The sequence below is a fragment of the Apium graveolens genome, chromosome 11 (genome assembly GCF_009905375.1).
Source record: "Apium graveolens cultivar Ventura chromosome 11, ASM990537v1, whole genome shotgun sequence".
Classification (NCBI taxonomy): domain Eukaryota; kingdom Viridiplantae; phylum Streptophyta; class Magnoliopsida; order Apiales; family Apiaceae; genus Apium; species Apium graveolens.
In genome coordinates this window covers 197,854,151-197,926,239 of record NC_133657.1, presented here as the reverse complement: position 1 = coordinate 197,926,239, position 72,089 = coordinate 197,854,151, and the positions used below count along the sequence as shown (strand labels likewise).

Below are 72,089 nucleotides of genomic sequence, written 5' to 3'. Positions count from 1 at the left end.
ATGAGAGCAAGGTTGACATAATCCACATCTTCATCCTCTTCATCTCCATCAGCTGCCCAGTCCTTTTCTTGAGTGATGAAAGCCCTTTCCTTCTGTTTGAGTAGATCAAAATATTTCTTTTTGTAATCTACTTGTTCAAATTTCTTCTTTTCAGAGGTTGGCTTTCTGCACTCACTTGCAAAGTGTCCACTTATACCACAATTAAAACACTTGAACTTGGATTTGTCCACCATGTTCTTATAGGGTTTAGTGGCTCTAGTGTTTTTCCTGAACTTCATCTTTGCAAATCTCCTGGACAGAAATGCAAGATGCTCATCAATACCATCAGAGTCATCTTGACTGGAGTTGTCTTCATTTTCAGCAACTTGCTCTTTACCCTTGTCTGATTCTGGATTTCTTACACCATCTTTGGAGCTTGATGTAGATCTCACAGTTTCTTTTCTGCATTCTTTCTCATTTTCAGCTACCAATGCAACTGAACCTCCTTTCTTTCTCCCCCTCTCCAATACCTCATCCTGTTCCAACTCTAGTTCATAAGTCTTCAAGATTCCATATAATCTTTCAAGAGTAAAGTCCTTATAATCCTGAGAGTTTCTTAAGGAAACAGTCATGGGTTTCCATTCCTTTGGTAAGGATCTCAAAAATTTAAGATTTGAATCCTTCACCTGGTACACTCTACCATACAGCTTCAGTCCATTCAACAGCTTTTGGAATCTATTAAATGTGTCATTTAAAGATTCATTCTCTTCAAAATGAAAGTACTCATACTGTTGAATGAGAAGCTGCATTTTGTTCTCTTTTACTTGTTCTGTACCTTCACACAGCAACTGAACTGTGTCCCAAACCTCTTTGGCAGTTGAACAATTTATCACATTATCAAACATATCCTTGTCAAGACCATTAAACAAAATGTTCATAGCCTTCTTATCCTTGTGGACTTCTTCTGTGTCTTCCATTGTCCATTCTGCTCTAGGTTTTGGAATGGATTGACCAACAGCAATTGTGGCCGTAGCAACTGTGGCTACTTTGTGGGGAATGTGAGGACCATTCTCAATGCAGTTTACATAACCTTCATCTTGGGAGAGTAGATGAAGGTGCATTTTCACCTTCCAGTGGTGATAACTGTCTTTGTCAAGAACTGGGATCTTTACTCCAATATCCTTCTTACTCATCTTTGTTAGATTCCAAGATCTTTAAACTCTTTGTGTGTCAAGAGCTTGCTCTGATACCAATTGTTATTCCTAGAGGACTAACAATGAGATTTACAGAAGGGGGGTTGAATGTAAATCTCAAAACTTTTTCAGGTTTTGAGAAGTTTATTAAAGCAGTGTGTTCTAGATGAACAAGTGTATGAATTGCTTTGAGCTAATGCAGACAGATATATATTCAAACACAAAATGTAAAGAACACAACAAACTTTAAAAACTTTTCTGGTGGATTTGTTGTTCCACCAGAGATGGTATATTAGAAAATCTGTGTTCAACAATGTTGATCACAGCTGCATCCTAGTACAAACTAGATGAATTTTCTCTCAAGATATTTCTTAACAGCTCTGGAAAATCTCTCTCTAATTACTAGCTTCTTCTTGGTTTATATATTACCAAGTGTACAAGTGAAAAACAATATAAAATTACAATAGTAAAATAAGTTCTTCACTTGCTTCTTTTCCTGTTCACTCCAGTACTTTGTTGACTATTGCATCTTTGTACTAAAGAAGAACGGCTGCTTTTTCTGTTGATCCTGAAATTCGGCTACCACATCTCAGTTTTCTCTGTCAACCCATGTGCCTCTGTCTGTAGGTACAACTACCACTTATCAACGGCTAATTAGCAGAACATCCGTTGAAGCTTTCATCCGTTAATGACTTCATCCGTTGAAGGATGTTATCCGTTGAAGCTTTCATCCGTTGATGCATTTATCCGTTGATGCTCTCATCCGTTGAAGGATGTTATCCGTTGAAGCTTTAGAGACATCCGTTGAAGCTTAGCTTCTCATCCGTTGAAGGTCTTTAAGTCATCCGTTGATACCACTTCATTTATACAAAATTACAAGGCATGAAATATTTACAATTGGCCTTCCTATCTGCATATCATCTAGTAGTCAACATGACTTATAGTTTCTCTCAACTTCTAAGAATTACATTTTAAATACAGAGACTGAAATATGCTACAATACTAGACTTATTTCTAAGTAAAGCTACACCATCAACGGATAGCCAAAGTGGTCTTATCCGTTGAGGCTACTGACACTAAATTTCTACTTAAGTATTTTGTTAAACATATCATCAAACTAATGCACATATATTCCTAACAGAAGTTGGATCAGAGGTAGTATTATTTACTCTCTTTTCTTTAGAACTACCCAATCCTGATTTGTCTCTAGCTTCCTTTCCTCTAATAACTCTTGTTTCAAAACCACTTGATGTAGTTTTCAAAAGTTGAGTAGATTGTTGAGCTTTAGTAAACCCAGGTAGTAGAATTTTTGAAGGTTTAACATGAACAATGTCAGAGGTTTTCTTTTCTTTATCTTCTGATATCAAGCCAACTTGAGCTCTGTCAGAGGTTGCTTGCTTCATTGTAATATCAGAATTTACTAAGTCCTGATCTTGAACAACATGAACTCTGTCAGAGGTTGTTTGAATATTCTTTTTCTTCAAAAATCAGACTAGTATCTTTATCAGATTTTGCTTCCAGATCCATAATTGACATATATACCTTTACAGGTTCATCAACTTTAGCTTTGCCCTTGGATCTAGGATCTACTTCCACTTGTGATTTGGCTTTGGATTCAGATTTGGTTGCCTCAGAGTTTGTCTTCTCTTTAATCATGATGCCCTTAGGCTTTGGTGGTTTCTTTGCAATGACTTGAGCTTTTGACTTAACATTTTCTGCTTTAAGTCTAGCTTCTTCTTTCTTCAGACTTTCAAAGTCCATTCCTGGATTGTCTTTGAGAAATAGTCTTTTAGAAATTTCTTCATCCAGCTTTTGTAACTTGGGGTCTTGATAGTATACTGATGTTTCCTTCCCCTTAAGCTTCAGTGTCTGCATAAACTTCTATGATTCTTGACTTTCACCTTGTATCAGAATATCAGAATCAGTCAGAACTTGCTTATCAGAACTTATTCTTCTATCAGTATCAGAACTTGATTTTTGTGTAGAAGTTCCTATTTTCCTGAATGAAGAGCCTTTGCCTTGACTATGACCTCTACCCTTTTCAGAGTTTCCCTGGTTATCATTTCCATCATCCTTTTTCTTCAGTACTAAATCAGATTTGCATTTGGACTTAATCACTTTCTCCCCCTTTTTGGCATCATCAGGTAATAGGAGAAAGAGAAGTAATTCCACTGAAGATTGGATTTCATTTAGTTGAGCTTGTTGAGAAGCTTGATTTTTCAATACTTCATCAATCTGAGATTGCTGTTTCTCCTGAGCTTTTTCAATATACCCAATGCGGTCAAGGGCTGGTTTAAAAAACCTGTTCTTTTCCAATTTGACATTCATGTCTTGCTGAATCAGAGTTTCTTGAATTTTGTTCACCTTGGCTTGAGTTATTGAGTGTTGACCTTGAAGGTGCCTTGTACTCATTGCAGTAACTCGCAGCTGTGCTTTGAAATCGTCATTTACCAGCATCTCATCAGCTTTAGCCAGGTGCTCAGAAAGAATTTTTTCAGTAGGAACAAAATCAACTTTGTTCCACTCCTTTATCCATTCTTTTCCTCTTGGAGTTTCACTCCAAGGTACTGGTGCATCCCCTCTTACAAACTTTTAATCAAATCAACTTTATTAACTGTTGATAGAGGTGCATGTCCTGAAGGACCAGCTGCATCAGTATTTTCATTTATAGCAGCTTTACTAGTATTTTCAACATTTGCAGCATCGGAACTCACAGAGCCTGCAGAATCAGCTTCCTCTGATAAAATGATGGTGTGTGAGGCTATAGAGGTTTCAAAATCATCCTCTAAGTTCTGATCAACATCCAAATTCTGATGCCCACCTAATATTTGATCTTCATCATCTGGATTCAGAAGAGGTATTGTTGGAATATCTGCATTGAGATTAGCATCTAAAATTGGTGATGTTTGTTGAGGAATGGTTGGAGCTTCTAAGTACAGAACCTCAGGCACAACCAAGTTGTGAATATTTATTCCAGCACTTGTACATGGGTCTTCAGCATGTACTTGTTCAATGATAGGAGACACAGGAGGTGTAGGCACTCTGTCTTAAGCGGTATCTTCAGCTTGAATTGGTGACAATTGTGGTGTAGATTTAGTGACTTCAGCAAATTCTGGTTGTGTAGAAGGAAGGGATTCAATCACAATTGGCTCCTTTGAGATCAGAGATTCCTGATCTCCTTCCTTAGCTGCTGCTTCTACATCCGCTGAATCTGACTCAGTTGTGTCTCTGTTAGCTCTTTGTTTCTTCCATCTCTTCAAAGGTGGAGAGACTTTGGGAGCTTTATCATCAGAATTTATCTTTCTAAGCCTTTTAAGTGGCCTAGAACTCCCAGTTTCCTGAGCTTTCTGAGAAGAAACCTTCTCGGCTACTTTTGCAACAGGTTCGAATTGTTGAACTTGTACCTCCTCATCATCAGATCCATCTCTTAAAATTATCTTCCTTCTTTTCTGTTATGTCTGAGGTACAGTCTTTGTCCTCTTTGCTCTAGAAGAAGAAGGCTTCACTGTAGGTGCTGATGGTTGATTGGCATGATCTGATGTTTATGGTTGTTGAGTGACAAGAGTAGATACTGATGGTTGTTGTGGGTTGGTGGGTTGAACATCAGGATATATAATTGTATAGGTTTCTGGATCAGCATTTACCAAGACTTGTTTTACTGATTGAGGGATTTGTAAAGGTCTCAAAACTCTTTTCTTAGTATCAGAGTTTAACAGATCATTAAAAGCCCTTTTTGCAAGCTTAAAGGGTGAAATTAAGTCACTGAATAGTTGGGGTTCTTCAGCACAATAGTAACTATATATAAGCTGACAGAATCTAGCAAAATATATTACATTCCTATCTTTTGCCATCCTATCCCCTATAAAACCTAGCATATCACTTGCATAATCAAAACGAGTTTGATTTATAAGAGCATACCCGATTTGCTGACTCAGAATGGGAATAACATTAAAGTTGGAGCATTTATTTGCAAATGTCTTGGTGATGCAGTCAAACAAATAACTCCATTCCTTTCTGATATGTGATCTTTTCAATTGACCCAGCTTTCCCAAGCTTTGCTCATAATCCAAATTGGCCATAAGCTGCTGTAAAATAGGCTCCTCCACTGTTGAGAATGTACAGTCTTCAGGTAAATGGAGAGCTTTACGAACAGTTGATTTGGTAACCACATACTCAACATCTCCTGATGTGAAAATTATGCTTGGAGAACCAGCAGCACCACCATCATCATATAACCCAGTTCGCTAGAAAGTCAGCACTTGTTTGCCAGAAATAGATTGAGGTTGAGTCAGAGCATACCCAATCTCACTATTAGCTAAGAAATCATGTATAAAATGAAGTTCCGAAGGAGCTTCACTCTTAGTGAGAATGGCAGATAGTTGTTGGGGACGAACTTTCCTGAAAAGTGTTTGATAAAATGTCTGTATAGTAAACCGTCAGAAAGTATGAGAGAATAAGAAAAAGAAAGAGAGTGAATAAAATAGAAATGTAAATAAAAGATTTGAAAATCTTTTATCTCTTTTACTTAGACACCCCACGTGACAATAGTTATGGAGAAGTGGAACTGATGTTACACCTGTTAGGCATGCAGCAGTTAAAACAAAAGTTAATGGGCACGGGAAATAAGTAATGATTACTTTGCATATTCAGTTTTTTTTTTTAAAATGTTCCCACGTAACAAATGATTATGACTGCTTTATCTCACATAATCCAATATTCTGATAAAATATAACCGTTCAAGTATTGACTTAAAAATAAATCAAGTGAATAAATACTGCCACGTAAGCATCAGAACTTGATTATTATCAGAATTTAAAAGTCATCAGAATATGGATTCTTAACTCAAAAAGTGAATGTTTATTTCTGTAATTCTTTATACAAATTGTGGCGCCCTCCAAACCCGGGTCAGAAGTTTGGGGTCCACACAAACACCTTAATTATAACCTGCTTATAACAATAATAAAGATAATAATAATAATATATGCAATGACCCTACTTACCAATCACCACGGACCGCAACAGGTTAAAGTATGCACACAAGCCAAACACACTAATATATTACAAACCGTTCAAATCCCAACTATTTCAAATTCAAGCTGAGTATTAAACATTATTACAAACTTTTACAAACTTAAATTATTCCAAAAGAAGCCTACTAGCTCAGCTTTCTCAAACTGAACCCCTAGCTCTCGCGCTGGACTGGGGATCCTCTTTACCAACTGGTTCCTTTTTAACTGGAAAGAATATAAACAACATCGCACAAATGAGCTAACTAGCTCAGCAAGTCACAATGACAAAACTGAGAATAATGATCATCAGGTGAATATGTTTATGATATCAAGTGAACAATGGATTATGATTTAGAATTGGATATTATACTTTTAATTTAAAAACCAAGGTTAGGCTGCTGATCAGTCATGCACTAACCTCGAGCAAGGCACACAACATTGCTCTAACTACTGGATCCAAGGCACACATTGACCTAACTTGACCATTATATGGTCTGACCACGAATCTGGTCTATAATTTTATAAAAACAATCCAATTCTAACATAATAACAGAATATGCAATAATAAACAATAACCGAAATCATTAACAACAATAAATATTTAACAATAAAAGGGTTTAAATCCTTGTAAGGATCAACAAGGTACTTTTAAAGCTTGAATGCTGGGTAATGAAAGAATTGGATAACAAAGGAAACAACGTTTCAGGGTTTCAAGGATTTGGTCTTTCAAAGCATAAGATATCATGGATTGAGTATATAATAATTCAGTTCAGTGTCTGGTATTTAGTTTGTATGTATTTGTGGAGTAGTATCGTAGATTTGTGGTTCTTGTTTGGGTATACAATAATCAATGGATTAGAAAGAATATGGTTCATAGCTCAAGAACAATAACTGAAATCAGGATTTAGGTTTCCGTGCTTCAAAGCACTTGCAATGTCAACAAGACTATCAAGAATTACAATATCTCGAGAAAGTTCAGAACACTTGCCTGATATTAGCTTACTATCCTGCACTTGCTTTCAATCACAATCGTCTTACTCCTCAACTACCTGTTTCCCTTTCCTACGCCTTGCATCTTCTGCTCACATATCATAAGCATCTATCAATAATTTACTCACGGAATTCTATTTAACACATACTTCTATCTACCCTTCATTTTACCCAAATCCGATTAATGGATTGAAAGTTATGCGATAATCAAGTAAACACCGAATATATAGACCGATAGTCAATTAACAAGTCACATGTAGCACATAATACATCACGTAATCAATGATATATTATTTATAAAGAAATCTCGGGTCATAAATAGGCTTTCAAGTATTTAAAATGATTTTTAAAACATTTTTCGGAATTAAAACGGGTCATTGGATCAATTTCGGGTTAATAAACAGGGTTCGGTTGGCCCATTCTGGCTCCGAAATAATTTTTAGAATAATTATCGAGCCTTGGAAATAATTTAGAATAATATTTTAAAGCTCGAAACTATTTTTCAGAATTTTTAAATCATTTTTAAATAATTAATTCTAATTAAATAACTAATTAAAATCAATTAATAATTAATTAAATCAATTAATCAATTAATTTTTTTGAATTAATTGACCAATTAATCAATTATAAATTAACTGAAATTAATTAACTAATTAATTTAGATTTATTTGTGAATTAAAAATAATTTTCAGAATTAAAATAATAATTTTTAGAATTTTCAGAAATTAAAAACGAATTTTTATAATAAAAATAAATAAGAAATATGATTTTTAAACATTTTTAAAACAGAAATCCAATTTTTGCAAAGTCTGGAAACTACAGGGACCAAACTGCATCGTTTTCAAAAGTTGGGGTACCAAACTGTAATTTTCCAGCTCTTCGCCGGAAAACAGTCGGGTTCGCCGGAGAACACGTTCCCGGCGTCCTCACCCCACCAACACCTCCAGATCACATCTACACAACATCAGGAACACAACCATGCAATCAATTCATCCTAACAATCCCTGAGTTGGCCGGAATTTGGCCGTGAAGTTTTCCAATTTCCGGCGAACATCGGAAAACTTCAAAACACAACTCCCTTCTCTACAGACCTCGTTGGTTCATGAAACTTATACGACTAGATTGCAAATTTCACAGAGAACACAACCCACTATAACACATCATCAATCTATCACAGAATACGAAACCCCCAAATTTCAATTAAGAACATTCATACGGGTTATAAACCCTAATTTTGAAATTCGAAAATCAAACTCAAATTTGAACATGTTATTGAACTCCAAATCAGACGTATGACATATGAAAATCATCAGGAAAACAAGTTCTACAACATGCAATCATCAAATCATACAAACAATCATCCGAACAAAAATTCATATTTTTAATAAAATAAATTCGAAAATAAATAAATTTTTAGAAAAATAACCTTGATTTCTGCAGTGAAACAAAGCTCAAAATCTGATAGAACACTTCAAATCCTTCGTTTTGGTTACTCAAGCTTTGAAAACAGAGATCGGTAACGCCTTCGTTTTGCTGTTTGATTCTTAGAACAGTTTTAAGAAATTAGGGCTTTTCTCTGAAAATTATATAATTAACTATCTGCAAATGATTTTGATACGAAATAAAATACGGTAAAAGGCTATTTATAATTATGGAAAATTTGTATCCCGTTCGATCATTCCGGATATAAAACGGTACGTTTATTTGTAAAAACTGATCCAAATGGTATCGGTTTTCGGGATAATTATCCAAATCAGTACAATTTGTACTGCGGTCTTGGTCTCAGCGCCTGGTTACACATATTACGAAGTGATAATTGGGATAGTTTAATAAAAAGCTCCCGTTTATCGAAAATACGGGTTTTATTGATTTACCAAATCGAATATTGTATCGAAAATGTTGCGCCGGGACCCGCGCAGGACAAAATCGTAAGCCGGATCGAAAAAGTCGAAACATGGAAAATGCTCGGAATATTACAATTAGGTTAGGAAGGAGTTCTCGGAAGAGTTTCGGGTTCCAAAAACGTAACAACGGTTGACGTCGGTTGGTTCCCGTTTTTATAAAATAGATTTTAATTATCCGGAAAAAGATTTTAGAAATTTCATATGATTCTTATAAATTCATAAATCAACATAAAAATAATTAGGAAGATATGACAATTATCTATATTTTATTTTGAACATATAAAAATTAAAATACTCAATTAATATTATTTTTAAATATTCAAGTACAGATAACACTTAACAATTAACTCACAGAATAGATACTGGGCACACATAATAATATCAAAAATAATTACACGATATATCCCAGATATTACACAAATACTGATATATTTTCAACAGAACTTAATCATCAGAACTTCTATCAGAACTTGTCCTCAAAATTTATGCAACTGATACTTAAACTGTTCATCCAAAACAACATTGATCACCACAATAATTTTCATCATTCATATGGAGTGTAAGTGTGTTCATTAAGCTAAATATCAGACAAAGAGTAAAGTCTGATTCACTTCAGTATATCTTAGAAATAAGGCATAACTAAGAACTTTGCTTAAAATCTGTCATTAGTCTGAAGCCTACTATAGAATGAGTTCATGCATGCGTCCACCTCAACTGTTTTGTGCTCATTTTATGCATCTTTTGAAATTCCTTTTTACAGTGGCTTCTCAGTGTAAGTGAGTCACGACTGCTTATCAGAATTTATGCTATTATCAAAGTATTTCTCCAGTAATCAGAGAATGTGAAAAGTCACCAAGAAAATTTTATTTTACTTTTCTAATGCATATTACTTAATACCAGCAATGCACTTGGGTCTTCCCTTCCACATACATTTTTCTTTAGATCTCAAAGGAGTACCTAATATTTATTTCTTTTCTTTTTCTTTTTCTTTTGATAAGTGAGGCTTATCAGCACTTAGTACATCCATAAGATTTACCAACATCAGAACTTAACAGATAAGAAGCAATATTCTAGTTTTTGACTTAGTAATAAGATACACAAAGTAAACCTAACCAAGCTCAGTATCAGAATTTGCTTGTGTTAAAAGATTTCCACAAAAACAATTACTTCAAACATGGGATCTTTAGTATATTAAAGACTACTAGGTCAGCATCTAGCACAGTTATCCTCATTAGATTGAATAGTCACAGAAACATTCATATCACTATCAGAGTTTAGAAATTCACATCAGACAACAATCAACACTTAAGGAAATTTCAATTTAAGCACAAACTACATAAAGATAGTAATATCTGTAAATACTGATCATAAAGTATGATGTTCCAGAACATAAACTAAACAGATTTAGAGAAAAAACCTGAAACCATTCCAAGTTCATTTACCAATCTTGTAAAAGTAGTTTCACATAGTGGTTTTGTGAAGATATCTGCTAGTTGTTGATCTGTTGGAACAAAATACAATTTCACTGTACCTTCCATCACATGTTCCCTTATGAAGTGGTACCTTATGCTGATGTGCTTTGTCATTGAGTGTTGAACTGGATTACATGTCATAGCAATAGCACTTTGATTATCACAGTAAACAGGGATTTTAGAAAATTCTAACCCATAATCCAGTAACTGATTCTTCATCCAAAAAATCTGTGCACAACAACTTCCTGCAGTAATGTACTCTGCCTCTACAGTTTATGTGAAAATTGACTTTTGTTCCTTGCTAAACCAAGAAATCAATCTGCCTCCAAGAAATTGGCAGCTTCCACTTGTGATTTTCCTGTCAATTTTGCACCCTACAAAATCTGCATCGGAGTAACCTATTAGCTTAAAGTCTGATTCTCTAGGATACCACAATCCCAGATCAGCTGTACCCTTAAGGTACTTGAAATTTTTTTTCACAGCTGTTAAGTGAGGTTCTCTTGGATCTGCTTGAAATATTGCACAAAGACAAGTAGCATACATGATATCAGGTCTACTTGTCATTAGATAGAGTAGTGAGCCAATCATACCTCTGTAATCAGTAATATCTACTGATGTACCAGTATCTTTATCCAATTTTATTGCAGTGGCCATAGGAGTGGATGCACTTGAACAATCTTGCATTCCAAATTTCTTCAACAAATTTCTGGTGTACTTAGATTGACAAATAAAAGTTCCTTCTTCATTCTGCTTGACTTGAAGGCCCAAAAAATAGCTAAGTTCTCCCATCATACTCATTTGATATCTTAACTGCATTAGATTGGCAAACCTTTGACAAAGTCTGTCATTTGTAGAACCAAAAATGATATCATCAACATATATCTGCACCAAAAGTAAGTCATTTCCATGATTGAGATAGAATACAGTTTTGTCAATAGTCCTTTTGTTAAATCCACTTTCCAGAAGAAATTGAGCTAATGTCTCATACCATGATCTTGGAGCTTGCTTAAGGCCATAAAGTGCTTTATCAAGTCTGTAGACATGATTAGAAAATTTTGAATCTACAAAACCTGGAGGTTGTTCAACATATACTTCTTCTTCTTCTAATTCTCCACTAAAAAAAGCACTTTTTACATCCATTTGAAAGACTGTAAACTTTTTGTGAGCAGCATAAGCCAAAAATATCCTTATGGCTTCCAATCTAGCAACTGGTGCAAATGTTTCATCATAGTCAATTCCCTCCTGTTAAGAATATCCTTTTGAAACCAGCCTTGCTTTATTTCTTGTAATTATGCCATCACTATCAGTTTTGTTTCTGAACACCCATTTTGTACCAACAACTGATCTGTTCTTTGGTCTTGGTACTAGGGTCCAGACTTTATTTCTTTCAAATTTATTTAACTCTTCCTGCATTGCTTGCACCCAATCAGCATCTTGAAGAGCTTCTTCCACTTTCTTTGGTTCATCCTGAGAAAGAAAAGAATGATAGAGACATTCATTTGATGTTATTGTTCTAGTTCTTATACCTGCTTCAGGATCTCCAATAATCAAGTCAGGTGTATGTGCTCTAGTCCACTTCCTTGCAGATGGAAGATTATCTCTAGAACTGGATGCTCCCCCATGATTCATGCTGTCTTCATCAACATTTTCTGATGCTCCCCCTGAAATTATGCTCTCTGAGTTGGATTCTTTAGAATTTGGGTTTCCAGAATTATCATAACTTGGCGCATCAGAACTTGATGAATCAGAATTTGAGTTTCCAGAATTATCAGAACTTGGCCCATCAGAACTTGACGAATCAGAACGTGAAGAGCCTGTTCTAGGTTCTGATGTTTTTTGAGATGTGGTTGGATCTTCAATATGCTCCCCCTGCACTGGTGCATTTTCCTTTGGAGTAGTCACCACAGTTTCAATAACATCAGAGTTTAACCCATCAGAGTTTGCAGAATCAGGATTTAGACTATCAGAATTTAAAGCTTCATTCTCAAATCTCAGCTGATCATGATCATTAAAATCTTCAAGTCCAGTAATCTTCTTATCATCAAAAGAGACATTGATAGATTCAATGACAACCATTGTTCTTAAATTGTAGACTCTGAAGGCTTTTATGGAAAGTGGATATCCAACAAAAATTCCTTCATCAACTTTTAGATCAAATTTGGATATGAGTCTTAAGAACAAAACACTTGCATCCAAATACATGAAAGTACTTCAGATTTGGCTTCTTGTTCTTCACCATCTTATATGGTGTCTTTCCATGCTTGTTGATAAGTGTTGCATTCTGAGTAAAACAAGCAGTCTGCACAACTTCAGCCCAAAAGTAGGTTGGTAACTTTGCTTCATCAAGCATAGTTCGTGCAGCTTCAATAAGAGTTCTATTCTTTCTTTCAACAACTCCATTTTGCTGTGGAGTTCCAGGAGCAGAAAATTCCTGCTTGATTCCATGGTCTTTGCAGAACTCTTCCATGATCAAATTCTTGAACTCAGTGACATTATCACTTCTTATGATTTTCACAGAGTCTTTGACCAACTTATCCAGTTGTTTGACATGATCAATCAAGTTAGATGCAGTTTCACTTTTTGTGTGCAAGAAATACACCCATGTGTATCTGGTAAACTCATCTATTATGAGCATAGCATATTTCTTCTTTGCAATAGACATGACATTCACTGGACCAAATAGATCAACATGTAGTAGGTGATAAGGCTCAAGAATTAAAGATTCAGTCTTGCTCTTGAATGAAGATTTTCTTTGTTTTGCCTTTTGACATGAATCACAAAGGCCATCAGGAGTAAATACTGATTTTGGTAGTCCTCTCACAAGAACTTTCTTGACTAGTTCATTTATATTGTTGAAATTTAAATGAGAGAGTTTATTGTGCCAATCCCAGCTTTCTTCAATTGATGCTCTGCTTAACAGACAGATTGCAGAACCATCAGAACTTGTTGAAAGTTTGGCTTCATATATGTTACCATGCCTATTTCCCTTTAGAACAACTTTGCATGTATATTTGCTTATAACTACACAGTGTTCTTCAAAGAAATCCACATGATGACCTCTGTCACAGATTTGACTAACACTCAGCAGATTGTGTTTAAGTCCTGAGACTAGAGCTACTTTTTCAATGATGACATTCCTAAGATTGATATTGCCATATCCCAGAGTTTTTCCCATGTTGTCATCTCCATAAGAAACACCTGGGCCAACTTTCTCCACAAAGTCTGATAACAGGGCTTTATTTCCAGTCATATGTCCTGAACATCCACTGTCCAGAACTAGGATAATTTTCCTGTTGCCCTTTAACTCAGCAGCTTCAGAACTGCTATCAGCATTTGCCATCAAGGCATAGTTCACCTCATATTCAGAATCTGAAGTGTCTGTCCAGCTTTTCTTCTTTGTGACAAGTGCCTTGCCTTTGTCACTTTTTTCTTTCTTGCAATCAGGAGATATGTGGCATTTCCCACCACAATTGTAGCATTTAACATTTGAGTAATCTCCTCTGTCAGACTTTCCAGCTTTGCCTTCAGATCTTCTGAATCCCTTCTTATCAGAACTTCCACTTTTCCTGGAAAATTTCTTTCCCCTTCTGAATTTTCTATAAGCTATCTTTGTGATACCCTTCACCATGAGAGCACACAATTTCATCATCTCTTCATCAGCATCCATCTCAGATAGACTTTCAGTTTTTAAATCCTCATCAGTATCAGAACTTGATGACTCAGTATCAGACTTTGTGATGAGAGCATTTCCTTTGCCTTTCTTTGAGACAGCCACTTTGGGGGATTCATCCTCAACCTTAAGAACAACTGTTCTTGAATTTCTCCCATGTCTCTTGCTTCTTTGATCTATCTCAAGTTCATGAGTCTTGAGCATTCCATAAATTTCATCAAGAGTAGTTTCATCAAGAGCATAGTTGTCTCTTATAGTTGTTGCCTTCAAATCCCAACTTTCACGAAGAGCTAAAAGGAATTTAAGATTAGTATCTTCAAGATCATATTCCTTATCCACCAGTGACAGATCATTCAAGAGTTTGACAAATCTGTCATATAAACCAGTTAATGACTCATCATATTTTGAGTCAAAGTGCTCATACTCTTGAGTGAGTATAGTCCTCCTGTTCTTCTTAATTGAATCAGTTCCCTGGCATCTTGTCTCCAAGGCATCCCATATCTCCTTTGCAGTCTTGCAGTTAATTACCCTATTTGACATGACATTATCAATGGCACTATGCAACAAATGTCTTACCTTTGCATCCTTGGCAATAGATGAGATATCTTTAGCTGTATATTCACTTTTCTCCTTTGGTACAGTCTGTGCTGGCTGATCTGCAACTACAACAGAGAGCTTGGTTGGCTTATGTGGACCTTCATTAATTCTGTCAAGGTATTATGGATCTGTAACTTTCAGAAACATAGTCATCCTCACTTTCCATATGGGATACTCAGAAGGTTTTAGTATGGGAACTCTAATGGTCTCATATCGATTATGGATTTGATTCTTTGGAGTTTCTTCAGTTTTGGTGGGCTTGGTTGGAGTTTTCTCTTCTTCAGACATGATTGTTTTGGATCTTTACTGTATATATGTTAACAGATTGCTCTGATACCACTTGTTAGGTCACACACATTGTAGAAGGGGGTTGAATACAGTGTCTAGTACAATCAAATCGAATTAAGAACACAAGTATGAAACACAGAATAATCTTATTAATGAAACAGTATTACAATGGAACCGTTCTCTCTCAGTGATGAACAAATATCACGAGAGCTGCTAGGGTTATAATGAATAATATTCTCAATTAAGATAACACTTATAGTGTAAACCATATGTTGTGTTTATATAGACACACGGTTACAAGATAATCTTCTAATTGATATCAAACATAAGTCTGCATCCTAAAATATCTCAACTAGTTATCTTTTCTTTCAAGTATTCTATTCTTCATAGAATTCTTCTCCATGCATATCTCTTCTTATTTTTGCCTTAATCTTCTTTCCTTCAATCAGTCACCTTCCTTATCTGAACATCTTCTTAAGTCCTGATATTATCTCCTGATAAATATCTTCTGATAACTTAAGTTCTGATAACTTAAGTTTTGATATCTTAAGTTCTGACTCCAGTATAAGTACTGATTTCCAGTTAAGTCTTGATTTGTCCTGTTAGTTAAGATCTGAAAACTTAACACAAATCATTATTAGACATGACATCACAAATATATCTAACATTTAGCCTATGGAACATCAAACCATCTGAAAAGTGCCTCAATTCTGAAGGTGTTGAATCATTTCTAACCTTATTTAGCTATATATAGTTCATTGATTGTTTAATGATCTTCATATCTTTCTTCAGGCGGCTTATAATGTTAGTGGACACTATATAAATGCAGAAATTGCATAAATGCAGACATTATACAGACATTGCATAAATGCAGACATTATTGCAGAAAAAACTATGCCTGACAGCTGAGCATAGTAGAATCTGGAAAAAAAACCTGATTACTTGTTAATCAATATTTGTTGTCTAAGCCAATTGAGCATATCCGTGTCTTCATATTCAGAAAAAAAATATTATGGAATTAATCCGTTATGTGGTTCATTAGAGTTGCTAGTTATGTGGTTCGACTAACACATATCATAGCAGTGGCTAGATACACTGCTGTCTCCGAGAAAGAAGTTTAAACCAACAAGGACCAGACATAAATTTTAAAGAGCTGAAGCCTATAGACCGTAAGCATTTCTCGAAGGAATACCTCTTCGGTCTTGATTTATGAATGTTTTTTATATATCTTACGTATTTGACTTTTATTTTTTTACCAGAGAATGAGAGAATGAATAAAAGGGAAGTTAGTATGTGAATTCCTCGTAGAAGCTAGCATGATGCTTGCTGTGTGAATTTGAATTTTTCACATCATTAACTAATTGATTGCTCTATTTTTTTTTTGGCATTAGTATACTAGTACACTATATAATTTTATTAAAATAGTCCTTGAACCATACTTCTGCTTTTAGACTAGCTATACTTATCCATACTTCTGCTTTCCCAGAAAAGGTAATGTAAGTATTATTTTTGCAGATTGAAGAAAGGGTTCGAAGAATATGTGCTGATCTTCGGAAGTCTAAGACGGGTTCTGTTTTAGTATTTAAAGTCAGCTTCGGAGAAAAATTTACCACTCATATATCTTAATTAACTAAATTTATCAGACCATAAGGCAGGTTAGAGGTCTGACTTCTTTTCCTGGTTCTTATACTCTTGGACTTCTACTGTAGCGAGCTCTAAAAGTGTTAGCATATGCTTCTCTTCTGATATTTTTTTCAACATTATATATATTATGTATATGTATAATAAAGGAACAAATGATGGTGCTAGCACAAGGGAGGGGAAAGCTGATCTTTGGAAGCCTTTTAACTTCCTCGCGGAAGTTGCAAATAGTAGTAAATCCTCGATGTCCACTTCTCAAGAAGAACATGCATCCAAATTAGAGCCTGCGAATGGTCTGAAGATTGAAGAATTTTTTTAAACTAAACAAGAAAACCAAAGATAAAAGAATAGCATTGTTTTACTTAGAACCGTGATAAAAGAGCTTGAGTTTTGGATGAATTTAGAATTTCATTTATTTTGGTTGAGTTGGGACTTTGTATTTGTTGAATTTCAACTTTGATTAACAGCTTTCAAGTTAAATATGTATTTAAGATTTTACTATTGCAAAGTATCACCAACTGATATTTTTATGTTGGTAAAAATAGTAAAAAGTATTACAATAAATAAAAGAATATAAAAGCAGAGACAAGAGTGTTTATAAAAAAAGTGTTACAATAGCAAACATGATGTTACAAAAGAGTTTATTGCAACATTTTTTTTGGTGTTATCAAAGGTTTAGGTGTGTTATAATAGAATTGTGGTTACACCTGTTTAGTGTTACCATAGATACTGAAAGTGTACTCATAGGATGTTTATGGTTACACTTTTATCCATGTTACCAAAGGTTCTGAAAGTGTTACCATAGACCCCTATTGTAGTACGAGCAAATCCAACACCGCTAAATTTTCAAAAAGTGTAACCATACCCCAATTTTTTGCTTTAGGTAACACTTTTTGGCCATATTTACACTTTTTTCTGGGTGTTGCTAGAGGTCATATATGGTGTAGTGAGCGTACGTCGCTTGGGGCCTACAAACCTCTCGTTAGCTCCATCCCTTCTTAATCATGTAACATATTTAGGTATGCGAAGGATTTCAAGTAAGCACAATTAGCCGTAGAATAGAACTCTGATCGTAGAGCACTGAACGCTACTACGCTTGCTCGATGAAGCCTCTATATATATTCTGGTTGTATGACGCCATTAAAGAAATCATGACTCTGTATAATTAAGAATCTCAATTATCAAGATTAAATCTACTTTCTGCTTTTGCAAAGTAGAGCTTCAAGCATGGCTATTAATTTCACCTATATTTTTTTTACGGTGGACCTCGAACGATACCCAGCGCCCCCCGCTAATCCATTAAGGATATGTTTAGCTTTCTATGTCTCTTTTTCCTTTGTTGGAGGTCTTACTAGACGTCCCTCCCGACTAAGATATTGAGAAAGGATCATGAAAGAAGCGATCAGAATGGTACTCTGTTCTCACCTCCTTGGCGAGACAAGCCATGAAAGCCCATTACGACCACCTTTCGAACCAACACGGTCGTCCCGCTTCTGGGAGAAAGGCAGCGGATCTCTTGATCAAAGCGGTTCACAATTATCTCTTAACCTAGCTATGTTAGGCTCTTTAACCATTATTGTAGCTCACCATACTTCATGGTTATCATCGCTCGATCACTTCCTTTTCTACTGAGGTCACAATGCATTAGAATTGTGGCTTGGCAGAGCTCAAGTGAATCGGTTTCGAGAGCATTCCGCCAGTTTTTGGCGACTTTCACTTTCAACCCGATTCACCGCCTACGTGCCCTTTACGCCCAGTCATTCTGAAGGCCACGAGGGAATCTTCTCTTATACTTATACTATAGATCCGCACACATCGAAGCCGGCCACTGACTTAGAGAACAGGTCTCCCCATTTTCGAGTGAAGTAGAAGTAGGTACAAACTACATCAAAATTTCCCTTTTTTGCGACTTTTCCCCGTTGAGGGGATAAGCTCCACATCAACCTATTTTTTGAATTAAACTGAAGTCCCGGGGAACGACCTGCCTATAGTTATCTGTTCTAAGAACCTTGCCTCTGGTATCCAGAGCGGGGTTCTGCTTATGGCGGAAACATGTTATTGGGTGGTGATCCCGCTTATGGGGTCAAATCGAGCAAGCGTAGTAGCGTTCAGTACTCTACGATCAGAGTCGAAGGCCGAATTCTATAGTAGAGAACGCTGTAATAATAATTTGGCCATGAGAGACTTTTTTAATTATTGCAAAAGAAAGGGCCTGCTGATAGAGCCAGGCAGGGAGGAACTAAGAGTCAAGATGCGGGTTCATCTAACGAGCGCCTTTCGGTAGCAAAACCCTTCACTAATAACCTGGCATAAAGCCGATATCTCCAACACATGGTGATTTCATCATATTGGTTCCCACAGCGAAGTCAACACTGTCTCTATTTATTATTATGGTAAATCAGTGTTATGAGACTTTCAACAAGGGTTGAAAGCCTCTCTCGTTCTTGTAAATATTCTCTTCCCAAAAGCGGTTAATGATAAATGAATTGAGAGATCTTTGGGGCCGCCGCTTTCTCAATCGAAAGTGGAAATGACTAGGCCCTAGCGTCACTATAGCGGGAACGCCGAGAAGGGGGACGAACAGCTTTGAATGGATCCGAACGATTCTTATATCGAATACCCTCAGACGCAACGCACATCTATCTAACAAAGCAAGCACTTTTCCGGAAGGCTAAGGACCGAGAATAAGAAACAACCTAGTAAATAAAAAAAGGAGTAGAACTTGTTTTTGTACCTACAACTTTTATCCATTGAAGTAATAGAGTTGAACAACTAACGGTCATTCCTGGCTCGACTCCGATAAAGCGATTCTGGGAGGAGTCGGTAGTTGAGCACTGGATAGTCTAGAGAACTTTTATTGGTTTTTGACCAACGGAAAGCATGGGAGAAGGATGTACAAACGTTAGATTTTACCGTTGTCCCCAGACTTCACTCTTTCAACACTTAAAGAAAGCAAGCGGTGCACTTAAATCTAAATAGGGTGGTATGGGTGAGAAAGATAAAGCGAAGATCTAGACAAAAGACCTTCTTTCGTCTAACTGGTTTTCCGAGATCATCTTTCCCTTGTATCTTTCTACAAAGTTAAGTGATAGCTTCTTATAATCCAGGTTTCTAAGATTGGAACTTGGAAATAAGAGATCACCATCGAGACCGGTACTTCTACTAGATTACATCCTTTAAAGTAAACAATATCCCCTCAGCGGGAAAAAGTCGCAAAACTAAAAGAATATAAAATTATTTCGACATTGACTACCTAGCGGCTAACTACAATAGTGTTGAGTTTACAGCAGCTAGTAATATATCTGAACCATCAAAGCAGAGACTATCATCGTAGAAGCTGTTTCTAGGAAATATTATGGTTCTCAGGCAAGTTTAAATCAATATTCAATCTAGAAGAGAACCAGACTTAGTAAACTACGGAGGGTAGTCTGTTCCCCTGCTCGATTTGCTTTAAAATGTATAGCAAAGAAACCGTTGCTAGGATGAGTTGCTGCTCCCACCCAATTCTGGATCATCTTCTGGAATCGTATAACTGTCAAAAGTGCGTGACTGTTCATCGAAACTGTTATAGTCTGAATACTCATAGGATTGGATCGACGCCCGCCCCCCTCCAAACTGTACCTATTTCTTCAAGCGTCTCCAATTACCGCTTCTCCTTCATCTAGCTTCCACAGGGAAGCTTTCAGAGACCAATCGAAACAGAATGGTTATGCCTACTCAAAACTAAGTGGGGATGCCGCCTAATACTAAAAGACCGGTTTTTGCAACTATTGGATCAGGTCTTACTTAGATGTGAAACTTGCAGACCTCATTGGTTGTGATATTGATCTTGCAAGGAGAACTAAATAGTAGAAACAATATGACTTATGATGCCGGATCCAGGCAGAATGAGAATATACACCTCTGGATGGCCGAAGAACTGAAAGAGATGCTGATATAATATGGGGTGGGGTGGTAGCACTAATCAATTGAGTAAGAGGCTGTAACCTTAAGAGTAATGGCGAGGGTCAGACTTCGGCCTTCATTTTGGAAGATGTTTCTATTTCTACATTTGTTTCTTCCTGACTTTTCCATTAGATACATACATTATGTTAGAAGGTGTCAAATCAATATACACATCTGGATGGTCGAAGAAACGAAAGAGATGTTGGTATAATATGGGATGGGGTGGTAGAACTAATCAATTGAGTAAGAGACTGTAACCTTAAGAGTAATGCCGAGGGTCGGACTTGGGCCTTCGTTTCAGAAGATGTTTCCAATTCTACATTTGTTTCTTTCTGACTTTCCCATTAGATACATGCATTATATTCGAAGGTGCAAAATCAATAGATTCTGAACTGTCTCCCGACCTAAACCCAACTCACGTACCACTTGAATCGGCGAACAACCGAACCCTTGGAACCTTCTTCACTTCTAAGCGGGCGAAGGGTCCAAAGGCCGGGAGCGAGCCGGATTTCAAAATGAAAGTTAAAGAGGTAGCGTTTTATGTAACTGTGAAATCTTGCAACTCACTTTCCCTACCTAGTTATCACTTGTTTACTTTTTCTTTTAAAAACTCCCGAAAAAGGCCCAAGTCGGCCCAACCTATATTTTATACTTCTTCCGTCCTAATTTATATGTCTTGTTTGACTTTTTGCAGTCAAATTGACCAAATTTTGACTGAAATTTTCATATAGTATATAATCAAAAAAAATTATAAAAATTATATTATTAGAAAGTACACGTAATCAACTTTAATACGTATTCTTCAGTTTTTCAAAATAGTGAAAGATTGATGTTTAATTTACGATCAAACTTGAGTCAATTTGACCAAAAAAGTCAAACATGACAAATAAATTGGGACGGAAGGAGGAATATTTTTCAAAAATATAGTATATTTCAAATTTTTATCAAAAACAATGAGCCATATTTGTGCTTGTGAAAAGGTCCAAATTTTATAAGACCACAAACCAGATTTAGAATATCCCGTTTTTATCTGGATTTTTTTTAAGATATAGATTTGAATTTGTTAAATTTTATATCAGGTCGAATTTCAATTAAAAAAATAGAAGATCTGTTTAAAATTCGATGACCTGACTAGATTTCAATTTTTATTTAAACATCAATATTAACTCGAAAATCCAAATGTACTTGTCCTTATTAGCTCGAAACGCAAATTTCATAATCAAACAAAATGTGTGTCCAAATCCAATTTCAAACCTGACACTTGTGTTCCAGATGCGTGACCGAAGTTTACAAGATAACATATAATTTTATTTTCACACACATATAGAAAAATACAATTATTGAAAAATAATATTTTTTCCATAACATTTTAGTACTATTTCTTAATGAACCACTGTAGAAACCGACGGTTTCAAGCCACAAACCATCGTAATAATAGAAAGCTTTATTTTTGTTAAAATAATCCTCTTTTTTACGAAGACCCGAGTAAACTATTCTGTTACTAGAATGAGTATCTTTATATATTCTGAACTAAAATCCAGAAAAGAAAAAACAAGACAAAACTTATACTTTATGTTCTGTTTTATTCCTCATTTTTTGTGCAAATAAACTATTTAGAATTCTAATCTATAGGCTTGGCACTGCATAGTGGTGATCAACTAACCCAAAACTGTAATGATCCATGTATTCCACTCCCTTTTCAGGATCATTTAAGTTGATGACTTGGCGCAGAATCTCGGGTAACAATGTTCCTTCGAAGAGTACTGAGGTGCAGCAATATTTAGCCTCAATTAAGGCAGCAACTTTACCCCTGCTGCTCCCTTCCGCATCGTCCAAAATGCCGTGAAGTAATGGTTCTGCAAGCAGAAGACAAATATCAAAATTTCGAAGTCCTGAAAAATATTCCAGGCGTTACCTTCCCCCCATCTCCCTCCCCCGCACAAGGGACCTACATTTTCTCTTGACATACTATTTTGCTGAATTCCTTATCCATTTGGAGAATACTCCATAAAATTTTATAAATAGCTTTACAGCCTAACTTCGATCTAACCAAACAGAAACAAACACTCATTATGCCCCATTTAGGAGTCCTGTCGGTAGGTTAGACGAATTCAAACCTTACCTTACTTCCCTAGGACTAGGAGTATTGAGTTTCTTTCCTTTAAAAACCCAGTTTACAAAATTATATGAAATATTTGGAAAAATGATGAAAATTATTGAACTTTTTAGGGAAAAAACAATAGTAAATTATTTACTTATACTGTTATACGTTAGTGGATAACACACTTTGTTTGCACTACAAGTTTTTATCGCAACATAACTAGTTTGTTCAACAAGTGTTTGTAAGAATACAGTTAAACCTCTATAATTAATAACCTCGGGAGCGCCATATTGTATTAATTTACTGAGATCAACATACACCATCTCTGTTATGTTGAGACTGACCTAATATTACTTTATTGTGGGGTAATTATTACCAAGGTTTTACTGTAATTGTTTGCACAAGTTCCTTCTATATAGTATGAACAAACAGTACTGTGCGACTATGGATGGTGTCAATTAACCCCCCCCCCCAAATGGCTATATACTACTTACTTCTTCCTTGTGTTTACACCAACTAAAGTCTACTTATAAATGATATTGGTAAGTTCCTCATCACTGGATTAATTTCCTCTAAATATGCTGTTAACTTCTCTGCTGCCAAACTAATACCAACACAGCTTCCTTATTCTCTTGGTAAACTACAGAAGTTTGATTCATCTAAAAAAAGGAATATCTGATGGTTTTTAACTTTATATAGATTACCAGCAGAGCTTCAGCAATACTGTTAAACACATCACATAAAGAACCAATTCTGCCTATGTTATTATAAACGTCTATCACATTCGCAGAAGATAAAGTAAATAGCTACTAGACATTTGTAGATATATTTAATGAGAACAGTGTATTAGATATTTAGATGCATTGACAATTTAAGAAGCTTACTTGCATCATTGATCGAGGATTTGTGGTATATGTGGTCTCAATTGTCTTCTCATTCTGTTGCAAAAAATGAAACTACGTAAAGACCTCTTCACATTTTTTATGCAACAATTTAACTTGTACAATTTGACATTACCTCCAACTCAAATCCATAATGAAGAGCGACCTTTTTCACGTCTTCCAAACTAAGCTCAACGGACATTTCCTGAAAAGTGGCAAAGATTTATTAAAAGAAATCATTGCATCAGTATCTTCAGCCTACAGAATTGATATATGGGCATTCACTTAATAAGAGGAAGCTTAAAAAGAAAAGCATACATCTTCTTGACTATACATATCTGCAAAGTGATAAAGCAGGGGACCCAGGTTTATCCACACCTGTCAAGCAATCAATTTATATATGTGGAAATAGAATAGGTACAAGTGAAGCCAGCAACTATGTGTAGTACTTACACCACCATCTTTCAGAATTCTCGAAATTACTTCAATATATTCAACAATGTTGTGTGCTGTATCAAGGAAGAAACAGGTCACAACTGCATCCCAAGCTCCTGCATACACAGAACAAAACATTTTGATTAACATAGTAACATACCACAGTACATTTTTAATATATGCAAAGAGCAACGCTTTGATTAGTATATCATGTGTATCTCTGGCTTTAACTCCAAATGGCAAACTCAAGGAGAGAAAATACAACACTATAGTCTGTAAGCTAATATCTTGAATTTGCTCTTTAAAAATCATGATATAATACAACCTCAGCTAAAATTAATTAAATTAGATTAAAAGAAAACAAGATAAAGAACTACAAGACAAATGAGAGAATTTAAGAGAACCGGTGGAGCAGCATCAGAAAGGGTGATCTAACATCTTCTGTATGACGTTGTTTGAACCAATTAGATAGGCTCACAATGACCAAGAGCTATTATACAGAAACACTATACCTAAACTATATTATACTCCTGTCCCAACTCTGATGGGTGTAACGTAAACCTTCCTACTACAAGTACATTTTGAATCTTTCTTGCTCAATATGACACCACCTCCAAAGAAGATGTACTGATATACTTCTCTGTGAAACATGAAAACTTTTTATGGGATACTACCATGAGTAGCCTCATAACAAAACTAACAAAAGAACCATAAATTGGACATTGCGCTTAGCCGCAGCTTCACCAAAGTGCTTCTTGAAATGTAAGACAGGGCCCCTGTCCAGGAGCCCCACAAACAGCTTTGGGATGTATATATCCCAAGTGGCTTAAACACCACTTCTCCGAAGGCATATGGTGTAAGCACCCACATGAAGCCTATCCCACGAACTCGAACAAAAATTGCTATAATTTACTTCATAGAAAGTTTTCCCAAACAAAAAAGTCTCATAATACCCTTTTCTACATCATCTCATCTCTTCATTAACCAATTAGCCACCATAATATAAACTGGTGCTTACGAGTTATGAAACTTTAGCCTTATTTTTGAAGAAGAAGTTCAGGGTACAACCAATAGTGAAGGAACTTGTAAAATTCGATATGACTAATATCCAACAGGCATTTTATACAATATTATTATTCCTATACTCCATAAACTTGTTACTCCAGAGGATTATTATTAGGGAATTAAGTTACTTCGTTTTCAGCATGCATAAGAAGGTGAAGTCGCTTTGTGTCGGTAGTACTAGAGCGCTGTGGGACTACGGCAGGTATGGTGTAAAAAAACAATAAGGAACAGTAGTATGTTAGGATCCAACTACAGCGCTTTGCGGGACTACGGTAAGCATGGTGCGGAAATAGGACAAGGAGCTATATTAACGAGCACTAGTTTAACTAAAACAATTAGTCAGATTAATCCTGGTGGCTACACTCTTCAACCACACTAAAAATGTAACTTAAGGAGAGTACTGCTGTATCAATGTCAATAAACGTACCTACTTGGCTTGGATCACAGTAAACTTCGACAAAATCACCACCACACATAGAAAAACCTTCAGTTATCCCTGCGCTGTTTCAGAAGGCAAGTAGAATGACATTTAGAGCAATAAGGTATTCCAGCTGCAACTGTAGTTGCAATAAGATTTATAAATAATTATGTTTGGTTTAGGGGCATCATCAGATGATCACCAAAGCCAAAAACATTACTGAATAACAACTCAAATAGTAACTGAATACCTGGCAGGATGAATATCTGGTATTGAAATAGGACGAAGCTGGTCACTGTCAGAAAGTGAATTGCAATTGCTATGAATCCAAGGATGGATAGTCCATTCATTAGCCCTTTCGGCTCTAAAAAATGATTTAAAAAAATATCGATGTTAAACGATCAACTTTAATGTCAACGAAACAGGGAATAGAGTGTATTAACAATTGACGAGTGTGAATATCTTACTGGTTAAGTATAAAACTCGAGCAGATCATCATATAGTATGAAAATTCATTTCCCTGGCTTGCAAAACCTTGGTCATTAGATTAATTTATCAGATCACTTCTAAATGAACTAAATAAGTTCACAATATACAGGTTCTGATTCAGAAACATACCAAGACATGAAATTTCCAAAGCCAATCTTCCAAGTCCGGCACCAGGAACTAAACATGCTGGAGGGCTAGAAAAAATTTGTACGAACTCAGTTTTCAAATGATAAACATATAACATCCAGGAGATTATATTGAAAAAGAATGAGAGCTCTACTAGCATAGTGATTATAAGAAGTGCTTAGCCGCACTTGTGGATCTAAACTAAAAAGCAGTAGGATATATCAGTACCTCCCTTTACTTCGATCAGGAAATTGTGATTTAAGCTCCTCAAGAATAGGCTTATAGCACTGATCACGTTCTTGTTGTCCCTGCATTAAATCAGCAGCCAATCAATGCAAAACCAAGTAGTCATGCTCTCTTATGTTTATTTTTTTCGTTTCCACATCAATTTTCCTCTCATATCCTTGTACAATTTTCTTACTTATTCTTACCTTTTTGTATTCTTTTTTATTGGTTTGTTTCATAGGGGTTGACCAAAAGCAACAATAAACCTTGAAATCAAGAAAGAATATTTAAAACAAGATGAATTAATGAATACCTCTGCTGCCCAATCTCTTACAATATTTCTTATAATACATCGAACCTGAAAAAAGTAGTAATGTAGGTGAAGGAAAGAAGAAACCTATATTTCGACAACAAGAGCATAAGGAATCAAATCAATAGTAATGAGAAAAAAAATCATCTTAAACACCTTTACCCAACTTTACAGCTTATGAGTGTAACTACTTGTTATAAATATTATTATTGCAAACCATTCACACAAATATCATAAATTTTAAAAATCATAAATTTTCAAGTTGAGTAAATAAGAGATTTGCCAAAGTATAAATGCATACCTTATCTACATCAACTAGAGGAACATGAGACTGCAATGATGGATCCAACCAATCAGGAGATGAAGACACCTGAAATGACAAAAGGGTTAATTGAAAAGTTTCCATTATAGGATTAGCGGTCCGGAAGTATTGAAAGAATATTTTATAATAGCTGTATATATGATTTCAATCAAACACACGACAAACTGGAACAACCATTTAGAACTTTGAAGAAAAGATCAGCAATCCTATTATCATCTCATGTAGCTTCTATTGCTCTCCCGCATAACTATGAACTGCAGAAATGAATCTGAAACTAACCGTAATGGCAGTTCATCACAACAAATACTTTATGCAATTTTAAAACTCAATTTCACTTGAATCACAACTAAGATCTGTACTTGGTTGGTAATCAAAAGACTCAGTTAGGTGATTACCATGGAGGCTACATGACCTTTGGATCAGGTTGTTTCAACTTTACATAGATGATTAGTTATGCAAGCAATATTTTTATTCAAAATACTTTTAAAAAAACCTCCCAATTAAGACGACTTTCCAGCTTCATCCATCCAGTCTCCTGGGTTCAATTCAACGTACCACTAACACATCAATTTCTTGCTGATTTGTTGAACAGTCGCAAAATATAAATTCAGATACTCTAAAATAAGTGAACGTCAGCGGTCTGAGTTATTGCGCAACCAGTTTATCAAAGTTTTTTGTCCAAAAATCAAATAGCGTATGGACAATCAATAACCAGGAAAAAATTGAATTTCTTTTTCAAACATTTCCTCACGGAATCCCAACATTTCGGTCAACCACTACATCAAACATCCATAGAGAATAATTTAAACATTGTGTTCACTACTTGATCAATCTAGGCTGAACACGTTGTATGTCAAAAGACAGAAACAAATTTTCTCTAAATACCCAATTATGATTATGCAACAGTTCCCACCCCAAACAGATTTCACAAAATGTTGGTCATCAGCGTCAATTTAAAGTTGCAGCGAGTTCGCCAGTGTAAAGTCCGCACTAACACATTAACATAGGCGATATATTTACCACCAAGCTGAAACTTGTGCAACGATTAATTTGCTTGGTAAGAAAGGATGGTTGGTGGAGAATCCCACAGAAAGTTCTAAAAAGAATAACGTATCAATATATCATATAAGTCTTTCATGCCAATCTATGAACAGAAGTGGATTGACAAGAATAAAAGATCAAAGACGGAGTTAATGCAATAGTCAATGAAGAAGCCAGTGATGTTAAACATAATCTTCAGGAAGGCAATTGAGAATGAGTACATATCTATAAGTAATAAATAAGCACAAGATATTTAAGATTCACAGAACTACCTACATCTTTTTTGGTGGTAACTGAGCAGATGACATATAATCAATATTAATTCTGGAAATTTAGTTTCTAGTATGAGGACAACAAAATCTGTAGAATGGGATTTTAATATATTGCGTCCAGAAAATATCAAGACCGCCATAACTACAACAGAAGGAGATGAAACTGTGTATATTTGACTTATAAGACAATGGAGTGAACTGCCTTCAGGATGGAGTCTGGAAATTCTATGAAAAAACTTGTATCATAACTTTATGAAATGAATATAAAAAGGATGGCTACAGATTCACAATAGGATTTTTCTGAATAATGATATTGAACTAGGCCACTTCTACCTCAACGCAATAGGGTAGATCTAGTAGGCTAGCACGCAAAATCAAACTTCAAAAACTGGGAAAATTTCCAACTTGTCATTTCAATAAATAATGCTAGTATATGGACCTGATCAAGTACTGGATCATTAATTTACATTTTTATTTCTGGGGGTGGGGGTGGGGGTGGGCTTACATTATAATCGGAGTCTTCATTAGAGTGCAAGGTTTCCTGAATCTTAACACCGTTGGTACCAGCTTTATCTGCTTTGGTATCACATTCCGAAACATGACGGCTCCCGGTGCCGGATTCAATGAAAATTCCAAGTTTCTCCTCCTGCTACATATGATGGCCAAAAATAGAACAAAAGGAATAAAACAAACAGAAGTAACCAGGTAATTATAAACTTAACAGCAGATTTATTTAATATGTAAGTGCTGGGGGCAGGTGGCTTACATTATTATTGGAGTCTGCATTAGAGTATGAAGTTTCCTGACTCTTAACAGCGTTACTAGCTTTGTCTGCTTTGGTATCACATTCCAAAACATGACGGCTTCCCGTGTCGGACTCAATGAAAAGCCCAAGTTTCTCCTCCTGCTACACATATGACGACCAAAAGGAATAACAAACTAAAATAACCAGGTAATTATAAACTTGATAGCAGATTTAGTTAGAGAATAGAAGCTGGTGGTACAAAGGGTGCACCTAAAGCAATTACCTCGGGAGATCTAAATACTACGTTCCGCTCCTCTCCACTAATAGCTTCGTTGCATCCTGGATGACATCCTTTTTTACAGGTTGATGCAGACCCACAAGAACAATAATTGATTTCTCTGGTATTATCGAAGATATTCTGTGGATCTTGTTCACATATGTCAAGGTCTTGGCTCAAATCAAGGGGAGGTTCAAATGCCTGCCAAGAAATAAACAGTTACACTATAATGACTTGATTAAAAAACTAACTTGGATTATACCATGAACCACTCAACTAGACCATTCATCCGGTTTCAGGACAGCTATGGCAGTAAAATACATTTTTCGGACTGAGAATATCATCAACAGAGTCGCAGGACATCAGTGAGAAGCATACAAAGCAGCAAATAGACAGAAGATATATAATACTGAAGACCTCAAAATCTTTCAAAAATAGAGTAATAAAAACAAAAGACTAGAATAATCACCTTTAGCATTTCGAATATAAAATATGAATTCTTAGATATACACCTGCAAGTAGAAATACAGCAGCTTCAGTGTGAAATGTACATAATCTTAACAAAATAAATGGCAATATACAGGTATCCACACAGCACTCTGTTGTTACAATTTGTACTATCAAGACCTAGTCAATATATAAATTTATCACAAATATAAACAACTGTATTGCACTATTAGAGGACTTCACGGAAAAAAAAGGACAAAAAATCATGAAGATATACTTGATGCTATTAAACTATTGAAGTAGTGCACTGCATTGGGTCCCAAAGTAATCCTTATAATACGATTTGTAACTTACAATTCAGGTGTCATATTCTCCTTTTATTATAATATGGATCATCTTTTTCTCCCTCGGATCATGTCTCATGTTTAACTATGAGTGTATGACCAGAGTCCGATAAACATAAATTACACACCTGCTACATTGTCGATATGGAACAGGACGTGTAACAATATTTTCCAAGCTTCAATGGCTTGGTTTCTAAAAAAATCATGATAAAAGAAAACTTGCACCAAACAACGAGAACCTAAGAGAGGACCAGAAAAGGTATTACCTAATAAAATAAACAAATTTTAAGTTTGAATCATATAAAAAGTAAAAACACCATAATTATAATGACCTTTAACCAATGAAGTTTTTACAGATAGACATGAATTAGAAATGCAGCTCCACTCAACTCCATGAAACCAGCTAGACAAACTACTACAATACCCTCAATTTTCTCAACGCACGAAACGAGTCAAACTAAAATATACCTTCTCAGTCTTTGATATTTTAAAGGAAGGTGAGACAGGAGACCCTACAAAAGCATAAAAAATAATCAGGGAGAAAAGCAGTCAGCGTAATAACGGAAATGTTCCAAGCAATCACTATAAAGAAGTGACTGGTCAATCACTCTTTAACCCAATATTGAATCAGTGAAGACTGTCTTGTGTGTATACAGTCAAATGAATCGGATGTGTCATATAAGCAATTACATACAATACCAAACTTTCTCACAGATACACGGCATGTGGCATATGCATCACATTTGCTCAAGACTCAGATTTTAAGAACAAGTCGTATATTGCCATTTCCATAGTTGACATGAATACTAAAGGAGTTACTTGGCTAACTTGAATCACAATTTCTGAATATTTAAAAAGTTTAAAAATACATTCAAAATTACAAAATCATTATATTTCTTAGTATAATTAGAGTCCGTCGTCTGGTGGTGACCCCAAAGATTCTTCAAACAAGGGTTTGATTCCCACCTCTAACAAAAAAATTTAAAATATTCAAAAATTATATATATATATATATATTATTACAAGAAAAGGGATATGATTTGAGGTTTGATTCCTAGAAACTACAACAAACATTTTAATATTCATGTACTTGCTAAAAAAGACACAGCGATCAAGTTATGAAAAAAAATAGAGCAAGATACCATTTACTATTAGTAGAAAGTGGTCTCAGGTTTTTTACTTGGCACCAATAAAATAGAAAAATATATAACATTAATTTATTATTTAGTTGCGACATACTAAAAATAGATTGATATTCATCAAGTAACAAAATTCATTGTTCGCTCATTAAACTACTATCGAGTGAAGAATATCTACTAACATATACTTTGCGAATTGATATACAAATACATATACATATTAACAATTATAATAAGGCTTAAACTTTAATAATTATGATAAATTACATAAGGATTTTCTTTGTCTTCAAAAATTCAAATTTTTGCATGTACAAGAAATTAACTGAAATTTTATTTTTCATTAAAAGAGGCCAGTGTAAATGTAATAACATGACTTACATACAGTGTCGCTATTACGCTGTTATGGTAGGACCAAAAAGCAAAACTAATTTACTATGTTGTAATAATTTGTTGATCTACTATATCTGCAGTTAAACATATACTAAAACTTATGCTAACTTAATTTGTTTGAAACAACAAATATAATTTTATTCAACTTTAAGATTACCTCCACTATATGAGCAAAGTAGAAAATTAAAGTCAAAGTGGAAGTGGATTAAGAAACATATAAAACTCACATCTAAGCCACAACACTCAAGCTAATCGGAACGAGTTTCAACATTTGTATTGATCACAGAGTTCGAGTTCCTATTACTTTATTAATTCAGCTTATGTAATTAGACGATTAGACTAATTCTCTCTTATGATACTTTTACCATTCGGCCCATGCAAGTGAAATGCGAAAGATAATTGGTCAATTGAAAAGCTCATTCAAATTAATTTCATATATTGATATATAATGGAGTTATTGATCATACTTTATACCTACTGTTTATATAAATACTTCCTCCTCCTCCACTTATCTTCTTGGTCCTTAAGAGTCGGGGGTCATTTGTTTATATATTAAAACGAGCATATATTAAGGAGCTTCGTGGTCATTTTTTGAAAACAACCTCTGTAATGAGGTAATGGGGTAAGACTGCCTACTCCGTACCCTTCTCACACTCTACTCTTTTCGAGCGGCACTTTTTCCCCTTGAGCCCATACGTACATGTTTTACCTTCAAAGTATTCCAGGGTTAATTGTTGTACAAAAATTAGTTACTCATCCAATTTGTACCACTCAAATTTTAACAAATTACCCTGTGAAGTATCTCCGCGCATGAAATGCCTTTATTGATATTAGAAAAGGACCAACAATTCGTAATGAGCCTATTATTTTGGTACTTAAAAGGTTCATAAAGACATACATTCTACAATGTCAGAATCGGTGGTGTCAAAACTGTGAAAGTGAAGGGGTGAACTAGTGCTTCAAGCAGATATATGCATAAAGGACAAGCAAGCTTTTACTGTGATGCTTATACAGACACCGATGCAGCATTGGGAAAACTAAAAACGAATGATTATTTACCTTATGTGCCGGTGGAAGCCTTCTAAAAGACCGTTCATATCTTTTTAAGTCCTCCTCTGCAGCCTCTGGGTAACTATATATATTATGCAAACAAGAATATAAGAAGTAGATGCAATTATTAGTAACACACCATGCATTAAAACTTAAAAAAATAACAACAAGTCAACGATCTGAAATAGAATGCCACAATAATTTAAATCACAATGATGGCTAATATCAAATAGTATATCAAGGGAACATATGCTTTGTCAAATTAGTATTACTTTCATATACACATTGCTAATTTGCTATGATCAAATCACCGAATAACAATACTCGTAATGCTATAGTAAGATTGAAGCATTAAGAAACATACGAACTAATAATTTCAATATAAATAGTACGATACAGCATCTATATTCTATAATCATTACATTTTCACAAGACATTCGTTTATTTCCATCAACCATAATAATTTATAATTAACACATAGTACAAATTGATTAAAAATTTTAATCTCGAATTCGAAACTAAAAAAAACAAATAACTAATTACATCAGCTAGGGTTTAAACAGTAAAATTATCTGTTCAATAGTAAATCCAAAACAAACTAATTAGCAAAAACAGTTCAGTAATAAACATGTATCTACAGTAAAAACAGTGAGCTCAAATTAAAAAATAAATACGAGAATCCAGTAATTAAACATATAAATAAATACATAGATAGACACAAATATAAGTATAAGCAGTGATGAAGAAGGAGAGAGAGAGAGAGAGAGAGAGAGAGAGAGAGAGACTTGAGATAAGCGCTGATTATACGGCGGAGAGATTTGACTTCGAGGGCTTCCTCGTACTTTCTCCGGCGCTCCTCGTCGTCTTCAGTTTTTGACATCATTTGAGTTTTTTGTTTAAAATCTGAGGATGTTTTTGTGTTTAACTGGTTATTTCTAGTCCAGCGTCAACTACTTCAGTTGTTGGGTACTTCAAGTACTTGTGTTAGTTTTTTTTTTTAAAAACCCAAATTTGTACTAAATTTATACCTCTGCAATATACGAGAATATCTTATAAATATATTATATAAATTTTTAATATTGAATTTAATTAATTTATTTTTTTAGAAAAATTATAAAATGACATCTCTAACTCTAATTAGTTACTAAAACTTATTTTATTAAAATTGATTTTTTTTAATTTTACTTTTATTATTTTTTTATTTAAAACTTCATATTTTTCTAATTTTAAAATTATTTAATTTATACATATTCACTTAATAAATTTATTATACCATATAAAATTAAATTTTTATTTTTCTTCTTTACTCCTCCAGTTATGTATAGGATATATTATAATATTAAGATGATAATAATAGAAAATATGAGAATTATAATTATCATAAATAAGTTGATAATATTTTTTTATTAATATTAATTTGAATTTATTTACTTTACTTGTTTTACTCATTAAATTTATGTTTTTCCTGTAATTTTTAATTAATTAAATTTTCTATTTTTCACTCTATACGTAATTTTCAAATGGTGAATATTATGAATTTCAATTTATTTTGTCTACTCTTTTATATTAAAAAGTTTTTAATGAAAATTTATGGGTGAAAATTAATCGTGAATTCTTCTTTTATTTCTAATTTTAAAATTATTAAATTTATACATATTCACTTAATAAATTTATTATATCATATACAATTAATTTTTTTATGTTTGTTCTTTACTCCAATTATGTATAGGATATAATACAATATTAAGATAATGATAGAAAATATGAGAATTTATAATTATCATAAATAAGTTGATGAAATTCTTTTCATTAGTATTCATTTAGATTTATTTACTTTACTTGCTTTACTCATGAAATTTATATTTTTTTAATTTTTTATTAATTGAAATTTTCTACTTTTCACTCTATAATTTTCCGATGGTGAATATTGTGAATTACAATTTAATTTGTCAATTCTTTTATATTAAAAACTTTTTAATAAAAAATTTTGGGTGAAATTTGGTGTTACGTCCAATTAAACATGAATTCTTCTTTTATAGACTATGTTTACTATAGTTATTACCTTTTTAAAAAAAATTATTATAGTTTTGTGTGATTTTTATATTTCTTCTTTCTCCCGTATTAGGATTTTTTTTTTTTGCAAATTTAGTACACTGTTATATTGTTTTTTCAGGCTGGTGTTTGTTTTGCAGCCTAGAACTAATACAACCATACCACCTAAACTCTCTTATACCAATTATATATAGGATATAATAATAATAATAATAATAATAATAATTTATTTTAATAATTAGAATTGCTTTTAGAGGTTTTTTAAAAATACATTTTTTGGAAGTAACTTTTGTAAAATACTATTTTTTTAAAGTTTTAATTTGCAAAAAAATAATTTTGCAACCCGGTTGGAACCACAAATGTAATTAAAAAGGTTAACTACTTTTTCAGAAAATTTGCTTATATAATTGTTTTTATTACAATCTGTATTTTTATAATTAATTTTAAAATATAGAAAAATCGCAATCAAATTTTTAAAAAATAATATTTTTAATAATTTCTCTTATTTTGATTGATTTTGTAAGTATACCGCAATCTTGGAATTTTTGGAAAAAGAAGGCTGTGTATATAATTATTTACATTATATATCCTTTAAACTTACAAAACGAACCTCCTCTTTTCTACTAGAATACAATTTCAGGAATAAACTTTGACAACCCCTCTTGTCCATTCCCCAATCCCCACACATACCATAAATCTCCAGTGGAACAGCCCAATGTTAATATTTACAATACATGGTAAATACTAAAAGTACAATACAGAAACAGTAAGTCAGTCCATGCATCATTGTAGGCATATGGCTTAATAGCTTTCATAGCAAATACCAGACACTCACTCGGATCTTATAGAACCAGAAGTCGCATAGTCTGATGAAATTGAAGGTGGCTTGTTAGAAGATCTCGACATGATAAGCCTTGCTATATTTTCAGCAGCAACAGCACTTGTTTCCATGGTGCTGGCTGCATTTTCAAAAGCATTAACGTAGTACAAATGTATACCGTCGAGCATAAAAGGTGCAAACTTCTCAGGAGAATGATAATGAGGGTATGCCCCCCAGTTTATCCGAATTGTCTCGTTCCTCACACTACAAAATGATGCAATTGACATGGATTAGCATTTAGTAATAACGATAGTAAACATTCTGCAGAACAGGTTCAGGTAAGGTACATGCATAAATCCGGTTCCTGCTTAGATATACAATCATTAAAAGGTGGTGAACAAGTTGCTGCTATATACCAGTCTTAAAACCAAGATATGAAGTACTTCACACCTCGTAGCTCAAGATGAACCTTCATATGTATTTTGTTGATAATAAAATCATCATGAAAGAAATAATAAAACATAGAGTATTTTGGAATCAAAATTTGAGGCTTAGAAAGTTGGCTACAGATTGGCAACGTTATCTTTTAATAATCCCTACAGAAGATCCACCTTCGATTTTATAGTTTATAAAGAAAGCTTAACCTCAGTACGACCTGATATCTAATACATTAATAAGAACAATCATTATGATTTTATGCATGGATGTAAAACATTGCTGCCGGAAGGATTAGATTGATTACGGAATGTGATTCAAAGAGTGTACAAGATATAGTTAAGTTGTAGATGGATTTTAAATATATTAATGAAAATATGAAATTGGTTCTATCCGGTCTAAGATGCATTCTTGGTAATGAAGTCCAGCATTTGTTCAAGCTACTGTATAGCATGCAAAGAAAGCACGTTTCTCATAGATAAGAATCAAGTTTATAATAAGCAATAAATGAAACTATTACCTAAAGATTTGATCCAGCAACACATCTGTCATTGGTTGCCGAGAAAACATCTTGTAAGTCATATCTTTTTCACTGTGCTTCTTGAGAATAGAAATGCAAGTGAATGGGAGATCTGAATTCTCTATTGTCCCCACCAACTCTGGAATATCCGATAAATGATTCAAGCCAAAATATGCCTTGTCCAAGCAAGTCATGAATAAAAGAAAGAAAAAACTTCAAAATCTATTCTGGGAAGTTATATAACACCATACAACTGATATAAGCTAGAGACATTTACTTACAGGATTCCAGAGCCCCCTAATAAAGGTCGCATGAGTGTGTTGTAACTTCCTATCAGGAATCGAAATCTTAGGGTTAAAAGAAATATTGAGCTCATCCAATGGAGTAGCAACCACTGTGACATCACACTTGTAACTGTTCCCTCTTGTGGAGTTGAGTTCATAAGCACTTCCAACATAAGAGATGGATTCTATTTCTTCACTCATGTGCAATGCAACATCTGAACGATTTATCAATCCAGCAGCCATTTGCCAATTTCCTCCTTCAACGGCCCACAACCCTCCACCAGATCCCGCCAAGGAAACTGCACCAGCAAGTCCGCTTATGCTGACACTCTGACCATAGTTGATTCTTGTGATAACCTGTCCAACATCATATGATCAACCAAAGATACAGAGAAAATTCTCAATAAATGGTCAAATATATGAGCCATAGAATTAATGTTTATTTTGTATATCAACGATATAACATACGGAGAACTACTAAAAAGTCTTGTCCAAGGCGTGAAAGCACTACAATGTTTGGACAAACTTTGATTCCAGAAACACAACTCGGAAAAGCAGATGATTAAAAAATTATTATACTGGCAGGGTGCTAGAATTGGAGACATGGGGAGAGATATTAGAAATTTCATTAAATACTACAAACTGAGACATCTTCGATGTCAAACAAATTTCACTCGAGCATTACAGCGTTGCTTCATCTATGTCAAACAATACAAATGCTGGACAATACACAGGCATCTCCAAATTTTCTTTGTTTAAGGATCAATACAAGTGCTGTAACCATAATCGAGCACATGTGCACACTGCACACGCAAGCAAAAAAAAATGCTGGACAAATATAGTCGGCTCTTTGAAAATCCCAGTGACTAACAGGCCACCAGTTCCAACACAAGAGAAATGCCATGTGCTACAAATATATACATATAAACATGTATCCACATGAATTTGTCTAATTATTAGGAAGAGTCCTTACTGTAGCAAGCTCTTGAATCAGTAAAGAAGATAAGCCAGCATCAATCAATTCCTCGTGCAATGTCCTGGTGGTTAAATTGTATAAACCTGCCCATTCAAGCATTTCCTCCACCGTCTCAAAAATTGGCCTAGACTCAGATGCTTGATAATACTTTAAGAAACTATCCACAGTAACCTTCATTGGAAACACATAAAAGACCGCAGTACTAAGAATTTCTTTAAACTAACCAAAATATGTGTGTCTCAGCGTGTAGATAAATTCTTGACAGATATACAGCTAGCAGGTATATACTAATTCACATACAAAGTTTAAAATTTAAAATTTACAGCTAAAACAAACCGCTACTGGCTTCTTTTAACCTTAACTGTAATGAACTGAAGTAGAATGTGACAACAATAATAATTCTTTATTGAAAAAAAAAATTGCATCATTTATCAGACATCATAATTCAGGAATAGACCCGGTAAAGGACAGCTGATCGCATTCCTATATATTACAATCAACAACCTAATACTGTATTAGCATGGAATATAACTATTGACATGTATTAGCATAAACATTGACCATAACTAGTCAATTCACGTAAAATGCATGGAAAGTGCTTGAATTGCATAGAAACCAATAAAAATAAAACATTTTTAAAATAACCCATGCATACTTAGATACGTTAATATGTGTAAAAAAATTGGAACTTATTATATAACTTAGGGATCTTAGCCAAAAGAAACTTTCCTACTCCTATTCCTAGGGCTTTGTACATCTTATCCTCCATATATCCCCCTACTCAATGACACATGATAAGTATGTTCTGATTGATCTAGGAACTGGTTTGTAAATGTTTACCATTAGAGAAGCACTCACATGCAATAGCTTCTTAAATCAAGTCCTCTCCACATGTGCAACATGTTAAGAACTTAAGATACACTTCTGTTTCCTACTTTACATACTTTATTTAAAATTATTTCGCATAGGCACACATGACTTGCATAACTCTACATAAACTCTACATAACTATCATTCCATTTCCACCTAAATCGAGAAACAATCCAATTTATCACCGAAAATCATATCCAACTTCATACTAACAAACATAAATACACAATGCAAAACAATAACAAATTAACATCAACAAATTTTCAAATAACTAACAAGTAAGCAACTAACTAACCTCAACAAATCGATTCATTTTAAATAACGTAAACAATTGGTACAAACCAATAACACATTAGCATCGACAATAGGAAGCAACTAACTAACCTCAACAAATAGATTCACTTTAAATAACATAACGCCATATGATACAAAACAATAACACATTAGCATCGATAATAGGAAGCAACTAACTAACCTCAACAAATCGATTCATTTTAAATAACGAAACGCCATATCTAACGAGCATTCTAACCGAATTAACAAACCCTAGAATACTCCGAAACCACGAAAACCTAGAATTCCACTCAATCGTCTTAAAAACAAATCCACTCCCATTCCAAATCCCCAACGACACTGACTCATCGGACTCATCGTTTTTAACTTCTAAATTTAACATCTTCGTAAAATTCACCGCGTGGTAATTTTTAGGGTGAAGAATCGAAGCGCCGGCTTCGAAAGTGTCGCCGGCGATTGTGACGGTGGCCATACGGCCGCCAACGACGTCGCTTCGATCGAAGATGTGGATAGGTCCGGTGTGAGAGTTGCGGCGGAGGAAGTGCGCGACGGAGGCGCCGGCGATGCCGGTTCCGATGATGCAGGTCGTCGGAGGTGGTGAGGAGGAGAGAGGAGGTGTGAGGATGAGGATGATGAGGATAGAGAGGAAGGGAGATGAGGTGGACATGTCGCCGGAATTTGTTTTCCGGTGGGGAGAGTGAGGAGTTGACCGGAGAGTTGTGTGAGAGATGTTTAGTTGGTTGTTTGATGAGAGCGATAATGAATGAAAATTCATAAAAATATTATTTTATTAAATTCGTAAAATTATAAAATCTTGAATACTATTGATTTTTAGTTATTAAAATTTACACAAGTGTACAAGTGAGACGGACAAGCTGTCAAAATCCTATTACAACTATATTTACTGCCGGATATAACATTTTTATATATTTATATAATACTTGTATATAACATGTACGATGAACGCTTATTTTTATAAATTCTAATTTTAATATGTTACAGAATTCAAACTTTATATCTCTTAAATAATACTAATTTTTTTATAATTTTAATATGTTACTGGCAGTATTCGAACCTTATAACTTTTAAATAATACTAATTTTTAAGAATAAATCTAACGATTATTGTCGATTTGATTTGACGACTCTCATTGAGTAATCAATGACCAACAACCAAATTTTAATGTTTCGTTTTTAATATAATAATATAGATTAAGAGTATTTGCAATGGTACTAAGTATATTTAGTTTTAAATTGATTAATTATAATCATTCTAGCTAAGAGCTATATAAATGCTCTAATAATGCTAGGTATGATACTTGTATTTAAAATTATATCCGGGATAAATTAGATTTAAAAATATAAATAATGATAAATGATTATGTTAATTTTTAACTATAAGGTATCGTGTATTAGAGAGATATAATAAAAAAATTAATTTTGTATCGCTCTCTCTGATCGGATCGTGTAATTGATTACTTATTACTATTGTAATCATAATCACGATAGAAAACAAGCGATGTTTCAATTAACAATTGTTGTCGAAATCTTTGATTATTATATTGGGGCTACGAAAGATTACACGTGTGTTTAAAATATTTAACAACAAACTGGTCGGACAAGAAGGACTTAACTCATTTAATTAGCGAAAATTTTCACAGACATAAGTAAGTTTTGTACGAAATAAATTATGGGTCAAGGTATTGTGTCGCTTGTTGTACATGTCCAAATAATTTATGTTGGGCTATTCGTAACTTTTACGCAACATTGTATATTACCTCCTACCCAAAACACAAATCTCTTTACACACAAGTTGAGGATTTTTTATATAAACAATATATTTATTATTTCGAATGAGAGTAAGGTTGTATATTTATACATTTCCCAAGCACTATTTTATATGATATAAATTGGATTTATTTAGTCGGTTGGTATACTACAAAGAGCACTTACCATTGTAGATGTTATTATATGTAATTTAAAAATGGTTTGTGTATTATGTGTCTGTGAATACGTACTAAACACAAAAATTTATAAATTTAACTCATTTTAATTGATGTACATGTTGCATATGAAGAGGAGTCCATCATTGTTGAAAAATGAAGCCAATCAAATAAGTCAAATGTATGAAATTTTATGCTTGTAATGTGTTTATGGGCACACCATAAAAAACAATTTAAAAAACTCAATCACATTAGAGGTAATTGATTGGGGGTCGTTTGATTGGAGACATTCGATACCTATACGAGTTTTGTCTGTTATAACCATATACGTTTAGAATTTTATTTATCTAAAGTCTAAACCCATTCCTCTTATCCCATAAGGTATGAGTTCTTGATTTTGGGGAGGGAGGCGGGGGTGGGTATGAGTGAAATGGAGGGGAAATCAACTTATTTCTAGTATTTAAACTTAATTTAAGCAAACAAATGTGAATATTTAATACAAAATGAAAAAATGAACCAAAAATTTATTAAAATAATAATAAACACAAAAATTAAAATTAATAATTTAGAAATACTTTAAATCAAACATATTTATTATAGTACTAAACCAAATATCCGTTATCAAAAATGATATCTCAATACAATGCCACCTAAATTATGATTCTAAATTCATACCATTTCTGGACGAGACGACCCCAAATATATAATATACTATTATAAGCGAAACATGATTTCGTTTAGTCGGTTGGTTAACACATTCCTAAAAATAATATTAACACCTTCCAAAACAAAGTTTACATAAATATAATTTATATAAAAAAATAAATTATATATCTAATATAACTACAAATTTTATGAATTATTATCCGAATTAATTTCTAATCGCACCCACTTACCTTATCTGTTGGAAACCAAACACTTCTAAAAATAATTTTTGCAATTCAAATTATAATATAACAAAAAAATAGCAAACCAAGAAAAAATTTAAAAATAATATATAAAAAATTATACCAAATTATCCACATACGCCACTGTTATTCAAAACTCTCTTAGGTTATGCACCTACGCAACAAGGATCTTTTAAAATTTTAACTATCTATATTTTGAATACTTCAATAATATAATACATACAAATAAATATTTTAATTTGTTAATCTCAATAATATTTAATTATTGTTTATATAATTTATTTTTATAAAATAATAAAATTACAATTATTATAATCAGTCCATGCATCGCATGGGTTATATGATAGTATATTATAAACGTGTTTGCTTATTTTTATACGCTTGATCCACACTTTTTTGACTCAGTTATATTATCTTTTGTCTTTGCAGTTTTATACACAATCAATGATAAACACTCTGTTGCCAAATTCACTTGATGATAAAACTCTTACAAAAAGTGAGACATATTTTCTCCGTTATTTCTTTCAATTTATATAGATATTTAATAAAATATTAAAATAAAATACTAATTAGTGTCATTCTTTAACATCCGAAGATTTTATAACTGATTTCTTGATATATACCATCTTTTCACCATATTTAAGATAAAATAAATAATCTTAATTCATTACATGTAAGCATTATTATATAAATCAGTCGATTTTTTAAAAACCGTCGATAGCTCATTCAAAAATCGGTTAAAATTTTTTATCCGATCTGATCGATTCCCGATAATTCCTAACTAAATTATCCGATTTTTTAAAAATTATCAAATAAATTATAAATCTATACCCTAATCGATTAGCTCCGATTTTCGAAATATGTAACCGTACATTTAAGAATTTAACAGACAATTTTTACATGGTCGCTTCACATGTTAATCTAGTCACACGAAAATGTGGTACACTTGCGTGGGGACAGAAGTAATCATGGTCCACTACTTTTCTTGACTCTAAACAACACAGTTTGGTCGACTACTCAACCTCCTCCTAGCCTTTGCCTCCCCCTAGATTCATCGATCACATTCCCAATTTTCCACCTTTTTTCTCCATTTTTTCATCAATTTCTACAATTATTATTGTTGATGTTTGTATTTAATTCAAGAAAAATCTTGAAATAAAGAGCGCACTATAGTTTATTATCACCCAGATCAGGATCTGATCATTCTGGGCTTTCTTGAAATTTACTGCTACAGTTCTTGATACAATACTTATTGTGTGTGTTTGTGTGTATTGTGGGTCTTGCTGTAGGTTTTGTATGGCTACCACTTCTTGATTTTGTGTTGTTACATACTTGTGCACTATATATTGCTTAGCTTTTTATATTATACAGAGAGAGAGAGAGAGCTAAGCTGTTTGTTTTGCACTATAAATTACTTGAGAGAGAGAGAGAGGTAGGGAGGGAGAGAGAGAGAGGCAGGGAGAGGGACAGAGAGAGAGAGAGAGGGAGGGAGGGAGGCAGGGGGGGGGGGAGAGAGAGAGAGAGAGGCTGTTTGTTGCTAATGTTGTGTGAAACTGAGCTTGGTTTGGTGAGCCTTGATTTGTAGATATTTATTTTTGAAGTTGTGTGGATTGATACAATTTTAGCTATAGGTTTGTTAAGTTAATTTGTGGTTTTGCCATGATGGGTGAATCGTGTGGGTGGAGTTTTCTTCTTGCTCTTCCTGATGATATTTTTGCTATTGTTGCGCAATCTTTAAGTCCAAGAGATGTGTGTAACTTATGTTTGTGCTGTCGAAGCTTGAGTGCACTTGCAACTAATGATAAGGTTTGGTTTACGCAATGTGAAATGCTTAGAGTAGTGCCGGTTAGAGATCTTGTTGAATGGCGAAAGGGGGTTTTGTCGTACAGGGTGCTTTGTAAGTTTCTTGAGAGTGTTAAGTCGTTGATTGGGATTTGGGTTCACCAGAATCCGGAACTGGGTAATGTGGTTTATGTAATGCCAGGTTTTATTTCTATTGTTGGGTGTCGGATTATACCACAAGAGCTTGGTCCGTTAGGCATTAAAGAAGGTCCTATTTTGTGGGCACCGGTTTTTGAGATATTAGGTGATATTGATGGCTCCTCTTTGTTTTTCCTTCATGGGAGGGACAAGGATGATGATTATCTCTATCCTGGTTCTGTTAAGGCTGTAGATAAGGCTTGTAATATGCTACTGCTCGAGGTCGTACCAAAAGAACAAATTAGTGGTGAAAAATTTGCGGATGATAAGGAGCTACTAGCAAGAATTGACCCCTTGCGTAGCTTGAATTTGAAGTCACAGAGAGTATTTGGACAAAATAAACAGAAGGTGCAATTTAATCGGCTGGCCTTTGGTGATAGAAGAAAGCTACTTGAGACTGTCACTAGTCAAGTTCGTTTGAAGGTCCCCGATTTGGCAAGTGGACTCCTCTTTCCTCGAATGAGCAGCGATTACAAGAATTTTCAACAAGATTTCATGCATCTGCGTGAGAGAAGATATTTGCTTATGCAAATGCACAAGCTTCGGAACAATTGTAGCAAATACAATGGCAATTCTCAACCGCCTGCTGATCCTACCCAACTGGAAATAAGTGAGATGAAGAAAGCTCTTGAGATTTCAACTGGTTTACGCACTTCCCTTGGTGAGGATGATTGTCTAACACAGTCTACCAAAAGGAAAAATATAGCTGGATATTTCAAAGATGGCCTGAAACAAATACTTGGGAAATCGACCTTAACTATTTATGGCCGTGAACGTTTGAGAAGTAGTACTTCCAGAAGTGACAGTAAGCATGCGCAACTGCAAGAATTTCTTTATTCAGGTGATACAATAGGATTAGCCCTAAATGCTTCAAACGGAAAGCTATCTTCTTATCGAGCCTGGCCAAATATGCATGATAGTCGATTTGCTCTTTACAAATTGCCCATGCAAGAGCCAAAACCATCCCAAGAATACGGTGGTCTGTGGGGAGGAACATTTGGTTGGCCTCCTGGGATGCCCTCCGAAGACAAGCCTGGAAAAGCACTCTATTTCCTTTTTTTATCATATGAAGAGTCCCAAGACCAACGCTTGCTTATTGCTACCAAAATTTTGGAGGGAACTCATTATGTTCTGCATCCAAATGGTTCCGCAATGTTCATAGTCAATCTTGATGAGCCTTCGTCAGAGACTTTCCCGTGGGATAGTGATGGAGATTCTGAACCTCTTAATATTACATGTGCGTATACAGGAGAAGGTATTGCAAATGGATATGGCTTCAGATATCCAGGTTCAAAGCCTGGCTCTTTATTTGTAATACAAGGTGGGCTTCTTGCTTTCATATGGAAAGAATCTAGAACAGTCTTGACAATGCAGAGGCTTAACTTGCAAGAACTTCTAAAGAAGGGTGAAAGGGTGCCTGCTTTACCTCCAACTGCCAACTTTGCATATTTAACGAAGTCCTACTCAAATGTTTTTGCTGGCTTCTCAAGCACCTCAAATGGTCTGGCTTTGCAAAGGTATGCGGCTATAAACTACTAAACTTTTTGAAAATTGTGTAGTGTGTACTTCTAACTTAGGTTGCTTCAACTGCTCCTGTTTCCTTTCTCTATGTTTAAGGATTTCGGTTTGGTACTACTCTTTTTCCCTAACATGTTTGTATTAGATAAACTGTGGGTAATTAGAATCTACTTTTGATGAACCAAAAAACAGATTTTTTCTGGACAATGACACTTCGCTCACATGAAGTTTTATCAAATTTATAAGCAATAATCATTTAAGCAATATATACACGTATATGCGAGAAGAGGAGAGTTGCAATTGTTTTTACTTTAAAATTGTGTATAATGGATTTGATCACGGAGAAAGTTGCATGTAAGGCAAAAAAGACGATTGGTGAATTGGTTTATAACTTCGGTGCTTTAAAGCAAAAAAGATGTATTAGATTTTCAATACTGAATTTAAGATTGATTTATTGGAGTAAAGATAGAGAAAACAAATTGAACTGAAAATTCGAAGGAACAATTGAAGATACTTGATCAGGGTAAGAGTAATAGCTATGGATGGTCCATGACTTTCAGAAAAGATCATCTACTCTAGAGTGTAAATATTAGGATGCAGATGACTTCGACTTAAAAGTTGCTAAAATGTAAGTTCCAGATAGTGGGACTATCGAAAGAAGTTAACTTGTCAGTTGTCACTTTGGTTTTATAAAAATCCGGAAATGATTCATTTATTACTAGTAGATGAGAACCCGATAGACTTAAGCAGATAAGTGCATAACTGTTGTTACTTCTTTGGCTCTAATAAAATAAGGAAATAATTTATTTTTTTACTTGAAGATGAGAACTGGGCAGACTAAGCTGATTTCTGTATAATTTTTTAGATAAATCATATACATGTTTACATTTTGAGAAGCTTCCATGTTAAGACACTGATCCTTGTAGTTATTCTTAAAATGCGATTGTACTCTGAACAAGTTTTATCAGGTTATGATACAGGAATATTTGTACATCTGATAAAGATCTTAAATTATTGACCTATATCCTATCCCCACAGTTGTTGAGTGTGTCATTACAGGTTAAAAAGCGTGGAATGAAATTCATGACATGATTGAAAACTTTGCTACTGAATCTTGTAACCTTTAGTTTTTGTAACTGATAGAGCTTTTTCTATGCCGTTTACAGATAAATATGATCACGTCATGTCCCCGGTTTTAAGCACTACCATCGCCTATCCTGCCACATCAATGTTCGTAAAGTTGGGGCCTGTATCTTATAATGTCGCAGTAAGTAAACTCCTCAGTAAAAAACTCTTCTGTTTAGGTTCTTTAAAAGAGAATTTCTTAGGAGAGCCAATTTTTCTTGTATCCAAGTACTTTATATGTGATTGCACTGGATGATTGGATCGGCCTTCTCAAATTGAATACAAAGGGATTTTTCGGAAATAAGAATGTGCCAGATACTTGGATTATGACATCATATATCTACATTATTTCCAATAGCTGAAAGATTTTACATATTAAGAAAATGTAAAATAAAACTTTCAGTTTTGAAATGTCAAAAGCAGCAAAAATTTGTTTCTATAAACTAATCTGCTCAGGTAATATATATACTCCCTCCGTCCCAATTTATCTGCCATGTTTGACTTTTTGCGGTTAAATTGACCAAATTTTGAATGAAAATTTCATATAGTATATAATCGAAAAAAATTATAAAAATTATATTATTAGAAAGTACATGTAATCAACTTTAATACGTATTCTTCGATTTTTAAAAATAATGAAAGATTGATGTTTAATTTACGGTCAAAGTTGAGTCAATTTGACGATAAAAAATCAAACATGACAGATAAATTGGGACTAAAGGAAGGAGTATATAAACATCATACTAACCAGAGCTCTAAAGGTGAGCTATCACCGGGGATTAATTATAGATTATAGACTAACGCTGCATTTTATTAAAAATTGTTTTTAACCAAAATGTTAGATAATATTGTGTTTTTAAGCTTAAAAGTTTAAGGAGTATATTGCTCGTATTTATTCATATATATAGATATCTTAATATTTTAAGCTTGAATTTAAAAATAATAGTTTAAAAATTAAATATTTTTAAAATCCAAGAAAATGTATGAAAATATAGAATATCAATTAAAAACTAATGAAAATGTATTTTTGAGTTGTGTTATTGTTAAAACGTAATATTAAGTGTTATTTACGATGTCAAAATGTGGATATTTGGCAATTTTTCCTAGAGTATTCTAATATCGGGTCAAAAATCGTTTTTAATTTTAAATCGGCTAGTAATCAATAAAGAACGGTCTACTAAACCAAAAATTGGGCCGATTAATTATTAATTTATTAAAACATGTAGAAAAAATAAACTTCAAATACAGTAAAATTGGGAAAAAAACCAAATGAGTAAAAGCAGGGTAATAAAAATCGCCTATTAGGGAGAAGAACGGCCGAAGAAGATGAGGCTGACACTAATGGCTTTGGGCCATATTTATCAAGTCCATCAACTATACTCAGTAATCTAGTGAAATGACCGATTTGCCCATAAATCTAATGTAATAAGAAAATGTTGTTGACGAGAATCGAACCCCGATCTATCTATAAATTCTCGCACTACAATACAACTATATTATTATATTTTTTATATTTTCAATTAAGTGCTTAATATATGTGTTGCTAGAGAGTTAAATTTCAGTTTCTATTGCCATTCTTGAAATAACATTTTTAAACATGTTTTTCATTATATATATATACATATTGATTTAGTTAATTATATATTTCTTAAATAACTTAACAATTATGGGATAAGCGAAGTAGTGTTAAATGTATACATGATTCAAAAATTAATTCGATTTTTGATTTAGACGGTGTATTTTGGCTTATCTCGAACATAGAATCGGAATCTACTCGATCTTAAAAAACACAAAATTTGACTCTTTTTCACAAATGTATCAAATCTCGGTCGAATTGAAGTGCATTTTTCAATTAGCAGATTTAAATTGTTTGTTTATTGGATTGATGGGATAATTATATCAATGAAATAAGGTGTTTATATCAATTTACATCCAAATGGATTAATGTGTTCGAGACCTTTATAAGACGAGGTTAATAAATAATATATCAAAATTGTAAGATTAATTTATTGTGATTTGTCGTGAACTTGACCCGATTATCGCACGATCGGGTAAAATTATGGGCGTTGTACTCGATCATTTTTTTTTCCTATTTTCACTTTGTTAAAACAAAATATACAGTAATATTATAATTTAAACTATATGTATGTAATTTTTTAATACAAGCGAGTTCTTAAAGAGCAAATTTGATATTATAATTTATATTTTCATATTTGAAATTATAATATATGAATGAACATTTATACACACTAAAATTTATGATTTGATTTGATTATTTTATGTTAAAAATGAAAAGTAATTATATTGATCATATAAAATATTGTATTCTTTTTTTTATAATAACTTAAAGCATTGGAAATTTAAGTACTAATATCTATGAATATTTTATTGATTTATAACAGTTTGGTACATCAAGCCAATATATATAATTACTGAATATGTATATGAAAAATGGTTGGAATCATACACAAAAAAATGACAATGACTAAAATATTACTACTATAATATGTAGTATAACAACAACCCTATCATACACACTAACATATTATAAAATACATATCTCATTTACAGATAGTAATGGATATGCATATATTTGTTAACTAAACACCTTAGCAAATAATTTAACAATATTATACTGACACTTCACCATGAAAAATTTATGATTAGGCTGAGACATCTTCTACATCAAATGCAAAATCACATTACACTCATATATATGAACTACGCAAATATGAATAAAAACAACAACTTATTTGACTTAGAGATCATGTACAATCAAAATATTTGTTATCACCGGAATCATCAAGTCTACAAAAAAATGTAATACACTAAATAATCCATTTAGAGTCTAAATATTTAATTAACATAAACTATATACAATGCTATTTTTTGTACAATTTTTTAATGAAATAAATTAATGGGATTAAAAAGTTTATACAAGTGTACGAGGTAAGCGAGTAACAAACTGCATTATAATATCTCACTGAACCGCAAATCATATCCTACGAAAAACATATTTAGCCGAGTCTGCAGTCATAAACTTTTTATTCATGATCTTCTTCTGCACTCTCCTAAGAAAATCAACATCATCAGATGCCAATATTTCAAATATGTCAAAAGCAAAAGCCATGAACACATATTGATTGTTTTTGCATGTCTGATCATGTTTACGAACCTTTGCCTCAGCTGCTTTTGTAACCATCTGACCAACTATAAACGGTTCATTCTCAAATTCACTCAAAGGAGAAACTCCCGTTAGTCCATTCCCGAACTGTACATTTTAATTAAATCATTAGGGAATATACTTTATTTATTAAATCATTACAGATTTTTACATATTTCTAAAATTAAATGAAGTATTAAAAAATATCTGATTAAGGGTGAAATACGAGGTTAGCATATTTTTATTTAAAATTAACGAAAATGACTGATTTTTGAAAAGTTGATCAACTTTAGCTGATGGAATACCCTAACTGTCAGTGGAGTATTATCTTATCTGAGATATCCAACTGTCAGTGGAGTATTCATCCTATCTAAAATACCCAATTACCACTGTAGTAGGTTATACAAATTGGGATACCTAAGTGACATGAGAGTATTTAATCAGCTAAAATTGGTCATTTTTTCTTCGGATTAATTATTCCGATTAATCTCAACTTATCAATTGATCGTTAATCCATATCTCAACCGATTATGTTCGATTAACAATTTTTACAATATTGGGTACAACATGTAAAAATAAACTTCGTATAGTAAAGTTGGGAAACAAGATTAGGCTATAACAATACGGGAAACATATCTTTTGAGTTGCAAGTAGAGGTGGCCACATGTGCGGTCCGTGCGTGCCGGGCCGGGCTGCACACGGGTTCGACACTCGAAAACGTAACACTGGATCGGCCTGTCAGCAAGCGAACCGGGCTCGGGCCGGGCTCGAATCGACGAAACTGAATTCAGGACAGCCCGCCGAAAAACCGCGAACGAGTCGTGCGGGTTTTGTGCGGTTTACCGGGCCACTTGTTTTGCACCCTCCTTTTCCGGTCTGTGTTTTGCACCCAACTATTGATAATATAGTATAGTCCACTTGTTAGCTTTAGTAGCTTTAGTAAATAATATATTACAGTCTCTGCAGATAGAGTCCTTTAATTAGCCACCTCCCAACTACTACTCTACTAGAATCGCGGGTGGGCCATGTGCGTTCGTGCGAGCCGTGCGGGCTCGGTCTCGATTTTCTGTTTCCTGACTCGTAATCGGCTCATTACGTCTGACGAATTGTGCGGGTTTTTAGTGTGCCGAACCGGGCCGAATAAATACCGGTTTTAGAACGAGCCGGTCCCGGTTGTACGGTCCAAACACACACAATTGGCCACCTCTAGTTGCAAGAGTTCAAAGGCGTCATGTTATCGTCCTATGGCTGTATACTATTCACTGGAAAGCAGATTCCATACCAAACATAAAATGACTATAATTATTATTATTTGACATCAAAAAATAAATTTTAATTTTAAATAATTTTTATACTTCAAAGATAGTATAAACAATAAATTTCATATTTGAGTAACATTTTATCAAACTCATATACTTTAATTTAAAATTAACCTCTTTACACTCTATTATTAATATTAATTATTTGATAATGCGACAATAATAATAATTGTCATTTTTGGTCTTATCTACAGGACTACATGCACATTTATACATTTAACCTGCATGTATAGTTGTATATTGGGGTTAAGTTATGTGATTTATAGCCATGCATTTGGCTTGCTCTTCCTGCAAATGCACTGATTTTTATTTTTAGTTTTCAAATATATATTTCATGATTGATTTTAGTTTGTATTTTGGTCATTTTTTTTGTCTTTGCTCATTGGATATTATACTAATCAAATTCAATTAGTTATATTAAGTTTGTTTGAATTTTTTATTTTAGTTCGGATCAATAATATAATTTTATCTTAGCACGGAAAAAAGTGTATAATATTTTATTTTATATTGAGGTCTTTATATCGAGTAAGAAATTATCTTTTGACTGTTGATACGAAGATATCTATATTTTCTCAACGATGGATATTATAATATCTATTTTTTTGTAAATGTACCATAGTCTTTAAATTTTTTGAAAAAAAGACTGTATTATTTTAATATTTTGAAATTTTATTCAAAAATAAAGATCAAATTCAAGATAAAAAGCTAGTTGACAGCATGTTATCAAGTTTAATTAAATAATAATTTAATAAGTTATTATTGTAAAAAATGTTTTAAAATTTTTATTTAAACAAAAATTAAATTAGTAAATAAGTTTACTTCAATATCAATAAAAATAATATAGACCTCAAAATTAATTAGAATTTAAATTGGGAGAGCAAGTTAACTTTAATAACAATTAGAATAATCTGGATCTGATATGATTTATAGTATAAATTGGGATAATTTATAGTAAATAAGTTTACTTCAATATCATTTAAAATTAGAATTGATTAACCGACCAATTAAATTTTTAAAGTTAATAGGAGGAAAATAAAAAAAGGAAACACATTTTTGCTTAAAATGGATAATTTTTGGGAAAAAGTTAACTTCAATATCAATTAAAAATATAATTGACCATCGGACCAATTAAACATTTAATGCAGTAGGATAAAAAAAAGTAACATATTTTACTTAAAAATGATAATTATTTTATATACTAATTAAGTAAGAATAATCAAGTTAAATAATAAAGTCATTAAATAAGGATAATTATGTAAATTAATAAGGACCCTACCAACTAAATTTTTAATATTTCATTTGTTATAAGATAGTATAGTATAGATTCATAATATTATTTTACTCATTCTTAATTGCTATAAACCCAAAAAATATCATGTATAAACCTAATCGGTCATAAGCCCAAAAAATAATTCTAAATAAGTACCAAAAATAGAAAAGCCCATTTAATATGGTCTAAAAATAATTGAGGCCCAATTCTAGAAGTTTCTTTCGATAATCAAATCGATCTGAATACACTCTTATAAATATATATTTCTACGCTATAATAGTCATGGATCGGCGTATGATAAAAACCGACTCATTCAAAAATCCTTTTCTCATTTCTGGTATTTACTTCAACTATAGATTTTGCATTCGAGTTATATATATATATATACACACACATATATATATATACATATGTATATACACATATTTTTGTCGAATAAACACTTAATTTCACACTATAATTTTCATCCAGGACCATCTGTTATTGGGTTGCAGACACACTTTCGACAAATGGATGATATTGAAAGAAGGTATTCAAAAAAAGACATATCTAAACTGACAGTCGCGTTAAATTCTAAAAGTTATATGTAATTTACAGATACTTGATTTGCACATAAGTTACATATCCAACAAAATTGTTGTTTGCATATTTCATTAAAATTCTATTAAATTTGATCAAATCCCTAATTTTGAATTTTTTATGATTTGATTTTTATGCTAGTTAAATCTAAATCCAAACTTGATTCTATATCAAGACTTGTTTAATTATGATTGTTTTGATTTGGAGTAAACCCAAGTTATATCAGATTTTTTAATTCATTTATCAAGATCTGATTTAAAACTTTTTAAAAAGTGAAGTTATATTGCAAATATTTAGATTGACGCGACTTTTCATTCTAAAGTACACATATTTATAAATTCATCCTCAATTAATGCAAGTTTTCTTGACATTATGCATATATCATATATTTTCAAGATCTTGAACTTAATTTGTACGAATTCTTATTTCATAATTCATATATCTGACTTCATGCATTTTTTTTTACATTTCATCATGCAGTAAACAATGAAGAAAATGCTCCCGAACATTCCAGAAGTGCAATACCTGAAGACACTGCACATATTGTACACCCTAAATCATTAGCCGAGGTACCCCCAACGTTTTTGCCAGTTGTCGAGTTGATGAACAAACCTATAAAAAAAGAAGTGTGTCATGACAATTGATACACGTCTATAAAATAATAATATTGAGTTTTTTACTCTCAACCCCCTCAAATTACAAGTGCATGCATCCATATGATGAAGGAATGACAAACTATATCTACACGTGTATACAAAAATTGTGTGCTTTTGTAAAGGCAAATTTTATGAATATAATATTGAAATTTTTTGTTCTTGAAATTATTGTATTGTGTACATATTTTTGGAGGTGGAAGTAGTTTATACTTTTTACAGTTAACATGATTTGATTCTTTTGAAGAAAAAATGTTAGAAGATATTATTTTATATAATTTAAATATTATATTAAAATAAATAGTTGTTGTTATTACTGTTCATAAAATACTCAAAATATTTCCAGTTAATAATTTGTCAAATGTTTGCAAAGAATATTTAGATTCTTCACGAAACAATTTTGATCATATAAAAAATGATAACCTAGTTCTAGATCTTTGGCCCATTGGTTACTACTTTCCTTCCCTAGTGAAAAGTGAAGGGATTGATTCTCCTATCCCGCAATAAAATGCCATATTTGTAAAGCCTATAAGAATGTTGTTGATGTCTACTTCAATTTGAGTTGACAATTCATATCCTTTCGTATACTTACTTTCATATCGTGTACTTTTGCATTTCGTGTATTGAAGGGTAAAATCACATTCGTATTTCGTACCCGTTTTGTATTTCTGTACATTTATAGATCTTTTAACAAAAAGGAAAAAAAGTTTTAAAAGGTAAAGTTCTAAAGTATAGTTGTAAAATACATAATATTTTGTATATTAAAAGAAAAAATATATTTGCGGGCCCATTAAAGATCCATCTATTTTTTCAACATCATACCGCAATCTTTAGTCTCAACTTTTGTAGGTGGAAAGCACTATAAGTCACCTGTGATAGTGTATTTCTCATAAACATAGATAATGAAATATATTATGACTTTAATTTTAAATACACATGGTTTTAGAATGATATTCTCGATATAACATAAAGTTCTTTTATGAAGTTTTCAATGGACTAAATATTAAACTGGTCCCTGAAATGGGGACCACATGTTATTATTTGAATCATTACTCATCATCAGAATTTGACAAGTCATCGGGATTTAGATCTTTTCCTGACTTGAGCATTTTGTTGGCAAATACAAGTTCTTCATGAGTGTCTTCTTCAATACCATTAATCTTCTTATCATCAAAAGAGACATGAATTGATTCAACAATTATTCTAGTTCTCAGATTGAAAAATGTATAGGCTTTTGATGAAGGATATCCAACAAAAATACTCTCATCAGCTTTTCTATCAAATTTTCCAAGCATTTCAGGATGTGTCCTAAGAACAAAATATTTGCATCCAAAGCTGTGAAGACGCTTTAAGCTTGGCTACTTTTCCTTGATCATTTGGTAAGGAGTTAGTCCATGTCTGTTGATCAGAGTCAGGTTCTCAGTATAACATACAGTATTGACAGTTTCAACCCGAAAATATGTTGGTAGATTAGCTTCCACAAACATAGTCCTTCTAGTTTCAATCGGTGTTCTATTCTTCCTTTCTACAACATTTTTTTGAGGTGTGCCAGGAGCTGAATATTGTTGAGAAATTCCCTTGTATATCTGCATAACTCATCCATCTTGCTATTTTTTAACTCAGTTCATTGTCATTTCTCAGAATTTGCACTTTGTACTCTGTGCCATTTTCAATGAGTCTCAAATGATCCAAAAGAACATTTGTTGTTTCATCCTTACTGTGCAAGAAAAATACCCATATAAATCTAGTATATTCATCAACAACAACTAGAGTGTACCTTTTCTTGTTGATTGACATGACATTCATAGGGCCAAATAGATACAAATGTAGCAATTGATATGGCTTTTTGATGGATGATTCTGACTTATTTTTAAATGAGGTTCTTCTTTGCTTGGCTTGTTGACATGCATCACACAAACCATCAGGGGAGTAAAACATGTTTGGTAGACCTCTCACTAAATCTATTCTCATCAATTCAATAAGATTATTAAAGTTGAGGTGAGAAAGCTTTTTGTGCCAGTTCCAACTTTCATCTACTAATGTTTTGCTTATCAAACAGGTTTCAGATTTATCAGTATTTGCATGAAGTTTGGTTTCATAGATGTTTTCATGCTTGTATCCGTTGAAAATAACTTTCTTTATGACTTTATGAACTACTTCACAATGAGTATCATAAAACACAACATAGTATCCTCTGTCAGTAATTTGACTGATGCTCAACAGATTGTGCTTCAGTCCTTCTACCAGAGCTGCATTTGAGATGATGACATTTCCAAGGATTATATTGCCATATCCCAGTGTTTTTCCTACATTGCCATCACCACAGGAAACCATTGGGCCAACCTTCTCCTCATATTCTGACAACATTGATTTATTTTCAGTCATGTGTGCAGAACAACCATTGTCCAGTACTATCACATTCTTCTTGTTTTCTTGTAATCAGAAATATGGAAATCAATTAGTATTTTTAAGAATTCACACTTGTTGGGTCCTTTTTGACATCTTATGTATTTTTGCAGCAGAAGACTTCCTTTCAGGAATCAACCCATTATGATTTGACCCATCGGGAATTGCTCCATCAGGATTTGTCCTGTCAATTTTAACTCTATAAGATGTATGCACATTCAACTTAGCAGTTCTATTTTCAATAGCAATTTTATTGAATTTTGGTAAATGATCATAATTGTTGTGATACAAGCTATGATAATCTTTACATGTGTAAATAGAATGCCAAATGCTACCACAGTGAAAACAAGGGTTCTGTAGTTTGTAAAATACTGATCTACCACTAATATCAGACTCAGGAATTTTAGTGGCTCTCTTTTTAAATTTTTTGCAATCAATAGTAATATGATTAGTATTACCACAATTAAAACAAGCTTTTCTAGGAGCATCTGTATTGTACTTATAATTACTTGCCTTGTTTATTCACTATTTTCCATTTCTACCTCTTTTAGCACTAGATTTGTGAGTCCTAACAGTCACTTCACAAATTTTCTTATCAAGTTAATTTTTAGAGAGAAGACCTATATTTTTGTCCTTCTTTTCCTTGACTCTAAGCTCAACTTTATTCTTATAAAGAACTTTAGAGGTAAATCCTACTTCATATACTGATTTGACCCCATTTACATCAGTATTGACAAATTTAACATATGTAGTGTTGGTTATAGACTTATCAATGTTTTTATCAGTATATTTATTTTATCCCAAACATTCTTTCCAGTTTTTGTCATTTATGAAGTTGTGAACCTTTTTTCCTGAAGTCATCCCGGTTTTAAATACTTCTTTTTCCTTTTCAAGTACTTCTTCTAGCATGACATATTTAATATGCATATGAGCTTCATTGTATGTGGCCTTTTTACATGCTTTTTCAGTTTCATGCATACATACAAGCTCAGCTTCTAAATGATCATTTCTCTTTTTGAGTTGTTTATTCTCATCAATTAAACTGTCATTTTCAATTGACTTGCTCTTAAAACTAGCATGTAGAGAATATAAGAATATTTTCAAATTAGACAGGCTATCAGTATCTATAGGGAAAACAGTCATTTGTATCTTATCAGTTGAAGACACATCTTCTCCATTAGTAGCCATCAAGGCATAACATTCATCATCATTTTCTGATCCTGATGAGTCCATCCAGTCCTTATTTGAGCTTGAAGTGAACAATGTCTTTCCAGTTGAATTAGGACATTCAATAGCCAAGTGTCCTCTTTCATTCCAGTTGTAACAAGTCAATTTGGCTTGTCAAACTTCCTTCCCTTAGAATACTGGCTATCATTTTTCTTGAACTTGCCCTTGCCATCACTAGAGTACTTCTTGTTAAAACCACATTTTCTCTGTGGCCTTCCAAACCTCATCCTTATAAAGTCTTTCATTAACATGACAACCATCTGAACAACTTGAGGATCATTTAGTTCAAGATCAGAATCTTCATCAGTATCTGTGTCAGGATATGATGACTCAGTGTCAGGATCCGACTCCTCAAGTATCTGCCTCCTCCTTGAGCTCTCTCTAACTCTTTTCTTGCCTTTGTGGGCTTTAACATTTAGAGCAACAACCTTCATTTTCTGTCATTTCCTGCTCCTCCTTTGTTGAATCTCAAGATTATGGGTTTTCAGCATCCCATAGACTTCATCAAGTGGCAGTAAATCAAGATCATATTGATGTCTGATTATAGTTGCATGTGTATTTTAGGAAGAGCTCTCATAAATTTGGTTTTTAAATCCTTCTTATCATACTTTTTTCCAACCAATGACAAATCATTCAACAGTGTAAGAAATCTGTCATAGATGTCAGTTATGCTCTCATCAGGTTTAGCATCAAATTGTTCATACTCTTGCACAAGAACAACCCTTCTGTTCTTGTTAATTGCGATGGTTCCTTGAAAATGAGTTTCCAAAGCATCCCATATAGCTTTGGCTTTCTTGCGGACAATCACCTTGTTGGACATCAAATTGTCCAAACCGTTGTCCAGAATATTCTTAACTTTTGCATCCTTAAACATAACAGCCTTCTCAGGACCTGACCATTCTGATTTCCCTTTCCTGATGTAGTGCTCAGGAACTGTTGGTGTCATAGACGCAGCCTTTTGAGGGTAAGGAGGTCCATTGTAGATTATATCAATATATGCATCATTAATGGATTCTAAGAACATCAACGCCTTTACTCTCCATGTAGAGTAACCGGTTTTCTTCAGGATAAGAATTTTCATGCTTTCATACTTACTTCCAGACAAATTTGATCTTTTCAAATTAACAGTTAATTTGACCGCTCTGATACCACTTGTTACCCAGTAAGATTAATTGTTTAAGGGGGGTTAGATACAATTAACCAATAAATCGATTTATCACAGAAGTAAATTAATAACAATAGAGAACGGATGAATCAAATAACAGTTTATATTGATCTTTAATAAACTATTACAAAACTCTCTCAAGAACAATATTCTTAAGAGCTACTACTCGAGTTAAGCACACCACAAAGTGATAACCAATTCTGTGTTTATATATCACACAGCTACACAATCAATCCCTATCAATTACAAGATATGTTACAATATAATTTATCTAGTTTCCATACATATCTAAATCAACAACCACGATCCTACAAATCAGCAGATTTTGATTTATCCAATCATATCCTGATTGCCATAACATCCTGATGCATATCCTGATTGCATCGGATCCTGACGCTTGACAAATCCTGACTGTCAGACAGATCCTGATTGAATTCACATCCTAACGCCTCTTAACAGTTCATGACTCCATAGCAGATCTTGAGCTATGACATAGACAAATTCTAACAGTTTACTTTAACTTCAAATATTTGAAATGCGAAATTTCAAAAATATTTTTTCCATATTCTAACGAACGCAAGCCGACCTAAATTCTAACCGATCCAACCCGATGAAACTAATCGATCCAACCCAATGGAATTTAAACTCAAATTTAGTCAATGTGACAAAAACCAATCAACTCGGACAAGTACTTGGCTGAATACTGGAAAATCGGTGATGAATCGATTCGAATTTAAATGAGTACCCAGTCAAGTACTTAGATGTTGAAAACGAGTACTCAGAAAATCGGCCGATTACTCGGATTTTGAAGACGTAATGGGGTCGATCGGATTTCCGAGTTTTACGAGCTTGAATTTAGTTGTATTAAAAAATGATAAAAATGACAAAATAACCATTTTTTTTAATTTAACCAAAATAGCCTTCTGAAAAAAGTGGTCAATTTTAGCCGATTGAATACTCCACTGTCAGTTGGGTATTCCAATTTCTATAAGATACTACCCTGGTGGTTGGGTATTTCATATATAGGATACTGCACTAACAGTTGGGTATCTCATATCAAGTGAATACTATCGGCTAAAGTTGACCAACTTTTCAAAAATTGGTCATTTTTGTTAATTTTATATAAAAATAGGCTAAATTTGTCTTTTGCCCTTAAAAATTATTAAAAACAAATTGAATGGGTGGAATTTTGATTCTGAACGAGTTGATTTATGATTTTATGTTCCTCCCAACCAGAACCGACACACCTAGGGCTGAGCATTCGGTCGGTTCGGTCCAAAATCGGACCAAACCGAATAGACTGAAAAACCGAATTACCATTTTTTCTTGAAACGGACCGGACCGAAATTGTAATATGGACCGGACCGGACCAAACCGAACCGAATAATTTTGTTTGGTTCGGCTTTGGACCGAACAAATCGAATATTTTTCAAAAATAAAATTGTATTGAAATTTGCAACCAATAATTATAAAATCTAAAATATAATGAAAGTATGGTAATATATAGAGTACTAAGAATGTAGAAATACAATTAAAAATTAAAAATTATGATTATAATTTTCAAGATATATGTAAAATGTATATAATATAAAATTATAACATTTATAATTTGGTGTATTCGGTCTATTCGTTTCAGGCCGAAATAATTTTTAAAAGAATCGGACCGAACCAAATTTTATTTCAATTTATTCGGTCTGCACCGAATAAACTGAATTTCAGAAAAATTAGGACCGAACCCAACGGACTGGCTTCACGCCACTGCACCACGCACCAGTTTCCTGAGAACGAAATCAATTTTTTACCAGAGTTTGAAATTTGCGGTACATCTCTCTCTCTCTCTCACTTTACATTACAGTTGCGCTCTTCTAATACTCCGCATCGTTCGCTCTGTTTGTTTCCCCCAATTTTTCAGTGTCACCATTGGCTAGCTAGTCTGTGTTATTTGCTTCGTTATGGACGCTAGAAACGAAAATGTCGGTGCTGGCAAATTAATGTCGTTTCATTGAAGAAATTAATGCAAGACGCTGGCAAAGCGGTGTCGAATGATTCTTCGGATGAATACAAGGCGGTGCGAGTTTTTCAAATGCTAATAAGTTTAAATTTGATTGAATTTTGATATATATATGAATTTGATTTTTGTTTATGTGGTGTTATAGTGTTTTTACTTGCATTTGTGTTTGAAATTGTTAAACCTCCAAGTTGATACTCCCCCTGTTTTTTTAATACATGACGTTTTACTTTTCGACACACAGACTTGTTGACCACATAGCTAGAATCATTATATTTAAGAAAATCTTTTTTTTAATAAAAATACTAGATCTAAACTTTTATTCACAAAAGAATAATTTGAACTTCGTAGTCAAACCTACTAAATATGTGTGCCACAAAGTTAAACGTCGTATATTAAAAAATAGAAAAACAGAGGGAGTACGTATATAGATAAATTAGCCTGGCTCAGGTCAATCTTTTATCAGTGCTCTACATAACAATTATTATCAATTTATCATAGTAGCTTGTTAAAGAAGTAAATATGTATTATGTAAACTGTACAAGAACACAATAATGGTAATATGAGAGGAACAAAAACAAGAAGGGATAAAGATTACTATCGTAGTTGAGTGCTCTACACTATATGTAGTTACTGTCTGCACATTATTTAGTATCTACTACTCCCATCTTTAGTTAAGTAGTTCCATTACCTTGATGAAGTGGTTTAGAATTTATATACAGAAGGCACAGTTTTACTGTAGTGGCCTGATTAGTTAATTAGTTCCGTCGTAAATGGCCTGATTTGTAGTGGTCTAGGTGCCCCCTCTCCTAATCATTCAGATGTTATCTTTTTAGATTCTAATTTTTGTCACCTAACTATGGTATTGGAGCACTTAACATTGCATTTTAAAAAAATGCACCTCGTAGGATAGTGAATCCTATCACATCTTTCCCGTCATTAGCCCCTTCATTGAAATGTGAATTTCTATTTCTCTACAGAATTGTTGTTCTGATGCATTGATGATGTTCAGTTTCTTTCTACATTTCACATGGTAACATAATCATTTCGTTGAAGCTATTTATTTAAAATGTAAAATTTATTTCTCTCTTTTACAGGACTGGTAGAACTGAAAATTCTAAATCAACAGATGTTCAAACAATAAGAAATAAAAAAAAACTAATGGACTTTGTCGGTGTGGAAGATGATATTCAGGTGAACACCAGACCTAAAAAGAAGGGAAAGCAACATATAAAGACCGCAGCAGAAACTGGATCTATTAATCGAAATTCGAAGGCTTAGGAGTTCAACATACAAAAAGATCACTGCGAGGGGGATTTCCAGAGTCCGCCAAATTCTTCTGGTGGAGTGATCTTAAAGAAGCCCTCCATCGCGAGCAGTAAATTAATTTCTGGAAGCAACATTTCCTTTACAAGTGCAGAAGTGCTGCACATCAGACATTTAAGGAAAAGCAGCTTATATAGACTCTGCAGAAACTGCAGTACTATCTATTAATGGAAATATAAATGCATAACAACATATGGAATGATGGTTGCAAGGGGGATTTCCAGACTCCGCTACATTCTTCTGGAGGAGTTATCGTAAAGAAGCATTCTGAGTCTCTGACACAAGCAGTAAATTAATTCCTGGAAACAACAATTCTTTTACAAGTGTTGCACACCAGAAATTTAAGGGGAAAAATTCCACACAGCATGAACTACATTGCAGGACTGCAATGAGCAAAAGCATTGAGCAAGAAGGTTTTGCCAACAGTAAACGAAAGAGTAACAAAGGAAGAAATGAGCTGCCTGATCTTAATCTTCCTTAGAGCATGCACCGGTGAGTATTATATTTACAACTATGCAAGTACATACAGAAATTAGTTAATAGCGGGAAGTTACTAATTATATGTATAAAGGGTCGCGCTCCAACGAGAACTTCTCAAAATAAATTGGTGTATATATATACATTTCTTTCCCTTAAGCTGCAACTACCTTTTTTCGTAAGACCATGGATCTTCAACACTAATATTTTGTCAAGTGTATTGTCTATCTCTTAATAATATGCCACTTAAATAGAGCAGTCTTACAGTTACATAAGCTCTAGATGATCTGAACTGCAGATTCTTTTCTATATATCGAATGTTTCGTCAGTATTATACTCACTTGTACTGAACGATGGGCATTCTTCGACCAGTATTTGTATTTTCTAGTAGCTGTGCTTGTGATCGAGCCTTACTGATGTATTAATTAATGTGATTCTTTTTTTATGTTTGAAAAGAACAATTACAGTACTTAAAACCTATGAAGTATCTGCATTGAAAATACTACTTTAATAGTACCAGAACCATTGGTATAGAGTCCCTTGTCAACAAAGAGCGTGAAAAATCAAGGTATAGTTGATTATTGATGGGGCAAGTAATTTTTTTCTCAGAAAGGCGAGGTTTATTGACCACTTCAGAGAGTGATAGGCTAGTTTGACCAGCAGTTATATTAGGTTTAATATAATACAATTGTTTTCTAAAGTCTAAATTCATATTATGCTAGTTAGACCAGCAGTAATATTAGGTTAAGGTAACTACAGTTTAACTTATCTTAGCTTTTTATCAGTCTGACTTCTGTCGTTATAGTTGCTCTCTGTTATGATTTGATAAATTTTTGCTTCAAGATTTAATGTACTTGTTTTTCTGAGACAAATAGTTATTATTTCTAAGATATGTTACTGTAATGATTTTATGTGGACAATAATATTACCTACAAAATGGCAGAGAACAGCATCAGTGCACATGACAGATATGGACCTAAATCAGGAAATAAAATGGTTGACTGGTCAATTTTGCAACTGGTTGAAAATTGGAAGTTTCGATTTTAATAACATACTAGCTTATGTCCCATGATACTAGCTTATATCTCATGCAAAGCACAAACTATTTTAATATAACCATATATTTAATGGCCCAATTCTAGAAGGTTCTTTGGGTATTCAATAAGGAAACACTCTTATATATATGGATTTCTACAATAGCTTGGAGTCGTGACTCCAGAAAAACTTAGGGGTCTGTTTGGTTTGTGAAGTGGTATGGGGTTGAAATGAAGAATTGGGTTAAGGTGGTATAGGGTTGAGGTATCATTCTTTATATCACGTGTTTGGTTGAGTGGTGGAATGAATATATTTAATTAAAATATTATTAATTTATTATTTTTTATTAATTTAAAAAATTAATAAAATTTGAATTTATATTGTTTTAATTTAGTATTGAATATTTACATATAATTATATACAAAATGAAAAATATATTTGATTCCTCATACCCATGTTTCATACCCACCTCCCCATTTCATACCCACCTCCCCACTAGGGTATTAAAAACCCATACCTTGGGGGTTTGAGATATGGGGTTGGAGGATTGAATTTCAGAACCAAATATCAGGTATGGGTTTGGAATGACCAAAATCCATACCTGATACCTGAAAAGCCTGAACCAAACGACCCCTTAAATGATAAACAGTATTACGCCAGACAATATATTAGGTCGTAAAGATAAACTAAGTAGTATTTTAAAATAAATAGGTATATTAAAATATGTTTTAAATAAGCATACCCGTAAAGCAGCCCAATGTTTGACATTGACAGATGGACCTATCAAAAATAATGTTTCACTTAAGAGTATGAAGACCCAAGTGTATAAATATATATTTGTACGACAAGTAGACCAAGTGTATAGATATAAATAAGCCTAAGTACCAAAATTGAGTATAAAAAAATAGGTACTGTACCGACCAAACTTTTTAATGTTTCGGTTTTAGTAATATAACATGGATAAATAAGTCATAAAGATGTGTTTAAGTAAAACAACCGGATGCATTCTTAAAATAAATAGGCCCACTAAAATAGGTTATAAAACAAATAGGCCCGTAGTTAGTTGCAAATAGACCCGTTGACAAGCCCAATATAATTGGGTCGTAGAGATGAATTAAGTAGTATTTTCGACCAATCATTTTATGTTTTAATTTTAAGAATATGGAGGCCCAAGTGTATAAACATGTATAATAGTTAGGCTCAAGAGTACAAAAAATGGATAGCATACATCCCAAACCTCTAAATATTTCGATTTTAATAATGTAGTATAGATTTGCGTACATATACGGGAGACACTAGCATCACCAAAAGCACTTGCGAAAAAGGATCCGAATAATATAAACCAAATTTGCTCTAAATGTCCAATTTAGGACACGATGTACATGAAGGCCCATTTAATAATGTCCCATACCTATTAAGGCCTAATTCTAAAAGTTTCTTTTTAAAAGGGTTTTTGGGTATTAAATACGAATACATTTATATATGGATTTCTACAATAGGAGTCGTGCCTTCCACAAAAACTCAAGTAAAACCTTATCTTGCCCGGCAATATATTAGTTTGGAAATATAAACTAAGTAGTATTTCAAAAGGTTTATTAAAATAAGCCTTAAATAAATAGACCCGTAGAGTACCCCCAAGGTTTGGCAGTACCGACCAAAACTTTTAATGTTTAAGCTTTAAGAATATAGAGGCCCAAGTGTATAAATATAGATTTATATAATAAGTAGAACAAATGTATAGGCAGAAATAAGCCCCGAGTACCAAAATTGAGTATTAAAAAATAGATAGTGTACGGACCAAACTTTTAATGTTTCAGTTGTAATAATATAGTATGGATAAATATGTCATAAATACGTATTTATATCAAACAGTTGACATGATTCTTAAAATAAAGAGACCCACTAAATTAGGTTATAAAACAAATAGGACCGTAGGTAGTTTTGAAATAGATAGATCCATAGACGAGCCCAATAGAATTAGGTCGGTCGTAGAGATGAACTAAGAAGTATTTAAAAATAAACCGTTCTACTAAAATAAGTTTCAAAATAAATATAGCGATAGGACCGACCAAAATTGTATATGTTTAAGAATATAGAGGCCCAAGTACCAAAAATAGGTACCATACACCCCAAATCTTTAATATTTTGATTTTAGTAATATAGTTTAGATATGCATACATATATTGTAAAATCTAGCATCGCCAAAATCACGTGCAAAAAAGGATATGAAAATTATGAACATGTTTGCTCTGAACGTCCAAATAAGGACCTGATGTACATGAAGGCCCATTTAATATGACCCATATATATTAAGGCCCAATTCTAGAAGGTTCTATCTAAAAGGTTTTTTGGGTATTCAATACGGATACACTCTTATATATATACAGATTTCTACAATAGCTAAGAGTTGTGCCTCATCAAAAACTCAAGTGATAAATCTTTTTTTGTTAGAGAAAAAATTGCTTTCTCTCCGGGTCTTATCAAGTGATAAATCTTATCTCGCCAAAATAAAAATTACTCTCTCCACCCCCGCACCTCCGCATCAGGTACCTACGGAATTTGTATTCATATTCTTTGTATTCAAGTTATATCATTAATAGACACTTGCTTCTACACCAAAATTTTTGACGAGGACCACCCCTCGTTTTGCATACACACTTCTGGCGAACGAAACAGAGTTTTAGAGGAAGGTGTCCAGTTATTGGCTCGGCTCAGACAGACAGAGAGACGACCACATTAAATATTTAAGAGGTACATTTAATTACTAGATATTTTTTTATTCACATTTATATTACGTATTCAACAAAATCGGTCGGTACATGTTCCTTTCTTATTGAATTAAATTGAACCGAACCTCATTTTTGTATTTGTTTTGATTTGATTGTTGTGCTAAATTAAATCAAAACCGAAATCTAATTATATATGAAGACTCATTTGGTTTCATATTTCAAGATCAGTATGAGTTTGACTAAATTATAAATTTATCAAGATCTATTCTAAGTATTCATATATAATTCAGTTATGTTTCAAATATTTATTGTGTCGATTTCAATAAAAAAATCACGTATCATGTTTTCAGGATCTTTAACTTGATTCATAATTTTTTTTTCTAAAGAATTCAGATATTATTATTTAGTTAATACATTTTTGATATTTTTTATGCAGTAAACAATGAAGAAGGTGCTCCAGAAGCTCAACTTTCACTCGTACATTTAGAGGTAATTTATATTAGTTAAAGTTACCCAAAACTTATATATATTGTTTATGTCTATGTAGTTATCTTTTATATATGTAAAAATGATTTATTCTTAATTTTTTAAAATTGATTTATTCAAATAATATATAAATTTGTAAGGATTTTAAAATTGTAGGTTAATATTTATAAATCATTCCATGAATGTTGTTTAATTGAAAGAATATAAAAATTAGCATGAAAAGATAACAATTTATAGAAAACAAATTGAACAACTAGCTGCTATATATATATATATATATAAAAACAAAATTGTAAGACCTTGAAAAAAATGAGAATTTTAGTTGATAGTTATATTTGTGAATAAAATTATTATTCGTGTATAATTTTATGAGATGATAAAGAAACTTTTACATATATTAGAAGGGTAAATATATATAATTGAGTTAAAGTGAACTTTACTTATCATTAATTTTAATCAAGTATATGCGTGTATATGTGTTTGTATTAAAATAATAAAATTATTATGGGCTTACATTTTTCCACTTTTGTAAAATTGAACCTAAACAATTTAATAATCATGTAGCAGTAAGGCTTAGGTCGTCAACCAAAGTACATGAAGAAATTGTTTTTTTTAGCTTGAATAATGAAGATTTTGAATAGATTAAAGTGATGAGGTTTGGTGGTTTAGATATTACTCTTAAATCACATATATATTATTACAAAAATTGAATTTAAGATTAATATCTAAATCACCACACCTCATCGCTCTATGAAATTGCTTCAAAATCTTCATTATTCAAGCTAAAAAAACAATTTGTTCATGTACTTTGGTTGACGACCTCAGCCTTACTGCTACATGATTATTATATAGTTGGGATTCAATATGACACAAGTGAAAAAATGTAAGTCTATTATGATTTAATATTTTAATACGAACACATATACACATACATGATTAAAATTAATGATAAATGTACTTCACTTTAACTAAATTATATTTATTTACCGTATGTAAAATTTTATTTACCATCTCATAAATTTATATAAGGATGATAATTTTCATTCACAAATACAACTAACAACTAAAATTCCCACTTTTCCAAGGTCTTACAATTTTGTTACCTATAAATTATGAATATATATAAATATTATATGAAATAATAGTGAAAAATACTGCCTCGCTAGCGCGGGAAAACAAGTATTAGTTATTTATAAATGTTTTTCCATGATATAAACATTATATCTAATATTGAAAACAAAATAGTTACTAGTTCTTCATAGATATACATGTGAGTTTGTGTGATAGTAAAAGGTTTCTTAGGTGTTACATAATTAGTATTGGTTACAATAGTATTCGTTCTCTTTAACTTCTTAATATATATATGTTTCGATAGTGGTTATACCGGACCTATAACAAGATTTTGTATATATACAAACAAAAAAAAGGCCATGTAGCCATTGAGTTAATAATAACAACACCTGTAGCGAGCATTCAACTGATGAAAGTTCTCGTAGGAAAAAACAACTAAAGAAAGTTGAAATTGTAGCGAGCACACAAACGAGGGAACCTTAGATTTAAAATGAGATTCGAAATATTTTTTAGCTTATTTTAACATTATAATATTTAAAATATTCATTAAAATTATAATAGTTATTAAATAATTTTTAAAATCAAGATTTGAATCAGCATTATGAGATCAAAAACAGATTCTTAAAATTCATGAGATTCAAAAGTAGATTCTAAACTTTTTTTCATGATTTTTTTAAAATTTTCAAGCCAATTGTTGTTTGTAATTAATTTTATAAAAGCACTATGAAAAAAAAATTACACATTTTTTCCGTTTTAAAATTAATTTTTAAAAAAACGCTCTCTCGTTCCCTTTTTAAGAGGGCTCTCTCTTGCGCTAGCCTATTTTTATATGTCTATATATATATTGTATATCGAGAGATAAACACGTCTCTCTCTCAATTTCTGCTGTGATTTCGCTCTTCTTGTACTTCCCGTCATTCACTTTGTTTGTCCCCAATTTCAGCTCACTTCACTATTCGCTAGCTAATCGCGTCTTTACTGTTTTATAATGGATGTCCATAATGCAAATTAGGCCCTAGGGATGCTTATGTCTATGCTTTATAGATGTACTAGCTTATATCGTAAGGGGATGTTAAAATAAGTTTTTAAAATAAGTTAGGCCCTAGAGATGTGTTGAAAGACAATAAAATAGGTAGAGGTGTTGTAATTAGAATAAGTTTTAAAAAAAATTAGGCCAGTTAAAATTGGTATTTAGTAATTAGACCCGTTAAATTAGTTTTTCTTTAGCACCTTCTTTTCTTATCCTTTTTTAACCATTCAATACATCGCAGAAAAGCCATTCTTGAGCGGAAAAAGACCCAATAATGTTCTCGACAATATTTGTGACCATTGTTTACTTAGTTGACCATATAAATGCAATAACTTTAAACAGATAAAAATGGATTTTGTCAGGATGATTAGACTGCAGGCTCCCTCTTTAAACGTTAATGTAGGTTGTAAATTGACTTAATTTAATCTAGAAAAGACTCTTGTTAGAATTATCTTAGGAGGCATTTGGATGCACTAGGGGAATGATATTCGGGAATGAAAATGAAGGGTATGAGAAAGGGGATTAATGGGAATGTGAATGGGAATGAAATGGAAACTCAAGGGGTATGATGGGTTTGATTTACCCACAAAAAGGAAATGGAGTTCCCATTCCTTGGTGATCCAAACACTCTCAATTGGGTTTAAGGTTCCGATTCCCGTTAACTGGGCACATTAACCATCAACCAAACACCCTCTTAATATGCGATGATGAATCTTTTGCAACTGTATTCTAGTTATCAGATAATCAATGTTTTGTTCATCAGGACTTCTATAATTGGTCTTGCTGTTACTATTACTTTTAAGAAGTAGTTTGATGCATATATGTTGCTTGACTAATGACTTGCAGGTATTTCCAGCTGAGGTTGCCGAAGGCACATATATCATGGCACTCAGGTACACGTTTTGGCAGTATCAAGTTATACTTGTAAGCACAAGAAATTAATCGCATTTTTGCCATGATACTGATAATAAAAATACAATGGTGGCAGGGGCTTGATGAAGATATAGCCTCTTCTACTGTCAAAAAATTATTTTTAAAGGTAAAATATACTATCCATCTATAAATTTAGTTTTCTGTTCTCTTTCTTGTTTTGATTTAAGCACTGTTTTCTTTGCATTCTGATTCACAACTGAACTGTTAAATATAGTGATATGCAGGACAAGAATTAAGAAGCAAGAATTCATTGCAAAATATATAAAGGCAACTCTCTTATCTGCCAATTTTAAACGCCTTAGAACCATTAGAATAATTATACATTGCCCTGTATCCGATGAATTGTATGTCACATTAAACTTGGAATATATGTCTAGGTGTAAATATTTTTTGGGTCAAATTTATGATTTTATCATCTCCATCCGTGGTCCAAGACTTTTAATTGATCTTCCTTTTAGACGGCCAAATTATTTTACCATAAAACCCTTCAAAAAGAAAGATAATGTCAATGTGCAGTATGTAGCTATCCACTCAATGTACATGTCAAAAATGATCATTTTTACTGTTGTTTAAAGCCAGCAGCCTCATCTGGACTTTACGCTAAAGGATGTCAAGAAATCATCCCTGCTTCAACTTTATCTGGTTAAACAAATGCTAATGATAAGACAATACAAAATCAGGTTCCCGCCTATCGAATGATTGTTCAAATTGGTGTTGCAGTGGCCTCGTGTTAATTTTGGTTTAAGTGTTGAATTTTTTTCCCATTATTTTCTTATGAGCTTTGCATATAATGAAATACGAGTCAACTGATTTGCTTGCTTCTATTTTAAATGTTGGAATCTTCTTCATCCAAGATATGTACTAAAAGTTATGCCTATGTTTTTCAGCTGGCTGAATTGTGGCCCAAAGGTGCCATGGATAACCATGAAATACGGGAAGCTATTTGTCGAGCAAAGGAACGCAAAATGGTACTTAGCAGTGAAGAAGAAAAGGTATGCAGATTTTTCTTATAGTATAATTTTGTTTTGCTCTCTAGGTCCTAGAGTCTTAACATGCGTATTAGCAAAAAGTTTAAAAATTAGGATATATATGTTGTTGATTCTCAACATATACAAGTTATGTTTGGGATTGCTGTTAAAAATTGTTGTGCTGTTAGAAAAAGTGCTGCTGAAAAAAAGTGGTGTCGTAAAAATTAGATGATTGTTTGGTAATTTTTTTGATACGTATATGTTTTGATGCAAAAAATAAAAATAATGATGATTTTGGTAAGGTTTGATGGTGAAATCAGGATCTGCTTCCCGCAACAGCTGAAAAGTCTTGCTTTCTCTAACAACAGCTTTTAGGCCAAAAGCACTTTTCCGAAAAGCACCTTTTAAAATTTACCAAACAGTTTCTTAACTGTTTTTCAGCGAAAAGCTATTGTTGTCTGCAACAGCAATACCAAACACACCCAGTAGTTGTTAGCAGTGTTGCCAATTGTTTTGTAGCATCAGACTACATAAACTTAGCAATTGGACTAGCAAAACAATTGTGGGAGTTAATTTTATCCAAGAGTATGACTTCAGTAGTCAATTCAAAAAGTGTCTGATACCTCAGTTTTGCACACCCTTTTCTAGATTCATTCTACTTAAGATCTGGTCATAGTCTTCTTGTTCCAAAATATTCAGAAAAATTAGAAAATGTGTGGATGTGTCAAAGCTTAACGATATTCAGGTCCATGGATAGTTTATTTCCTTGATAAGTAGTAAATCCTGCAACATAAGCTCAACTCTGTAGAATGCTCAAGCTGATTAAAAGACCTTCATTGCTAATGTGCTTTGTAAAGGATCTACAAACTCAGCTCATTTTCCTCTTTTTGTTTTTTTTTTCTGTTGAGAAGGTTATTAGAACTTTGTCTTCATTCTATTCTATTGCAATACTTTAGTTCAACACAGGGTTCTTACTTCTTATGTGTCTTTTCTACATCTGCACTTCTGTGTTCAGGCTCATGAAACAACAAAGAAAAGAAAGTTATCTGCAAGGATGGATGAAACTATCTGCGGAAATCTTGTTCATGCAGAATCCACCTAAAAATGTCACGACTGACACAAGTGGACTGACTCAAACTTCAGCTAACAGGAGCCTGCTTTCCCGCATGCTTGCAGCTGATCTGCCTCTTACAGCACCCTCCGCGATGAGTATTAATCCTAAACAACTCTATCGGGGTCTGGTGTGATCAGATAATTCTTCCAAGATCAGAACCTGCGTGAAACCATCTTTTGCTGCTGGCATGTTTGATTGCTGAAAGAGTGGAAGCTTTTTATTAACAGAAAAACCTTCAAAGAGAAAAAATTCAGTGCAGACTGCAGAGGACCTAGTTAGAAGTCAGTATAGTTATAAAGATGAAAGAAGAGTTTTATTGTTCTCAAGAGTACAGTGCATTTGACATGTAAATGTGGGATATACAGTATATATTACATATTCTCTGGTTCTTTACTTTATATGAATTTGTAACATAAATTTAAAATGTTGGATTTAGAGATAATTTCTTTCTTGGGAAATATTATTGCTTCAGGAGTAAACATGAAATGACAAATATGCGCCACACACACAATAATAGTGAAGAAAGAAAAAATAATTTAATTGTAAATTCATCTTTTCATACTTTTCAACTATGTAAATAAAAATCTAACCTGAAAATTTAGTTTGTCCCGAATTTGGACATGTTCGCCTAATTTTGAGGT

At 33.2% G+C, this 72,089-nt stretch overlaps 3 protein-coding genes and 1 long non-coding RNA gene across 10 annotated transcripts; 2 read left to right on the top strand and 2 right to left on the bottom strand.

Annotated features, from left to right (window-relative positions):
* Positions 1–22,116: 22,116 nt before the first annotated feature.
* On the bottom strand, positions 22,117–33,724 carry LOC141697684 (uncharacterized). 4 transcript variants are annotated; one of them, XM_074502181.1, is made up of 19 exons: positions 33,551–33,724; positions 32,775–32,847; positions 30,655–30,698; positions 29,865–29,907; positions 29,402–29,596; positions 29,140–29,280; positions 28,879–29,019; positions 27,040–27,108; positions 26,742–26,786; positions 26,432–26,511; positions 26,207–26,271; positions 26,056–26,122; positions 25,839–25,952; positions 25,598–25,671; positions 24,124–24,221; positions 23,989–24,048; positions 23,807–23,875; positions 23,674–23,727; positions 22,117–22,544 (listed from the first exon to the last, which is right to left on the bottom strand). In XM_074502181.1, the coding sequence occupies exons 1-19, from the start codon at positions 33,646–33,648 to the stop codon at positions 22,479–22,481; spliced, it is 1,596 nt and encodes a 531-aa protein (XP_074358282.1). In that variant the 5' UTR covers positions 33,649–33,724; the 3' UTR covers positions 22,117–22,478. The 4 variants fall into 4 exon arrangements, with proteins under 4 accessions (XP_074358282.1, XP_074358281.1, XP_074358280.1 ...); XM_074502180.1 differs by having other exon boundaries at positions 28,879–29,022; positions 29,140–29,277; XM_074502179.1 differs by having other exon boundaries at positions 28,879–29,022; positions 33,551–33,723.
* A 1,657-nt stretch (positions 33,725–35,381) lies between these two features.
* LOC141697222 (farnesylcysteine lyase) lies at positions 35,382–39,786 on the bottom strand. Its single transcript, XM_074501500.1, has 5 exons — positions 39,198–39,786; positions 37,850–38,023; positions 36,874–37,233; positions 36,593–36,768; positions 35,382–35,901 (listed from the first exon to the last, which is right to left on the bottom strand). The coding sequence occupies exons 1-5, from the start codon at positions 39,681–39,683 to the stop codon at positions 35,649–35,651; spliced, it is 1,449 nt and encodes a 482-aa protein (XP_074357601.1). The 5' UTR covers positions 39,684–39,786; the 3' UTR covers positions 35,382–35,648.
* A 3,030-nt stretch (positions 39,787–42,816) lies between these two features.
* Positions 42,817–46,764, top strand: LOC141697108 (F-box protein At5g39450-like). The gene is made up of 2 exons (XM_074501324.1): positions 42,817–45,363; positions 46,531–46,764. Exons 1-2 carry the CDS (start codon positions 43,526–43,528, stop codon positions 46,532–46,534), a joined length of 1,842 nt encoding a protein of 613 aa, XP_074357425.1. The 5' UTR covers positions 42,817–43,525; the 3' UTR covers positions 46,535–46,764.
* A 13,212-nt stretch (positions 46,765–59,976) lies between these two features.
* Positions 59,977–71,846, top strand: LOC141698508 (uncharacterized). Of its 4 annotated transcripts, XR_012565141.1 has the most exons (10): positions 59,977–60,091; positions 60,184–60,339; positions 61,377–62,097; positions 65,569–65,663; positions 65,794–65,868; positions 66,283–66,335; positions 69,280–69,326; positions 69,422–69,472; positions 70,254–70,358; positions 71,350–71,846. It is a non-coding gene; the product is annotated as an uncharacterized LOC141698508 (long non-coding RNA). The 4 variants fall into 4 exon arrangements; XR_012565139.1 differs by having other exon boundaries at positions 65,569–65,868; XR_012565140.1 differs by having other exon boundaries at positions 61,377–65,663.
* The last annotated feature ends 243 nt before the right edge of the window (positions 71,847–72,089 follow it).

What these genes read in the sequence shown, in the direction of transcription:
- LOC141697222 (XM_074501500.1), bottom strand. Translation starts at nt 39,683, where the DNA reads ATGTCCACCTCATCTCCCTTCCTCTCTATCCTCATCATCCTCATCCTC. An exon ending in TTAGGGGGCTCTGGAATCCT is followed by an intron (nt 36,769 to 36,873) that starts GTAAGTAAATGT and finishes TGCTTGGACAAG; the next exon opens with GCATATTTTGGCTTGAATCA. An exon ending in TTGCTGGATCAAATCTTTAG is followed by an intron (nt 35,902 to 36,592) that starts GTAATAGTTTCA and finishes ATCATTTTGTAG; the next exon opens with TGTGAGGAACGAGACAATTC.
- LOC141697108 (XM_074501324.1), top strand. Translation starts at nt 43,526, where the DNA reads ATGATGGGTGAATCGTGTGGGTGGAGTTTTCTTCTTGCTCTTCCTGAT.
- LOC141697684 (XM_074502179.1), bottom strand. Translation starts at nt 33,648, where the DNA reads ATGATGTCAAAAACTGAAGACGACGAGGAGCGCCGGAGAAAGTACGAG. An exon ending in GGCTTCCACCGGCACATAAG is followed by an intron (nt 30,699 to 32,774) that starts GTAAATAATCAT and finishes ATGCTTTTGTAG; the next exon opens with GGTCTCCTGTCTCACCTTCC. An exon ending in CTGTGATCCAAGCCAAGTAG is followed by an intron (nt 24,222 to 25,597) that starts GTACGTTTATTG and finishes CTGTGTATGCAG; the next exon opens with GAGCTTGGGATGCAGTTGTG.